At 39.4% G+C, this 72,089-nt stretch overlaps 2 protein-coding genes across 3 annotated transcripts; both read right to left on the minus strand.

The window, feature by feature from the left end:
• Nucleotides 1-4,149: 4,149 nt before the first annotated feature.
• On the minus strand, nt 4,150-15,530 carry LOC103175831 (chondroadherin). The gene is made up of 6 exons (XM_042341971.1): nt 15,484-15,530; nt 11,475-11,619; nt 9,178-9,364; nt 7,619-7,722; nt 5,285-5,438; nt 4,150-4,208 (listed from the first exon to the last, which is right to left on the minus strand). The coding sequence occupies exons 1-6, from the start codon at nt 15,528-15,530 to the stop codon at nt 4,150-4,152; spliced, it is 696 nt and encodes a 231-aa protein (XP_042197905.1).
• Nucleotides 14,947-49,680, minus strand: anapc4 (anaphase promoting complex subunit 4). 2 transcript variants are annotated; one of them, XM_042341123.1, is made up of 29 exons: nt 49,602-49,680; nt 45,853-45,970; nt 45,543-45,648; nt 45,281-45,413; nt 43,899-43,973; nt 40,319-40,339; nt 40,186-40,230; nt 39,634-39,718; nt 39,240-39,350; nt 38,782-38,865; nt 37,480-37,566; nt 33,816-33,880; nt 33,322-33,364; nt 33,060-33,136; nt 30,988-31,088; nt 30,021-30,072; nt 29,038-29,093; nt 28,907-28,953; nt 27,865-27,921; nt 26,869-26,925; nt 26,201-26,294; nt 24,700-24,797; nt 24,542-24,603; nt 24,254-24,289; nt 24,016-24,117; nt 20,303-20,380; nt 18,546-18,716; nt 16,863-16,986; nt 14,947-16,142 (listed from the first exon to the last, which is right to left on the minus strand). In XM_042341123.1, exons 2-29 carry the CDS (start codon nt 45,958-45,960, stop codon nt 15,903-15,905), a joined length of 2,415 nt encoding a protein of 804 aa, XP_042197057.1. In that variant the 5' UTR covers nt 45,961-45,970; nt 49,602-49,680; the 3' UTR covers nt 14,947-15,902. The 2 variants fall into 2 exon arrangements, with proteins under 2 accessions (XP_042197057.1, XP_007887251.1); XM_007889060.2 differs by having other exon boundaries at nt 40,319-40,345.
• Between the last annotated feature and the right edge of the window lie 22,409 nt (nt 49,681-72,089).

A 72,089-nucleotide genomic window follows, 5' to 3' on the forward strand; every position in this document is an offset into this window, starting at 1 on the left:
GCTAAGCCATTATTTTGTTGACATGAATCATGCTTTCAATTATTTGACCCTGAAATGGTCCAAGAGTGCAATTTTCAGTTTGAGCAAAATAACAAATACAAAATGTCAAAGCCATCACATCAAAGGCCTTCTACATTAAAGAGCAGGAGAAATGCAAGCACCTGCTCAATGCTTTGCAAATCTATTTCAAACCTGTAGATATAAAATATTTCTTAACCCACACACATTGTGGTTCTGTTAGTTTCAGCAAACTGCAAATAACTTTGATCCGTAAATTGTTTTTAAATTGCAGCATCTTGTTCGAGAAATGGTGACAATATGCTTCTCTCTATATATGGAATAGTATAGGCATTGCAGTGCTGTGAACTAGATAATGTCTGAAACATAAAAGGGAGAGACTGATTGTGTCAGTAAATTCAAGAGGGATTGGAATTTGACACAAATTGAGGTATATTATTTTTATGTTTGGACTGTTCATTTGTCTAAAATATCCAGTAAAATTAAAAACTGGTGTATTCAATATGGTTTCCTTATTGAGGAATCCCATTAAAATTAATCATTTATTAGCCCTCAATAATCCCTAATTTGATATAGTTCCTTATCACGGTGAAACATCTCAAAATGCTTCACACGATAGGGTGCAGTGATTATTTTCTATGGGTACTAAGGAGAATTAAGGAACTGCGTGATGAATATTGAATTCAGAGATGCAAATGAAAATGAATCCATGCAAAATGTGTACATTTAAATGGTTGATGGTATAAATTCTGCTTTTCTTCCCCTTATCGCATGTTCTGTCTGTAATGTAGCTGGGAGGTGATCTGCTCACAGCTGTCTGTCACAGCGGCAGTTTGTTGTGGAAGAGCCCGAAGGAAATCTCCCACTGGGAATCCGACCAATTCAAAGCCCGCCCAGAGTAGAATAGCTGAGGTTTGAAATCAGGCAGAATTGAAGAACCTGCCCTATATGTAGTTCTGTTCACATTGTGTTACAGCACCAACTGTTTGCCAACACTCTCCCTCTAAGGGTCAACTAGTTTTTAAAATATATGTAAAGTATTAAGACTTAATCATAAAATTGAACAGATTTATTTATGTTTTTGAAACTGTAGGTGTTTGAATTGTTAACTTTTTAAAGCAATTCAGATATACTTTCTTGAACTGCTCGTTATTGCTTGTTGAACATTGACCCTTGGCCTGAACTCATTTGAGTTTCTCCATAAACCTCACTGGAAAATGAACTTGCGAAATTTATTGCACAGATGTTCATTCTCATACACAAATTAAAAACAAGATCACAAGAACTTTTTTGCCACCATCAGCTTCTGTTCATTCAAATGCTGCAGACGTTGAAGTTCGGGAAAGACAAGAGTACATCTGCCTCATACAAGAAAATAGGATGCTTCCGGCTCCTCTCTCGGTCCACGAGCAGCTTCTCCCTTGTTAAACTCACAGAATCTGCTGAGAAATGGCTGTTGCCTTGACTTCAGTGACAATAAGCACATTGCAGAGAGGAGGAGAAGGATGGGAGCAGCTGCTGCAACGACTATAATGCCTGTTGTTCCTGTTAAAAGGTGTAATCACTGTAAATATATGTATATATCCTTCAGCTCAATAATAAGAACATTGAATGGTATTTGATTATTACCTTTTCCAAGGAAGGAATCTGTGAGGTCAGTTTTGTTCACGGGAGACGCTTTGGTTAAAAATGGCAAAGTTGACACTTTCGAGCAGTTAAAGTGAACAAGCGAGAGTTGTGCCACCTGATGTCCCCTGAGACGTTTGGGATTTTCACACATCATATCCACCTGTATCTGCATCCACAAAACACATTGCTCAAAGTGGTGACTGTAAGTGAATTCTGGATTCATACCTTTTTGGCTCTCTGTCCAATACAATTTTGGGAGTCAGATTAGTGTCCACGTCATTAAAACTATGAAAGTCATCCTACTTTTTTTTTATTGCCAATAATTGTCTCCAGAAAAAGTTCTTGGTGAGGTAACTCAGCACAGACAGCAAATTAGACCTGCAACCTTCTAGTTCAACATCTATTCATTGGATAACCTTGCAGAGATCACAGTGAAGAGCTGATTTTTTTTCACAAATGAAATGTAGTCCATACTATGAAGTTGGTCTTTATCTCCAAAACACCACACAGCTGATGTGCAATAACGAGGTCTAATTTGCAAGGTTTTCAGAAGGATTTGTAAATAATGAATCCAGGGAGTAGGTATGTGTCGAATGCCACCTAAACAATTTACATTTACATAGCGCCTTTCATTTTGGGAAGACGTCTCAGCACTTCCGTGTTTAATGGTCACCTGAGCTGAGGGTGGGAACCGAGGGGGTAAGAGGATCAAGATGACTGAAAGCCTAGTTGAAGAAGTACATTTTGAGATGTGTCTTGAAAGAGTGGAGAGACAGGAACTATGGGAAGGAGTTCCAGAGAGCGGTGGCAATGGTCACTGGCAGGTGAAGGAATTTGATTTAAATGAAAGTTTGCAAAGTATCGCATGGTTTAAATTTCCACGATGCCAGATTGTGGCCAAAGGTGGCTCCTGGCCTGGAGATTGACATCTGCAGCAATCACAGGGCTGGTTGGAGACACATTTGCAGGATCCACTATTTACAAATCATTTTGCAAATCTCACAAATCAAACCCCAATGTCTACACCCATTAACGATGCATAAAAATAAAAAAAAAGCACTATGAGCCATAATTCTTGGTCAAGCCCCAAAAAATAACCCTGAGCATAAATATGTGTAAAGTCACGCACTTGATGTCAAGTTTGCTATTACGCTGCAGAGCATAATTATGCCGCTTGAATGTAATGACAGTCGATGTAAGGCACATTTTCTGAATGAAATTGCAGCAGTTAAGTAAAAATTACTGATGCATGTTTTCCCATTATTTTTTACACGCTGGTCTCTTGCTCACATACCTTGACAATCTCCAGCCATTTCTTTAGTGCGCACATGTTGGCATCACAGTGAAATGGGTTTTGGGTCAGATTAATGTCCACAGCGCCACCCGCTGACCAAACGATGGGATTTAGCGTCTCTTCAGAAAGGGTCGCAAGTTCATTCCCAGACAAGTCTAACAACTTGAGGTTCTTCTGCGAGCGGAAGGCTGTTTTGCTTATAAATGTAATTCCTGAGCCTGCAATAAGATTAAATAGTTTTAAAGTAAATCTCTGTCCTTCCTTCCTGTCACTCGTCAAAAGCAGGTAAAGCAATTTGATTTAAACGGAAAGTGCACAGTAAAACAGGTCAAGTTGTTAACTTGAAACATGCGGTTAATTATATTATTGTTTGCACATCTGTCATACAACTCTCAGCAACAAGTCAATCAAATCATAATTAATGCGATTATAGAAACAGCGCATTCAGCCTGATGGTTGATATATTACTAAACAAGGTGAAAAATAAGATCTGAAGCCTTTATAGACACATTATTTCAATAGGAAACCAAAAGAAAGAAGCAAGTTTGTTTCTTATCCAAAATGTAAAGAATTTGGGTTTTTAACAACAGGCCAATCCTATTATAAAGCAATAGTTTGGGTCGATAAAGTCAAATACTCCTTAGATTTGATACAGTGCCTTATGTCATCGCATCATCTCAAAGTGCTTCACAAAATATACTGTAGAGTGAATTGACTATATTTGTGGGCGAAACGTAGCAGCCAATTGCGCACAGCAATGTCCCACAAACAGTCGTGGATTGAAGTGACCAATTTATTATTATTTTTTTGAAGGAATTATTATCCCCAGAAAATGACCTTTGGTTAGGAGGAGGGGGCACATCACAGCTAAATCCTACCCTGTCCTTAACCTCTGCTTGAAATGAGCATTGATGGAAAGGGACCAGGAAAATGCATTTTTGCTTATATTGCACCCACAACTGCCCCAGCAATAATCAGCAAACTCAGAGATCAATCTCGCACGCTCTGAACCGTATGGCTCAGTACCTCAGCACACGTTGCATTTGAGGTTGAATTATTCATGTGTCAAAAAGGTTTGATATTTTTATGTGATAATTTTAACAGTACAATGTTCAAAATCTAAAGTCTTGCGAAAGCAAGTCTTGCAACAACACATTACATTTGTGTAGCGCCTTTCACGTCAGGAGGACGTCCCAAGTGCTGGACAATCAAGGATTTTTGACAGCACCAAACACAGTAGCACTGAGTCCCAGCAAATTACCTGTTTCTGCAGGACAGAAAGTGTTATCAGAGTCAGTTCAAGTTACATTAGTGTGTTTAAAATGAGCATGAAATTGGACAACTTTTACTAGATTTGAAAGAAAATAAAATGAGTTGTGACAAGGACAGATTTTAGTCGGATTATTTAGTGAATGAGGTGCTGGACATTCCTACTCTTCTCCAATTTATCTTTTATCCTCATTTAATTTATTCTGGGAGATAAGATAAACTAATTTCTTATCATAATTCAACAGAAAGTGTCTTGTTGATTGGGGGACGTTTGACTTTAATTGCAGAAGGGGTATTACTCTGTTGCTAAAAGGAGATGTGTTGTTTTAGTTTTGTAGTTTCATCAAATAAGAAACCAATAGTTTGTTGCGTTGCAGACTGCTCTGATTCAATAGTTATAGTTCTGAGAGTGTTGTGAAAGGGAAAGACATTTTAAGTCAAAATTGCCTCACAGATTACTAACAGTGTATAGTTGATTTTGCTGTTGTATCCATGCATGAAAACACAGTAACAATTTCAGACAGAAATAGACAATCTGCCAATGTAACCCACTCAACCAATTCCCCTCAAAATGATCTATCCATGTATCTCTCTCTGAATCTAATAACCCCGGATTCTTCCAGTGGACAGGGGACCATCCACACTTTTTGAAATGTCTTTCAATAAGGATCATTGTATAAGGATCAATGATTCTGGTAATTTGTCCCACAAGCCCATTCCACTCAAAATAAATTCTGCATTTCCTCTTGAAAAATGCATGTGGATAAAGCTGAAATATCTGACCAGCCAGATCATTTAACATGACTGACGTTACCAGTACTTATTTCCATAGCATCATCTGAGGGAAATCAGAACATCAGACCAGTTTCACTAGTGTAACTTCCCAGTCCCACACCCAGCCTGTGTGATAAAACAATATCATTCTCATTGAAAGAAATTACAATAGAATAGTTTTAACTTAGCAGGAAGTAAACTAGAATAATACAGATTACATTTTTGAGGCCACAGGGCTTATTTTTTCCCATAAGAAATGTTTTTATCCTCCAATAAAAGAATATGCAGAACTGACAGTACCTGACAATCGCAGTATCTGTAGTCTGGCTAATTCGGAGAAGTACTGTGATAGTACGCGATCGATCTTGTTATCAGATAAATCCAGTTCTTGAAGTAGTCGCATTTGATTAATGACAGGCACATAGGTCAGACTGAGCCCCTTAAGGATCAGCACCTGAAGAAAATAATGTGCCAACAAGTCAGTGTCACAAACATGAACTCAATCCAGCTCATCGATTTTACCAGTATCCAGGCAAACAGCGGGTAAGAGAGGCCATCTCTCTATGTAATCCTATAATGTGGGATACACGTTTAAAGTAGTAAGTAGCCTCTAAATTAGCTTACAATATGCACAGTCAGTACACTTCACAGTATATTCTGTGAAATGCTTTGAGACGTCCTCCTGACGTGAAAGTTGCCATATCAAATGTAAGCATTATTATTTATTATAATTATATTGTGTACATAGGAATTTAGGAAAAGGAGGCAATGCAGCTCATTGAGCCACTTCACCACCAACCACTTCACAGCATTATACACCTCTACAATCACTTGATCTCACTTCCCTGCCTCTTGATCTTATCTTTTAATATTCCTACTTACATTACAATTAATAAAATTGTGGTGCTTTATATTAAACACATATGACATTAAATGAATGTGAACCAATCTTCTGCTTCTGCTTCTTTAAGTTACTTTGGTTTTCTGGTGGTTTAAAATACTATTTTCACTGTGATGACCATGAAACTGATGCTAACATTTCAGAGACCTTGGAAACCAGAGCAGCTTCATGACTGGACTTTATCAATGAGTCTGAATCTGCTGTTTGCAGTCGTTCTGACCTGCTTGAATACTGCATTCAAACTGGGACCTCCACTAGGATTGTTGTCTATTTTATTGCCAGTTTGGCAGCATTAAAAACTGTTGAAGTTCTTTAAAGAGTAAACACTCTGGGCTCAGTAGATCCAGACCAGCATCAGTCCCGAAAAAAAGGTGGCGGGGGGGGGAATTGGTTAAAATGTGATACAAGGAATGCCACAATATTACTAAGGTTGTGAGCCAATGTGCTCCCCACCATAGTTGGTCACCACTTATTATGGAGCAGAGGCCATTCTTCCACCTAAGCGATGTAGTTCGTTTTTATTTGAGTTTGGTTGAGACCCAATTCTGACCTACATTGGAGCTGAGCCAGAAGCATTAGATTTTCTTTTGTTCTATCAGGAAAGTGCTTTGTAGCCTTGAGCTGTTTTGTCTGAGGAAAGGTTAAATAATTATAATGAATAATCATGAACTCCCTCATCTCGCACAAAACTCCAGAGTTTATACTTTAGGGCTGGAATCCAAAAGGATAAAAACGTACTATTCTCTTTACATAAAGACTTCCGATTCTGTTATAAATTGAGCTGCAGGTGTTCCAACGCATAACACACCACCATATCATGTGCAAATTCATTCCCTCTCACATTACTATAGAATACAGTTTAGCACTAAATATTAATCTGTAAACCAAAATGATACAAATTAAGATCAGACAAATGGCACAGGTTCACATTCTTATGACTTGTCGCATTCTACTGTGTAACATTGTCCATTCATAGGATACTCCTCCTATCCAATGGTCATTGAAATGTGAAGGAGCATAAGAACATGAATAAGCCATTTGACCCATCGAATCTCTTCCCCCATTTTATTAGTTCATGACAACTTTCTAATCTCATTTGCCCGCCTTTTTTGCAATAAGCCTGGAATTAAATTAGTTCGGAATCAGTGAGGCCTAATTTGTGTATGTGTGCGTGTGTGTGTGTTCTTAATAAGAAATCCGATTAATATTTGCTTTGACACTTGGAGACTCTGCTCCAGACACAGATCACATCAGAACAGAGTTCCTGCGGGTCAGTGCAACATTCTTCCAATTACTGGAGCAAGTTCCCATTTGCATGACTTGGACTCCTATTAAAACACACCACAAATAATACAGTAATAATAATAATCTTTGCATTTGATATAGCGCCTTATCATGTTATTGAGACATCTCAACGCGCTTCATAGGATATACTGTAAAGTTGATTGACTGTATTTGTGAACAAAATACAACAGCCAATTGTGCACAGCAATTACAGTCATTATTTCAAATCAAAGGATGATCTGTTTTCCCTGCAGTAAGATCACAGCTCCTTAATTCCAAACCATCAATGTTAAATTATTTAATAGAAATAATAAATAACAGTTACAGTCACACCCAAAGCTGCATGCTTGTAATTACTGATTTCTGATCCAAAATTGAAATCTTCAACACAAATTAGAAACATGCATTTCACAAATGTCTGTTAATGTACAACTTACAAGTTTTCTTACCTTAATCTTTTTCAGGGGGAGCAGAGCTTGGTATTGGAAGTCTTGAAGCTGCAGCTGTGGACCCAAGTATAGTTCTCTAAGCTCGTGTAAACTCTGAAAAGCATCTACACAAAAATATGATTTCTCTTTAATGAACTACTTTATTTACAACATTTTGCAATTTACTGTAAACTACAGCTATCTAATCATCCAGTAATAAAGCCGGTTTTCCGTAACTTCTTTTAAATGCTGTTCTACAGATAACTGGCTTTGAAGTTGACTGAATTTAATAATTTGCCAAATTCTGGATGCTCAAAAATGCTAATAGAATAATGCTAGACCCAGGTGAAATTTCTACCCATAAGTGGGGATCTCAAGGCTGCCAATTGGACAAGTTACTAACTCATCATCGGTTTTATGAAGTGTCATTCTAGTCAGTGTAGTCATTTTAATAAGGCACACAATGTTCAAATAAATGTTTTGGATGGGAAACAGCAAATGTCGCCAAATAAACACTGATTTAAACACAATTACAACAAATAATGAATGCTAGTGGCTAACATATTGAATGTACCTCAACTACTAATTGGAGGCACTTCTTTCAGCAAAGCTGTCATTGAATAGTATTAAGTACACCAGAAAACTCAAATACCAGCAAAATGTAATGTTCATTGCATGTGCACAAACATTTACTAAAGCTCCTAGTCACCCTGAACTCAAAGATGTCCACAATGAGCAGAACCCATCTTGATTGGTTTGCAGAGAGGTAAGCACCTGCTGTTTAAGCTCTACACCTCCAATTTATGGAACCATCGCTGAATGGGAAAGAATGTGTGTCCGAGCTGTGGACAGAAAGATGGTGGCAATCCTGTCACACATTTCCTGATGAGCTGTGTTGCCTACTGGGAAGCTCACAAGGAGTTCCTGGTAACTACCATCCACCTAGTGAGGACTCAAACCCACGTTTGTTGGATGTCAAATGACCAACTGGTAACTATCCTCCTTGGGGCTTGGGGGAAGGTAAGGGGGAGTCTCCTTGGAGCTGAACTAGTTCCAAGGTGATATGTTTGCCAACTGAATGTCCAAATCAAGCCAACCCTCTGTGGCAATCTCAATAAGGCTCTTCCTGAGCCAGGCGGGTCTGCATATTGGGCATTGCCGATGACAGCACAGCCAGCCTGGCTCAACATTGCAGTGTCAGCCTGGACTGTATGAATTCCAAGACCCAGTGTGGGGCTTGAATGGGAAATGACTGATTCAGAAACTAGAGTGCTATCAACTGAACCAAGCTGACACACAAGTTTAATCCAGTGTAATGTTAATTCACTTATTGCAAATTATCTTTTCCTCAGTGGTTATAATATAATAATCCTTGCATTTGATAAAGTACCTTATCACGTCTTCGAGACATCTCAAAGCGCTTTACAGAATATACTGTGAAATGAATTGACTGTATATTTTGTGGGTGAAACGCGGCAGCCAATTTCACACAGCAATGTCCAACAAACAGTCGTGGATTAAAAAGCCCTTGTTCAGAATACAAAATGCATATATTCATTCAAATGGGTGAAGCCACATACCTGATTTAATTTCCTTGATGGAATTGTTACTGATAACCAGGACCTGGAGCAGAGTAAGTGAAGCCATTGGTTTGCTTGGAAACTCTGTTAACCTGTTGTCATGTAGATAGAGTTGATTCAAATGGACTATGTTGGAGAATGCTGAATTCTCAACAGTCTCTAAATTGGAACTATTCAGTAGCAGAACCTAGAGACAAATATTAAAGGCTTACAATAATCTAAAGTTCCTTAGATGTTGTTAGATGAAAATGAATAATTGTACTTTGTTGCCTGGAGTGAAGCAGTTTAGGTTTGGTCAAGGAGATCTATTGATAACATTTGCAGAACAGAACACAAACCATTAATTTGGGCAATTTCTATCCTGTTGTGGCACTGCAAACATTTGTTGTTTGCTGCTGTCACAACACACAGGAAAATAAATACAATACCACATAAACTAAAGGTCATTGAATGGATAAATACACAATTATAGCATGTCAGTAAGCTATAATAGACCAGTAAAACCCATTTTAGAATTGGCTGATCTAAGCCAAAGTGGTGGGTAGTTTTCAGTCCTGGTTGTTATCCAGTGACTCTGGCTGGAAAGTAAAGTTGTATATTTGCATTTGGACATCGGGCGAGAACACGTTAGGTCCCGGTTGTTAGGGATTCAAATACAGATAGAAAGCTGATATTCACATGGAGATGTATGCCTGAGGTATCAGAAGGCTACTGATGTCACAGCAAAAAACCACACCTTAACATCAGGTAAGAAAACAAGAAAAGTACTAGACACAGTCACCATCCATTTAATTTAGATTCACCTTATAACTCCAAGTCCAGAAATATGACCTAAGACAAAATACGTTCATGACCATTCTAATAGCACCAAAATGTGTTGGTTTGAACAGTAATAATTTAGGCTACAGCATCAACCCAGCCAGAGCTACATATCAAGAAAATATTTGTTAGTTTTGCAAAATTTTATATATAAATTACAACTTTCACAGAACTCATCAATACAATGGATATGTCTCGGGAAACTGGTGAAACATGTAGATTCACTGACACAATAACCCTGGTGATCATTTTGCTGTAAATCTTCTTAAATACACACCTAAAATATATGTGTAGCAGTTCTAATCTGATTTATAGATTTTGTGGTTGTTTGGCTATCACTATCTCTTGTTTCATCTAATGCAGTAAAAATATCAAAATATTATAAATAAAAAAGTGCTAAGCTAAAAGACAATAGTTAGTACTATTCTCTGACTTACAATGCAATGGCTATTCTCTGCTTCCTATTGTAGAGAAAAGAAAATGCCCACTATTTGTTTGAAAAGTAAGTAATCGAAAAGGCGAATGGAATGTTGGCCTTTATCTCAATGGGCCTGAATACTAAGGGGAGGAAATGTTGCTTCAGCTGTACAGAGCATTAGTCAGACCCCATCTGGACAACTCTGTTCAGTTTCGGGCACCACACCTCAGGAAAGACATATTGGCCCTGGAGGGGATTCAGCGCAGGTTCACCAGGATGTTACTGGGACTAAATGGTTAAGTTACGAGGAAAGGCTGCATAAACTTGCATTGTATTCCCTCGAGTTTAAAAGGTTGAGGGGTGATTTGATTGCGGTGTTTAAGATGATAAAGGGATTATATAGGGTAGATACAGAGAAGCTACTTCCTCTGGTGGGGAGTCCAACACAAGGCGGCATAGTTTTAAATTAGAACCAGGTCATTTAAGAATGAAATCAGGAAGTATTTTTTCACTCAAAGGGTGGTAGAAATCTGGAATTCTCTCCCCGAAAAGGTTGCGGATGCTGGAATCATCCACACCTTCAATAATGAGGTTGATAGATTTTCCGTAGATCAGGGTATTAAGGGATATGGGGAGAAAGTGGAAAATTGGAATTGAAAGGATTAGTTGAGGTACAGTTCAGCTATGATCTAATTAAATGGCGGAACAGGCTCGAAGGGCTGAATGACCTACTCCTGTTCCTATGTTCCTATGTAAAATCTGAGGTGAAAATTGTACCGTGTGTGGGTAATTATATAACCAGTGATAACAACAAAGCACATCACAATTTTCACCTCAAGAGATGCAAGCAACATTTTCTGAATATAGCATTTGGTATTTGCATCTTTAACGACTAATTTTATTACTTTTTTTTAATATTGAGATTACAAAAAAGTTTTTTACAAAAATTATTTTTTAAATAAAATCCAAATTCATTTTAGAACAAAATGAGATCTTTTCTTCAATTCAATCAATAAAGTACAATTTAGGTGTTCCTGGTTCAAACAAACTCGTTTCTCACCTGTAATTGGTTGTAGTGCTTGAAGCATTCATAATATCTTGTTTTGAAACTGCCACCACTCAGATTGAGAACAGATAGATTTCTTGCACTTGTCGATTGATTCAGTTGTGATGGGCATTGTGCTGAAAGGGTATAAAAGTTTCTCCTGAGGATAAATGCATAAAGCAGGCAATTGTGCAGAAAACAAATATGTTATACATGTTCATGCCAGCCTCCCTTTGGACTATACTGTATGATCAACGTGGACTCGTTTTGTACAGAAATTTACCCCTCACATCTCTCTGCTAAAGACGTGCCTTTTTTTTAATATTATCAAAACCTTATCAGTTTGACTCAACCACAGCCATTTCCTTGGCAATGCTTTTTTTTTAATGTTCTCTAAGAACTGATAGCAACTTATTTGAATCCAGCAGCTGCTCTGTGACACTGACATTCTTACACGAAAACCCTGTGTAAGCAAAATACTGAACTCTGGGTCTTCAACAGCAGCTACGGTTGAGGCAATGCTACCTGATAAGTGATAATCCCACTCACTGTAAATCCTGTTACTCTGGAACAAAGCTGAGCTGTTTGAAGCTCAGCTGTTGACCTTCTAAAAATCCAACAAATGTGGGATGTTCTTTGGCGTAGAAAACAATTCCAATTTTCTTTCATTTCGAAAGCTGCTGATAACAACTCTGAAAACTGGGACGCCATCTGTGCTTTTAATTGAAAGAGCTCGCCGCTCTTGTTTTTTGATGTTTGCTATGGTTTCGGGCAACTGGCCAATGCCAATGCTTTGAACTCATGCAAACTTGTGAATTGATCCTGCATAATTCCAGTACTTAGCATGGGCGGGGATCACCTGCATCATTCTTAAAAAAAATCTTCTGACTCCGTGCTGGAAGTGGTCACCCCAGCAAACAACTCTATATTCCATTTGCCTTGGTGACAGCAGTGAGGGTTTCCATTGCTGCCAGCTATTCAGCAACCCATGCAGTGCTTCTGGTTATCGCAGTTGTAAAGTAAATTATAATCGTTTTCAACAAGAAACCTGTTGTTAAAAATAAATCACGTAAAGATGTGTTTGCTTTTATGTCTGTGCACCGATTTCAGTACATACAGAGGCAGTGTGAATGCTAACCACTAAGCTACAGGTGGAGTCCTGTGGCTTAGTGGTTGGAGGACTCGCCTCGCAAGGTCTCTACCTGGGTTCGATTCCCGAGGAGGGCGAAACTTTGGGCAAGTTTCCTTATTCCATGCACCTGTTTATCTAGCAGTAAGTAGGAACCCGGTTGTTTGTCGATCGGCAGATCGTTTTCCAGGGGTAATAATCCCTCCAAAAGAATAAAATAATAATAATTTGGTCACTCAATCCACCACCGTTTGTGGGAAACTGCTGTGCGCAATTGGCTGCTGCGTTTTGCCCACAAAATAGACAGTCAATTCATTTTACAATATATTCTGAAGAACTTTGAGACATCTCAAAGACGTGATGAGGCGTTATATCAAATGTATCATTATTAATATTAGCTTGTCTACTGCTGTGCGATAATGGGCAGGGAATACTTCCTTCTTTGAACATTGTATTCAACCACAAAAAATAAAAGCATTATCCTTTCATATGATTATGTGACTTTAATGTCGGGGAACGTCTCAAAATACTTCTCAGGAGTATTTTGAAAGAAATAGCATCGTACAATAAATCTGTCTAACTTTCCCCAGTATTTCATGAAGCTTATATCATTATTTGAAAACTTATGTGGAACTAGTGTAACTATTATAGTGTAACTATTATATGAAACTAGTGTAACTATTTTGTAGGTAAATCCATAAGTCAATTTGCACGCACTAATGTTGCACAAACAAGCCATGGAGGATTAATGGCCAGGATGCTGGGAGAAACTTTTATCTCTTTTCAAATAGTACCATAGGATCTTAAATCCACCTGAATAGGCAGACAGCTGACCTCAGTTTAACATTTCATCCGAAATACAGGATTTCTAGTTTCATCTAAGTTTGTTATGATGACATAAGCTTCATGAAATATTAGGAAAAGTTAGCCAGATTTATTGTATAAAGTTATCTTATTCGTATTTTAAAAAGTAGAATTGAAAATGTTTTTGTATGGTGGTACGTGTTCATAAAATTGAGGTTCATCCTGTTTTAAAACTGCAATTTTGTTTCAATTGCAAAATTCAACAGGAACATTAAAGATAAACTTTATGAAATCTCCAGGTTTCTCCACATCTTCAAATCCTGCCTTAAACCTTTCTTCGACTGTGCATTCAATTATCTCCATCCAATCTCCTTGCCTGCTGCGTGGAGCAATTTGAGATGTCCTCCCACTGTGAAAAATACTCTAAAAAAGTAAATTATTATAAAATGGGAGTGTTTTTTGTGAATCAGCTGCATTATTCACTGGGTGTAGCTGAACCAAAAACTACTTCAAATTTTATCTTTTCAAGATAAAAGGCCCATCTTAAGACCCTCCTCTTTGACCGTGTCTCCGGTCATCCTACCAACCCCTACGTCCCTTCCCTCTTGAATCCCACGCCAGGCCCAGGTGCAAAGCCTTGACAGTGTCTAGGTGCTATTTAAACACAATCTATTGTTTTGGAGATGCATAAAAAGTTCTGATTTAAATATAGGGAAAACAGTGAAAAGGTCTTGTTATAAAAGGTCAGCATGCGAGGTATAGCTAGATTAGGGTTCAACTTCAACAGTAGCCTTTTGTGCTTGTCCACAGCTGTATGCTGATGCCCACACAAATGTAATCACTTCCCTCTCTGTGCCGAAAGTCCAGATTGTACAAAATATTCATTGTTTTTTCTTGCTCTCCTTTCCTTTAAAAAAAATAATGAATTTGCAAGTACATTTATACAACAATTATATAATTCAAAGGCTGTTTAAAATAAAATGCAACCCTGGATTATAAAACTGCTGCTTGTGAACATTAATTCTGGTGGTTTGTTACCCAGGACAGGACATTGGTTGATTTATTGGATAGCTTAAAACTGCCCTCTTTCTTCCATCCCACCTTTTTATCCAGCACAAATCCGTGTGTTTTTCAATCATTTATCCAGCAACAACAAATTATATTTGTATGGCGCCTTTCATGTCAGGAGGACATCGCAATGATTTTTTTTGTGGGTAGAAAACAATAGCAAGTTCCTTTCAGTCCCACTATCATTGCATTGCAAAAACGTAAAATAATTCCAAACCTAAGAGGCTATTTGGTCCACTGTCTGTTTTTCTAAAAAAAAAATCTCGAAACGACATTGTAAGAGAAGAAATTCTTAACCCCTTCCCGAATTTTTCAACTATTAATTTTGAGACTGTGCTTACCCCGTTTGACACCTATTTCTTAACTAATAGGGATTGTACTTCTCTATCTACCCTATAATGTTCTTCAATATCTTAAACTACTCCCATCATATCTCCTCTCAATATCCTCTGATCCAAGTGAAAAACAATATTCATAGAAAGCAAATCAGATACAATTCTCAATAACACAAACATTTATATTGTATATAGCGACAAACAGCATCACTTGTACAAAATACTACAAAATCATTACAAAATACCGCATATCCAGTGCATTTGCAATGACCTCTTGTGCTGTAATTTTTATGATTCCATAGTTGCAATTATGTATGGAGAAAAGCACTGTGTGATAAAGGCAGCAATTGCACACCAAATATGAAACCAAATAGTATTTTACATTGTGAAGAAAATGTGTTGGTAAACGAATTATAAACAATTTGCAGTATTATAAAGGGATGTGGGGGGGGTGATTGAGTACAATATAATTCAACAGTGGAACCATGGTTTGTTTTCATTTCGTTTTTTCCTGTACAACTTAATAAGCATTGGTCAAGCAGGTTTATGTAAGAGTACTTTTTCGTTTAATATGTTTTCATGCTCATTAAAAGCGTAAGGACTTTTTAAAGACACTGACAACATCAAGCACTCCCATGACATAGAGAGATCGATAATAAATCTTCCTTTATTTTGCTCCAAAACTGACCTTACCGGCTCAAATATATCAAACCTGTCTGGTAAATGGATATGCATCTTATCCCCTTATTTCCTCAATGACATTTCCACTTCTCACATAATTATCATTTTGGTTCTTGTGAGATTCCCCATTTGGTTTTAAATCTGGGGCATATCTGAGCCACAAGGATCTCTGTTGAACAAGCCAAACTTATGACACCTAAGATCCTTACAACCTGAGGAGACTTTGATTCTGGGAGTTTTAGATGTAGTCAAATTCACAGCAAAGTGCATAAGCCAGTACTGATTCAATACTTACTGAGCTGCACTCAATTCACCCCTAAAGTATATTTAGATCTATACCAGGGAGAGAGTAGGGCAGGTTGGAGTTTGGATCAGACTGAACTTAGTCTCTTGCTGTCGAATGAATTTTGGCAGAAACTGAACAAGCTAAGTCCAGTTTCCAGGCACAGACTCCAGGCTGGAAGCATCATCTTCAGGCAAAGCAGGGTTTTCAACAGCAGCAGCTCCACTGTTCTCAGGACCAACCAAAGTGTCCAAGGTCTCTTCCATATCTTCCTTCAGCCCACTGATATCTTGAGAATCTGGTTCTTCCTCTTCTTCATCCACTTCTCCATCATCTTCTACATCCATTTCAAAAACACGTACATGTCGCAAATTTGAACTAAGCTGTGGAATGACGTCAAATGTAGGTTAAGTTAGGTGGATACTTCAAACTGGTCCAGCACACCCTGTGAATCTGATGTGCCTTCAGAGCAGGAGAGCAGACATTTGGAAGTGTTCAAACTGCTTACTTTAAGATAACCTTCCCCTTTAAACAACTTGTCTGGCAAACAGCGAAACTGAAAGGAATTTTTTTTTGTGGGGGGGGGGGGTGGAGGGGGAAAGCGGCTTCAGAACATGCATTTCTGAAAGCATACGTTAAGAGGATCAGCCAAAAGTCAATTTATTTCTGTTATCATCTTATTGGTCGTTGATTGGATTTGCAACATTTGTTACGGTTCAAATTCTCAGCATCTGAATTTGTTTCCACCAATTGTTAACTAAAAATAGTGCAATTTGACATAAAAACCACAGTATCTGCAACATACATAATGACCAAAACTGTATTCTGGCATCTCAGCCTTACTGGACTTAAGCCTTTGTTAACACAATTGTGATGCAAGGCCCAGCCTCCATAGACCTATAAAGTTCTATTATTCCAACTAAAATCTTTTTGGCAAGTGCAAGCCTGCCTTCTGAGGATCTGGGCACCCCAGGGAAGGCACCATCTGTGCAATCCTTCATACACAAGGCTCGAAAGGTAGAGAATTCTGCATTCAAAAGCACGATATTACAACCAAAATAGTCGGACCAAGTTATATAGTGGTTTATCAAAATGCCACTTACCACACAGGACACTTTGCGGATACCATTTGCAGCGATGTACTGCGCTTTCATGTTTTCTAAGGTTCGGCACTGATTTTCAAGAGTTACTGTCTGAACAGGAATTTGATTAACCTGCTCACCCAGCCTGGAAATAACGTTACAAGCTAAATAAGAACACCGCACTTCAAAACTGGATAATTTTGTATTTTTTGGTGCATTAAATCCTTCAGTCAGTAGAGTTCAATAAAAAAAATGCAACCCTGAAGTCAATATGCTTCATATTGACATAAGTACATTTTTGAACATAGTTTCACACTGGACTTACAAATGGAATCTTGGGAGAAAATCAATGTGAAGGTCAAGGATTTGAAAATCCTTTAAAAACAGAAATGAGAAAGCACAACCTATTCAACATCTGCGACCAGTTGGGATTTCGCTGAACAATTTGAATGCACAACAGTGCTCTCTGCCAGCAGAAAACATACAATAGTCCTTACAGTAGAGTCCTGTAGATTAGTGCTTAGAGAACTTGCCTCACAAGCGAGAGGACCTGGGTTCGATTTCCTGGTATGCAAAACATTGGGCAAGTTTCTTTACTACACGCACCTCTGTTTACTTAGCAGTAAGTAGGAACCCGGTCGTTAGTCGATTGGCGGATCTGTTTTGAGGGTAATACTCCCTCAAAAAAAAATAATAATTTGGTCACTCAATCCACGACTGTTTGTGGGACACTGTTTTGTGAAATTGGCTGCCAAGTTTCGCCCACAAAATAGTCAATTTACTTTGCAGCATTTTCTGTGAAGCTTTTTGAGACGTCTCGAAGACATCATATCAAATGCAAGGAGTATTATTATTATCATCATCATAATTTCCCCCTTCCATGGATTAAATAATAATAATTCTTGCATTTGATATAGCGCCTTATCACATCATTGAGATGTCTCAAAGCTCTTCACAGAATATATGGTAAAGTGGATTGATTTTGTGGGTGAATAGAACATCTCCCTTAAAACTTTTATTTAAATTCTTAAAACAATGCTCTGCTGTTACTCAGGATTTACTGATCATTTCTGCTGAAATTGTGTGTGAGGGCAGTGTGTGTGGGATGTCACTTATAACTCACCTATTTAAAAATAGTTTAGGGAAAGGTAGCAGTTTTTTTTATGAGACACGCTTTATACCCATACCAACCCAGTCTCTTATCTGAATCCATGACCTTGACATAAATATATTATAGATACAGGAGAATGTGAATCAAGCAGAAAGTGAGATTATCTCCTGAGCTCCCTCCAATTGTAACAATCCTTGTATAGAGCATCAACCACCAGGAATGCCCTTTAGGAAAAACTATTTTACTACTAAGGAATAAATAATCTCTGCAGATAGGTGTAGCGTCTCAAAATGCTTCACAAGGTTTAATGCAAAGTAGTGACTGTATGTTTTGGAGGCAAACAGGACAGCCAAATTGTGCACAGCAATGTCCTAGAAACAGTCATACATTTGATAAATTTTACGAGGAGTGTAAGGGGTGAGGGGAAGAAAATGTTCAAATAGTACCATGGCTTAATTCAATATTAAGGAAAACATTACTCAAAGCAAATGTTATCAGTTACATCACAACTACAACTGCATTTTAAACAGTCCCATTAGTGTGTACAAAGGTAGAGGAATTGCATCTCAAACTCAGCAGTGTTCAATCATTACCTTTTACCAACATCCAATCTGAATTCCTCCTCTGTCTGCTCACTCATGTAAATTGATGACAATGGCAGCTGTGCCAAAATTCGACCTTTCTCTTCTCCTCCTACTTGCTCCTTCAGTAACACTGTCAGCATTTCATCATCGTAAAAGCCAACATCCAAAAAGTGGAACTGGCTGGAAGAAATATTATCTGACATTTTAGAATTGAAAAATACAGCTGCAGACACATAGTCCTATTTGGTATTGTCTACATTATCTTACCTTTTGATTACTGCAGTTTCCAAATGCACAAATACTAAGTAAAATTAAAAATTTCCAGAATATATACTTCTCTATTGATCAATATTACGAAGGAAGAACTATGTGAACTACCTAGAGTTACAGAACTCTTCTACTTTAGTGTCCACTGAAAAAATATTTAAAATCTATCAAGTTATTCTTATTTGATGCAGAAGTCTAATCCTCAAAGTTAATCATTAAATGAAAGGGGGTTAATAAGAACAGATCCTCTAGAATATCGGTATATCATTCTTTAAATATAGCCGAGGTACAATTGTCCTGGGTGGTACAATCAACACCGTTGACAACGTATCCATGGTTATTGGTTAAAAATAATCATTACTTTACGATAGGCAACTCAGAATCATAACCATTAAGCCTTTTACAACCTGTGGCTATAGATTCACATAATCCAACCTAAAAAAAACAAAACAGTCACTTGCTATAAATTCCATTCGTTCTAGCTCAGCTGCTTTAGTGACACAACCCAGGGTAGTCCAACAGGGACAAGAGCCGGCGGTTAGGAGGATGCAGTGCGGTGAGTGGAAATAATGACGTCTGTCAGGGTCCCGACCCAACTATCCAGTGCCTTGGGACGTCCTCCTGACGTGAAAGGCGCTCTATAAATGCAATCTTGTTATTGTCAGAAAGCCGCTCCCGAGCCAAGGGAAAGCCAAGCACTTAACCAATCCCATCCTCCCAACCGCCGGCTCCCGCCACTACAACGAGAAGACGGTTCACTGGGCGGGAGAGACCAGGTGGCTCGAGGTTGGAAATGATCTGGGGTTGGATAAAATCACCCGCCAGGCCGGGTGATTGACAGAGCGGAGGAGAGGGAGTGATTGAGAGAGTGCGCGCGCGTGAGGGAGATGGGGTGGCAGAGAAGGGGGGGAAGAAACACAGAGAGGGAGGAAGATAGAGAGTGAGAGAACAGAAAGAGAGTGAGAGTGCAGGAGTAGGGAATTCTTATTATGAATCTATTATTGCAACAGGATATACAATTCAATTCAAACAATCTGTCTAATTTAGTCAAGGCCAATTGGAACTTATAAGCGCATGCACATTAGAGCTTTCTAAATTAGGTGGTTTTATAGAAAAATAGCCAGTTTTTGGGCAGCATCGAAAAGCCAGATTAGAAGTTATTTCAAAAGACTGCATATTGGATCGCAATAATAATGTTTCCAATTATGGCTGTAAGAAAACCTCAGGCCGTGATTTTATTGCAGAAAATGCAACTTTTTGCAGTTGCTGCAAATTTTAATGATAACAGTGAAATGGACCACCCACCTGTCTATCAACCCATCTCAATGGAGCTTCAACTGGACATGATAAAAGCATGGAGCGAGTGGGTGTCTTAATGGTGATCTGTCCATTGGCTTAAGATAATTCCAAAATAAAATGACAGGAATTCAATATTTGAGGTCATTTTCCCTTAGAATCATACATACCTTGGAAGATAGTGAAACAGAAAGAGAACATACCTTTCCTTCTTAGTTTCATTCCTACTACTACACAAAAAGTCTCCAAATTCCACAGCCAGCAGCCAGTTGGAAATAGACCTTTAAACAGACCATAACAGAAACATTTGGAATTTGTACGACACAGTCAAAACATTTATTTGTCAGTTTATTCGATTGCCTTATAAAATCCAGAAGGAAAACATTGGTGGCAGCAATAGACTGATACCAGATGAGCATTCCCCCCTCCCATCCCGTGAACTAAATACAGCTGCTCAGATAGTTTCCCATCTTTTCCTCATGACATAGGTCAGTAAAGATGACCATCAATTGAACATAATGGATTTTCAGAATTCTTTGCTACAGGTAAAATATACTTTAGTAGTATTTTCGTCTTGATGGCTATGGGGAGAATTTTATTTAAAACACGTCTAAGCCTTTTATTTAGCTGTACTCGTTAAGAGATAATATCATGGGAGTAGAAAAAAGGGACATGGACATCTGTAAGATAGAAACAGAATCTGTGTGGATAGTGATAAAAGATAAAAGGGATCAAACACACAAATAGGGGTTTTCTACAGACCACCTAATAGTGGAAAGGAGATAGATGAAGAAATATGCAAACAAATTAGAGAAGTTAGTAAAAGATATAAGAGTAATAATCATGGGGGATTTCAACTACCCCCAAATAAATTGGTTAGAAGAGGTAGGTAAAGGGGATAAGGGAATGGAGTTCCTTCAATGTGTACAGGACTCATTTCTTACCCAGTATGTAAGAGGCCCAACAAGAGAGGAATCACTACTGGATTTAGTAATGGGAAATGAACCAGAACAGATAAGAGAAGTATGAGTAGGGGAATATCTGGGCAATAGCAATCATAACTTAATTAGGTTTAAGATAAAGATTGAGAAGGATACAAGTATGACAAAGACCAGAGTAATAGATTAGAACAAAGCTGATTTTGAGGATGAGACTGGAAGTTGGGAAAATAAACTGGAAAACAATATAGGCAAACAAAGAGATAGAGCAGCAGTGGGAAACATTTAAAAGTGACCAATAGAGTCCAGGAGAAATATATTCAGCTAAAAAGCAAGACAAAGCTAAACAATAATGAGACACTGTGGATGAATAAAGACATAAGGGCAAAGTTGAAACTCAGGACTCAGGAAAGAGGCGTTCACTGAGTACATAAACAACAAGGGAGAGCATGACAAAAAAGAATATGAAGAGGTCAAGAAACTAGTCAATAAATAATTAAGAAGGCAAAGAGGAACTATGAAATTAAATTATCAAGAAATATAAAACGTAACAGTAAAATATTCTACAGACATAAATAACAAAAGGAAAATCAAAATAGGAATAGGGCTACTAAGGGATGGACAAGATAAGTTCACAGGCCACGACAGCGAAATGGCAGAAATATTAAATAATTACTTTGCCTCAGTATTCCCCAGGGAGATGGATCAGGTGGACATGACAGTAGAAGAAGAGAGCAAAACTAATATAAATACATTTAAGATACAAAGGGGAAATAAAATCAAAAAACTAATGAAACTCAGAGACGATAAAACCCCTGGTCCAGATGGATTGCATCCACGTATATTAAAAGAATCGAGGGAAGAGATAGCAGAGGCACTATTACACATAAATAATAACTCATTAGAAAAGGCAGTAGTGCCAGAGGACTGGAGGATAGCTAATGTTACACCTATATTTAAAAAGGGAGATAGAACAAGCCCAGGGACCTATAGGCCTGTCAGCTTAACGTCGGTGGTAGGAAAGATAATGGAATCCTTACTGAAGGAGATAATAGAAAAACATCTAGAAATGGAAACCATAATAAAGAAGTCAGCACGGATTTCAAAAAGGAAGGTCATGCTTGAACAACCTCATTGAATTCTTTGAAGAGATAACAGATGCAGTTGATGTAATATATTTAGATTTCCAAAAGGGTTCGATAAGGTACCACATAATACACTAATTAATAAGGTCAAAGCATGTGGAGTCAGGGGCAAAATAGCAAAATGGATAGCAAGCTGGCTACAAAACAGGAAACAGAGAGTAGGGGTAAAGGGTAGCTAACTCAGACCGGTAGGGGATGGGCAGTGTTGTTCCACAAGGATCGGTATTGGGACCACTGTTGTTCACAATATACATTAATTATTTGAACTTGGGAATCAGCAGTACAATTTCAAAATTCGCGGACAACACCAAATTGGGAGGAGTAGTTAATACAGAGGAGGACTGCAACAAATTACAGCAAGACAATAAACTTGCTGAACAGGCATTTAAAAGGCAAATGCATTTCAATTTAGAAAAATGTAAGGTGGTACATTTTGGTAGAAGGAATAAGGAAGTCACATATATCCTGGAAAATAAAAATCTAAATGGGGAAGAGAAACAAAGGGACCTAGGGGTACATATGCACAATTCACTAAAAGTGGCAACGCAGGTTAATAATGTCATAATAAAGGCAAACCAGGCATTGGGGTTCATTTCTAGAGGGATAGAAATGAAAAGAAGGGAAGTTATGGTAAACCTATAGAATCAGGGTTAGACCCCACTTAGAATACTGTGCTCACATTATGGAAGGGATGTAGAGGCACTGGAGATGGTGCAAAAGAGATTCACAAGGATCATCCCAGAACTGAGAGGTTATATCTACCATGCTTGGACTCTTTTCTCTTGAAAAGAGGAGGGTAAGGGTTGACCCAATAGAGGTCTTTAAAATGCTGAAAGGTTTTGATAGGGCAGACACAGGGAAGATGTTTCCACTTGTGGGGGAGACCAAAACCAGGGGCCATCAATACAAGATAGTCACAAATAGATCAAATAGAGAAGTTAGAAGAAATGTATTTACACAGAGAGTAGTGGGAATGTGGAACATGCTACCACAAGGAGTTGCTGAGGCAAATAGCATGGATGTATTTAAGGTGAAGCCAGATAGGTACATGAGGGAGAAAGGAATAGAAGGATATACCTAAATGCTTAGTTGAGGAAGGGCAGGAGGAGGCTCACGTGGAGCATAAACACCGGCATAGACCAGTTGGACCGAATGGCCTGTATCTGTGCTGTATATTCTAATGTATTTACCTTTAACCTAAAGAAATCTGAAAATGACTCAGTAGTGCAACAGTATGAATTTTCCATTTACTGCACCCATCATATCTAACTCCTCCCTGACTTTGCTAATTTGTGCCAATTTGGGGGAAGTTTTGTATTATTAGATTGAAACAATTGAAATTCACTTCACTTGGATATCTATAGCCAAAGAGGAATGTGATAGATGTATTTAAGATTTTGAAGAGGCCTGACAAGGTAAATTAGGAAAACTATTTCCTTTAGTTGAGGAATCGGTGACAAAGGTCAGAGTATCAGGATTATTAGCAGAAGAATCAGGGAAGATAAGAAATATTTTTTTTATTCGAGAGGTTTGTTAGGGTGTGGAATTCATGACCACAAGAGGCAATTGAAGCTGGATCGATACAATTGTTCAAAACCAGCCTAACCATCTAAACAGTAAAACCATTAGGAGATATCAGAAAAAGCTGGAAAATATATTAGTAATAAAAGGTGACCTAGAAAAAAATCAGTAGCAGTGGCAGAGACACGTGTACCAAATGGTTTCTGTACTGACAATTTCTATGTAAATGCATTCAATTTTATTTAGCTTGTACATAAATGCATTCAGTTCTAGCGCAATGCTATTACGTATGATACTCTGCAGTGGCCTCACCTTGATAGGTCTGTTGGTCTTCTCATAATGTAGATTCTAGAGGACATCCCTGTGTGCATTGTGAATACAATATACTGTAGATTTGAAGACTTATCATTCCAGCTAAAAAGAAAATAGATGACAGGTTTATGTTTGATAGAAAGGTAAGCTCCAAAGCCACAGAACATGTCATATTTAATTCTATACACGTTGAACAACAATGAAGATTTCAAAGCTAAAATGTACCAGGGAAACTTACAATGACGGTAATGCAAATCTAGGTACTGTACCCTCACTGAAATGGAACAGAAACACAAGTTAATAATATACTGTGAGATTCAACCATTTTGAGACCGACCAGAGACGACAATAGTATTTTCTGGTCTTGTACTTTCCTAAGTAAGAAATACTAGAAAGTCCTACTTTAACACATGCCAGTGTGCCAGTTTGAAGAGCTTTCTTTTAATTTCAAACAAGGGTCACATTTCCAAAACTTCATTTGGCATATTCTTAGTCCATATAAATCTAAAAGAATACAGACAAGTACCTTGGATATAACCTGTAGAGAGGCATATAGACAACTTGACTAACAGATTTTCCAATGACTTCCTGCAAAATAAAAAAGGACATAAATCAAATGAAAAAAAAACGAATTTGGCTATTGTTTCATTGTAAAGAGTGTGGGCATTATGTTCAAATACTCACAGACGGTTTTTGTAGGCAAATGTCAATCTGTTCTTGCACTCGTCTTTTAACATAATGTAATGACTTCTTGGGATGGTAAGGAAACAACAAAGGGCTTTCTGCAAGTAAACATTAAAAAAATAATAGTTGCATACAGTTAATGTAATGGCATCTAAAATTATTCCGGTTTGCCACAAAAAACAGTACAGTACTGAGGAATTTAAAAACCTAAAGGAGCTTCAGGGAACCGAAAAAGAGAATGATTAGGAATAGTAATAATTTTAAACATTATTTCTTGGATTATTTTTAACACAAGGAACATAACAGCATAACAACATAACATAACATAACAACATAACAATATCCAACAAGTACCATATAAGTTCTGGGACTTTGACATTAGTGAGTCAGAGCTTCTAGAAAATCACATGGAGAGGTAAACAAATAAATCTTCCAGGACAGAAGAGCAATACAAAGGGTATAAGGTAGAGATTTATGAAACACAGGTGATCATTTTGAGAGACATAATAAACAATGTGGAAGACTATTGAAGGCTAGAAACAAGCAAATGTGATTCCTATATCCGAGAACAGTAACAGAGTTAACTAACCATAAGTTCAGTATAACTTAGAAAAGGGAAATATTATCCACTTGTATATTAATAAATTCAGAATTACTGCCTTGTTGCCCTTGAAGAAATCTTTTTTTTCCACTAGTTCATAGTTACTTTGGTTTAGTTAGACAACTGAAGTAGCATAATTGACTTATGAAAAGCAGACTGTAAACGGTCGATAAGTACACTAAATTTGTCCTTATAGAATTCTATATTTGTTACATTATCGTTTAAGACCATACATGAATATTTTCTGCCTTTATGAATCGAAGTAAAGTGTAGGATATCTGTCCAAGTTAATTGCATACCTCCCCCATTACAACCATACAAAATATATTGTTTGACACTTGTACTGATCTAAGGTGTACATATTCTGAGTTCAAATCAGCAAAATCTATTCCTATGATTCAGTGGAATCAATTTAATTTCCACCAATGTAAAGTGGGTGTGAAGAGCAGTGAATTAATTTGTTTTTGATTGCCTTGAAGTCTCAAATGAAGCAGCTCAGGCAAAAGTTTCATATCATTTGCGCATAAGCCATAATAATAACTATCCAAAGTAACATTCCTAATAAAGATAAATTGTGACTTAGTACTTGTGAAAAAAAACAAGTTATGTCTGCACAGTCTTTACAAAATGGTCAGAGCTATTCTAACATCACCAAAAAATTCAAGCGTTAATCCCTTGTCTACTGATGAATGAATGCAATTGTGTTTTAAGTGAGATTCTATGCCAAATTTAAACGTAGTAGAATAAGCAAGAAAAACAATAGACTTATTTCCCTATCAAATCAAATATACTGCCAAATAAATCATCTGAAACTAAAAGCACTATAACTAAAAAGAACCTTCCATAAGGCTAACTATGAGCAACCCACAGATTAAATTATGTGTCAAATATAAATCTCACCTTTAAGATGGATACTGTTCTGTAAGAAAGAAAACCAAGGGTTTCCTTCCGTCTCTGGAGGAGTTACCAGATCATCATCTTCATCTTTTAAATACTGTGAACATATTTATATAAAAACTATGTCAAGTTAAATGTCAATTTAACACATCAATACTGTACTTTTTGGGGAGGGGAAAAAGAAGTGAATATTTAAGATTTTTTGATTTTTAGTAATTATTCATCATATGAATATGCGCAATTGGCTGCTGAGTTTCCCCCACCAAATGTACAGACAATTCACTTTACAGTATATTCTATGAAGTGCTTTGAGACATCTCGAAGAGTTAATAAGGCGCTATTTCAAATGCAAGGATTATTATCATAGGCCAGTTACAAATCAGAACACAAAGAGCTATCCTTACATCACCAAAAAATTCAAGCGTTAATTCCTTGTCTACTGATGAACGATTGCAATTGTGTTTTAAATGAGATTCTGTGCCAGATTTAAACGTTGTACAATAAGCAAGGAAAGCTATAGACTTATTTCCCTATGTTTAATCAAGTATACTGCCAAATAAATCATCTGAAACTAAAAGCACTTTGTGTTCACATGGAAATGAAAACCAGTAAATATAATTATTGACAGTGCAAAGAAATCCGTAAACAAATTGAAAAATTAAACAGTATACCTGGCCGACTCTCTCCACGTTAAAGTACTGCCCCTTTTGATCATAAAGTTCTGGTGCCTGCAAGGAATAACCAAAATGAAAAGGAAAATAGATGGAAACAACTAAAATTCAATACATTTACCTCCTACGTCTTGGTAAAATATTTTAAATCAACTACAGTATGTACACCTTTCATTTAAATAGCTCTTTTGTCCACATAAAAAAATTCCCTCTCTTCACATAAAATTATGAAACAAAATCAATACCCCAATTGCTGTAATATATCCAAACAATTTCAAATGCACTTTTATCATCCAGAAATGTGGCAAGAAAGGTAAAAGTTCATTCACGAGGCTGAGCTTTGTACTGCTAACCCTGGCAATATGCTAATTCCAAAGCTATGCATCACATTACATGAGAATATCGTTGAACATGTTATACCACGACAGACAAAAACAAAGACATACAAAAAGATTTGCCTAAGTATGAAGACAACAGCCAAGACTTGCTAACATTACAAAGGGTCCAGTTAAACATAAAGTCTTATGTACAATGAAGTAACATCGCATGCCAGAATGGCATGGTTTAAGAGTACAAATTTCCTAAAGTGTTTTTAGTTTGATTCCTTTGCATTCCCATGACTGCAATCTACACGTGCAATTGACAACTGAATAAGTGGAGTCCTGTAACTCAGTGGTTAGAGCACTCGCCTTGCAAGCGAAACACCTGGGTTCAATTCCAGGCAGGGCGAAACCTTGGGCAAGTTTCCTTACTCCACACGCCTAATAATAATCCCTCCAAAACAAAACAATAATAAATTGGTCATTTTCAATCCACAACTGTTTTTGGGACACTGCTGTGCGCAATTGGCTGCTGCGTTTCGCCCACAAATATTCGGTCAATTCACTTTACAGTCTATTCTGTGAAGCACTTTAGAGACGTCGAGAAGACGTGAAAAGCGCTATATCAAATGCAAGGATTATTATTATTATTAGTGAATCATAATGAAAAACTTACCTCTTTAAAATGCTCAGATAGGAAGTCAGCAACAAAAGCCACGTCTCTGTGTGTCATCTGTGTGTTTTAGGAAAAAAAGCCATGGGTTGATGTGTATAATAGGCATTCCAGGTTCGATCCATTTAAACAACTACCACTTTGGCTGCTAATTCATTTTGCATTTTTAAATCCATGATTTTGATTAACTACAATTAACCCAATTGAGTCACAATGACACTCAATCCTGAATCAAAACATCTGCATTCTAGAGAAGTAAGATTATGGGTAAGATTCACCAGTAGCATCTCTTTGACAACTGATTTCAGTCGGTTTCAGATTTATTTTGAGCAAGTTCCAGGTATTTAGATTTACTGACACATCAAATTACAAATTATTAAAACTAATATGCCTATTCCAAGTCTTTGCTGACCTCTCGATGGTGGGATTGAGTGCACTGAGCCACGTCAGTCTTGAGTGGAGTGGAATCAGAATCAGCTCAAATCAATTGCCTGCCAGGACCGACTTTGTTTGTAGAAGAACAACAACTTGCACTTATATAGCGCCCTTCACGCAGGGTAGGGTCTCAGAGCGCTTTGGTACAGAGTGGTACAGAGTGTGGTAGGCAGAAACAACTATTTATTTACCTGGATGCTGGATCTTTAACCTTTGGAGCAAGACATGGTAGGTACAACCAAAATTTTTAAGCACATTCTTCGTGCCATGTTTTGATCATGGCTGTCAAGAGCTGGTAGGCACTAGTGCAATTCTAGCGTTGCTCAAATTCTGTATGAGCAGATATTATCGAATGCATGACCTCTGGTCATCTTTCCTCCCCTGTATTCCAGGAAACTGCTGATGACACCTGTCAGGCTCATCGGCAGGAGATGGAAGGGCAGACCCATCACTGGGTCAATCCAATTTACAATATATCCTGTGAAGCGCTTTGAATATATCATTGTGGAAGTCTCAACAATGTAATAAGCCCCTACATCAACTACAAGGATTATTATATTATTACCTAACTGGTGTTACAAACTATATAAAGTGAGCAATTTATATTTACCTTATTGAGTTCTGGCAAAACGTGATCATCAGACATCCTCAACATTGCTGAAAAATAAATGTTATTACTTGATCTTTTTAGGGATAATATCAACATACAAGAAAAACAATGGATGAGATGAGTTTCTTTACCTGCGTAGAGCCATCGAAAAAAAGCTTTGAAGTTTTTCATACTATTGTCTATAACTCTGAAAAAAAGGAAGCCTTGTTAAATAGCAAAGGTTATAATTAGCTATTTTAATTGCTATATTACAGGTTACATTAAAATTACTCTAATTTTAAAACACGGTTCATCTATAAATGCAGTCACTATACTTTACAGTAAATTCTATGAAACACTTGACAGTGAAAGGCATTATACCAAATGTAAAGATTATTTATTTCCAACATCATTGTAACTTAATATCAACCATTATTTCTTGGCTTCATATCAATAGCTTCTGTAAATAAATCAAAATCTCTTGAAATCAGTATACATTCAGTACTGTCAGAGAAATGTGTTTGAAACTCTTCTGTTATTCTTGGGTTGACTAAACGTATTGCTAGAATCTGTCCAACTAAAATTGATTATTTCTTGTTGAAATTAACAAACATCTGAAATGCTAATTAAAAAATGAGCTAACAGCTTGCCAGGCAGCAATATCTACAGCAAACTATGCGGTTTCAGCTGGTTAAACTCCAGCAGTACCCCAACACACACTCTGGGGTCCCCAAGCCTTGGCTCTTGCCAACCTGAACCTAATACTTTCCGGAATTAGGTAAACAGGATGAGTCCCTCCAGGGAGAGAGTGGCACTCCATTCCAACAATCTATCACTGGGATTTCCACGTGTAGGTGGGATGCATGGAAATCTCAGCTTGGGTAGGATACTCTTAAACATGGTGATGGGTTTCCACATGTGTCAGACACCGACCGGGCTGACCAAATAATAATACTTAAAAGTAAATTACTCGGTTACATTGTGTGTCATGAGCATAGTGGCAATTTCACACACACACTAGGTACAGTTGTTTTAGGGTGGGATCTAGGGAAGAAAAAGGATGTTGAATAATGAACTTTCAGATTAGCAGCTCACTGATAACTGAGATTTCACTCAAAATTATTTTTGTACTTACTGTAAGAGTTCATTTGCTTTTAGTATAAATCCTCCCACAGCATTTATGGCATCTTGGAAAGAAAAATGGATTAAGTAAAACACTCAAAAAATTAAATAGCAAAACAATTTGGGGATTAAAATTATACCTGGGACAGATTTAATCCATTAATATAGCATTTCAGAGTGTGCAGAATTTGGGAAAATGTTCACTTCGTGGCTAACTGTGGAACATTGCTGTGTACAAAGCGGCAGCTGTATTCATTCATTCACTACATTTTACAGTAAAATCAGGAAGCTCTTTTAAGGCTGACAACAATGTCATAAGGCGCTATATTATATACAAGGATTATTATAATTCAGTTTTAACTTTGAATTTTTTTTGTCGTTCTTAAAAGAGCTTATAAAAATTGGCTTCAAAATTAAAGACTGTATTTAAGAAAATGACACATTCACAATGCTCTGAATTGTTGCATAAATAGAGTGAATCTAAACCCAGGTGGAATTTCTACCTAGTTATTTTGGTAGAGTCGATTATTGGAGCACAAATATGTTACATCAAGGAAGCACAGGGCACAAGGATTATAACGTTGGTTGCTTAAATAATATCACTATTAAATTGAGTGGTGGGAACTATAGTTAAAACAGCAAGTAACCCAGGCTCTACTTTGTGGTCATAATTACACGATATAACACAAATGTTCACAATGTACCACTGACAGAAAAGTAAAATTCAATAGCATTGGTTAAATCCTAGCTTTTGTGTTCGACAAGCAAACTATTATTAAAAATAATGAATGGTAAAAATAGTATAATTCTACAATTTTTAAAAAAAGGTTTACAATGAGACGCAATAATGTAAAAGTAAAGACTCCCATGATTATTCAATACTTCATCAGAATGTTTACTGGCAAATAAAAAAGTCCTTTCTGAAAAAAAATCACAAACATTGAATATCTAAAGATTTAAAAAGCTTAAAGCAACAGTACCTTCTATTGCTGATACATCCAATCCTAAAGGTTGGTATTTCTGTTTCCACATTGCCATTCCTTTTAACTCGCTTAAATGATACAGAAGAGCTTCTGAGCCACTGTAAAATAAAATACTGAAACAAATGAAATACTCGCAGGAATATGTGCAAAACAGAAAGAGAGAGAACAAAAAAGGCTGAAATCAGTTCCATGAGTCATCAAGTCTCTATAATCCAAAGACAAACATATACTACAATAGGCAAACAAATGGTGCACTAATTTTCTAATATTTTACCTCACCTAGAATCTTTCAACAACTTCAATTTTGCATATTGGGTTGACTTATTCCAGGGATGTTAATCAAACGTTCTGTGGATCTGACCCCACCCATGTGACAAGTAGAACAAAAATACCTGCTGACCCAAGGTTGAAATTGAAGAGAAAAAAATGACAGAAAGAGAGAGAAAAGGTGGCTCCACTGGCTCCCCATCCCCCAGAGAATTAAATTCAAGATCTTTGTCCTCACTTTCAAGGCCATCCATGGCCTCGCCCCCTCCTACCTCTCTGACCTGCTGACTCCCTACCAACCTGCCCGCTCCTTCCATTTAGTGGGCTCCGGTCTGCTCCATGTGTCCCGCCCGACACTCCCTACCATCGGTGGCCGGGCTTTCAGCCTCTCTGCCCCCACACTCTGGAACTCCATCCCACACTTCCTCGCCTCGCTTCCTCCCTCGCATCCTTCAAAGACGGTCTCAAGACCCTCCTCTTCAATTGTGCCTTCACTCGCCCTCCCACCTCTGCCTTCCCTCACCCCTACACCACCCCTCCCCCATGCTCGGGTCCCGACAACTGACTGTTCAGCGTTTTGGGACGTCCTCCCGACATGAAAGGCGCTCTATAAATGTTATTTTGTTGTTGTCTGAGAAATAGTGTCAGACAGAGAGAGAGGAAGAGCAGAGTATTACAGTGATAGTGAACAACTTTTACTCAGCAAGGTGGCCAATTTCTAGTTTGCATGCCACCCAATTATCTGCATGTTTGCTTGTCTGCAGTGTGTCCGCTGCAGATAATCAGAATGATGTGGACTGTAGGCTGATGGTACCTGGCAGCCCAGGAATAACTTAGTTGTTTGGGTCTATAAACTCAAAACCTGTTTATAAGGAAGCACGCAGAAAGGCTCCCACATTGCCAGCTACTGCTGTCACTTCCTGTATGTTGCAAAGTGATGTTAGCAGCGATTCCAGTGACACCAGGAGTGGTCATTTTCAGAAAATGTTTCAGCAGTGGACAATCTTTACAGAAAGCCAATCTATCTGGCCCTGTAATTCATGCTTCTCTGCTCTAGGCCCTTAAAGCTAAATTGAGTTTGACGCTCCATTAAGACATTCAATGTACATATTTTTAGGAAACCATTGCTTCTTCCAACATAATATCTCAATTACTGGAGAGAGCATCGATTTGTATTTAACAAGCTCATTAATATAAGTCACACCACCCAAAGATAGTTGCAAACATTAGTTTGACTCAAACCACATGAAATGACGTGCAACCTTCTGCCACATGTGCCTCTTTCAGTTAAAAATATTATTTTGTGGGCTTAATTGATCCCTGGACTATACGTGTATGTCACTATTCTATTAGACATGATGAATAGTTACCCATGTTTAATAGTTAGCTTTTTTGCATTGTTACTGTGAACTGGTACTTTCTGTGGAATGCCTCATTTTTTTCCTGTTCACTCCTGGGGGATAATTGTTAAGTGCCAATTTGCTAAATATATCAAGTGGACATGGTATTTTCTGTTCCATTCCAGAATGATTTATTTATTTTCTTATTGGTGCCCATTTTAACAGGTATAATATTCAGCCATCTTTTAGGACTGACACACATATTTTCTTTTTGTACAGATTGCCAAAAGAAGTCATTCAAAATATTTTCTTGAGAAACTATTCTCAGACGTTAAACTCTAGATCAACCCATATACCACATGTCACGTAGCATTATAATCAAGAGATTAATCTTACCAAATCACATCATAAACACATTCAGTTCCACTGGTCTATTTTAAATAAAAAGTGACCATTACTCACCTTTGTAAATGACTAATGACCAGTTTCTGAATAGTGGAATAGGACGATTCTATGGACTGGCCCAGTTTCTTTAGACCCTGTCAATTGTGAACAAACAAAATGTCTTTAATCAACACTGCAAACATTTAGAGATCACTATTTAGGAATTACAGCAAAGAAATGAAACTGTTGTCACTGCTATTTGTATTGATATACTCAAAATCAGTAGAAGATTCTCTTGAGAGCATTTCAGCACATTCTATATTGATATATTTTGACTTACCTTAACTGTTAACTGGTTCATCAACAAAGACTGGAGCTCTGGACTGTAAAAAGAAACACAGTGGTTACAACAGGCAAATACTGATTACCTGCCCAGATCTTTGTACTGTGTTACTTCATATCAATACAATCTGCTCAATTGCATCTAGATAATTCAATTTCACAATGGAAGCTCATCGGTACTTTTGCAATGGTCTCTTCTAGGTCCTTTTTAGTATAAGTATAATATGCTTCAATCACATGTATGGAGACTGTAGACACTGAGTTAATTCATGAAGACACCAACTTGCTGACGTAAACATACTTTAATGAACCAAACCTCCATGTAGAGAAATAATGAAACATTTATCCAATCACATGCTTCATCATGATTCTGTTCCTTGTGCATCCAAGTACAACATTAATGTGACTAACAATCAAATTACACTGAACATTTAGTTTTACCTCATTATGAATGTATAACATCCTTGAAGTAATTTAGCTGGCCACACGTACCTTGCTTTACCCCACATTAGTAGTTGCATGAATTCTTCTTGCACTGAAGTTTTTGTATTTTTTTCCTAAAATAAAGATGATAAAATTTAAAATTATATATTTTCCATTTGCAACACACAATTTAATACCAGTGATAATTGTTTTCCTCCTGGGAAAAAAATCCTCAATTCTCAACTCTTTTTAATGGAATTGGTGTGTACGACATGATTACAAAGCAAACCAAATAAAATGTTCAACTACAGTAGAATGCTGTATCCACATGCTGAATACCTGTGTAAGTAAAGTCAGGCTGCAATGTCTGAAACTATGTTCAAATTTGTGCACATGAGGTATCCAGGATAGCAATTTAATGGAGTGACATGAACTGGCGAGTCAAAGTGGAAAGATTCTACTAAAGGACAAGATAAGACAGACAGGTACACAGAGAAAGTTAGAGAAGCACAAACACTCACACACACATACAAACCCAGAGATCCATTATCTTCATGATTTCATATCCATAATGGGACCAGTCTATATTAGTGAGGATGTAGGACTCTCTAATGAATTAATGCCCAAGCATTTCAAATCTTAGTAATAGGGAGAATGCTGGGCATGAGCAAGGCTATTGAAAACAATTAGGTTGACTATAATGAAGGTTAACAATTTCTTCTTCATAAGAATATAACAAAGCAACCAACAAAATAGAGAGGATTTGATGTTAAAGTCTGTCTTAAGGACTAATATATCATCAAGGATGTTACATGTTCCATAAAGATTAAATGACATGGCTGTGACAGCAAGAGGAGTCTAGAACAACAGTCCGTGAGGAATTCACATCTTGGGTGGATGAAATTTCTTGCAGTGCTTTATAATATTTTAAAGATTGAGATCTTATGGTAATACATGAATTAATTATGTCATTATCTAAAGTTTCATTGCTATATGAAATGAACAACTGGAGTGTTGTAGCTCAGTGAGTTAGAGTACTCGCTTTGCAAGCAAGACACCTGGGTTCGATTCCCGGCAGGGTGAAACCTTGGGCAAGTTTCCTTACTCCACACGCCTAATAATAATCCCTCAAGAAAAAAAAACAGTAATAAATTGGTTACTTCAATCCACGACTGTTTGTGGGACACTGCTGTGTGCAATTGGTTGCCGCATTTCGCCCACAATTATCCAGTGAATTCACTTTACAGTGAAGCGCTTTGAGACGTCTAGAAGACGTGAAAAGCGCTATATCAAATGCAAGGATTGTTATTATTATTAACTGTCCAGATGTTGACAGATTGTTCCAATTGGTTTAGTGTACCAGGTTTATACACACACACCAGAGAAATAAAGGTTGGATTTTCAAGAAATTAAATAATCTCAAGAAAATAGAAATATGAGAATTTTAAATGACATCCAAATGTCAAATACATTATGAAGGTCTATTTGGAGATCCTATATCTAACTGATGATTACTAAAATCGCTAGTATGCAACATTTTTAATTATAAAGTTATGATTCTCAAAAAGACCATAAGTATAAGTAAGTTAAAAGTACAAAACTAAGATCCCATCACAGTGCTGTATGTTAAGATATAATTTAACAGACATTTTGCCAGCTCTCTTGCACAAATCTCAATGACAGAGTTGTTTAATAGAATTTTAGCTTAGAAGGGATGATTAAAAGTAAGATTTATCACTAAACAAATGGAGCTCGGTTTGAGTTCAAGGTGAAACAAAATGTAAATACAATTGGACTTCTGCAAGGCCAAGACTTTTTGGAAGCATTACGGCCCTTTCAGTAACTAAAGCACCTGTTGACCTTTCCTAAAAAACATTTTGCCATAATTAAAGACTGTTCTTGGACAGTGAACTCAACAGGTGAGTCAAAGTTAGAAGCTTAGGAATTCACAACTGCAATAAAAATGGAATATGTAATCATGCGTGTTAGTTAATGGGTAGACTTCAAGATCCTCACTCTCGTGTTCATATCCATCCACTCACTGCTACCTCCCTACCTCTCCGACCTCCTCACTCCCCAATCCAGCACTCGGTGCCTCCGCTCGACTGGCACCAGCCTCCTGCTCATCCTTCGCACCCTCCGCCCCACCATCAGAGGTCGAGTTTTCGGCCTCTGGAACTCTGGATCGCTCTCCCTTAATCCTTTGCCCCCGCCTTGCCCCCTCTCTCCCCTCTTGGCCGCCTTGCCTCCCCTCTCCCCTCTTTCAACTCCTGCCTGAAAACCTTCCTCTTCGACTGTGCTTACGGTCACCTCCCCCACTCCCCCCGGCTTGGAGTCAGGCTTTGCCACTGTTCAGTGCTCAGTTCAAATACAATACATTCTGTTGCTTGATAGATCGGTATTGTATTTATTTAGTTTTTTTTAAAAGGTATAAACATGCCTATATTACATGGTCATTTTGTATCATGTAATATAGGCATGTTTATGCCTTTTAAAATGTATATAGCTCTCATGTCAGGAGAACATCTCAAAGCGCTTAACAATGTTGGATAGGCACTAGAGAGGGGGAGGCTGCTGAGTGGGGTGTGGAGAGGAAAGATGTGGTCGAAGAGGCATGATTTGAAACATGTTTTGAAAGAGAGGGAAAGGGCAAAAGCGGACAAATGTTCATCAGAATGTGGATAAGGGAAATTAGTTAAGTTGAGTGAATTTAGGAATTATTCTCTTTTTCTTTGCCCAACCAGGTGTCTGACGCATGCAGAAACCCATCACCGTGCTTAAGAGTATCCAAACCAAACTGAGATTTCCATGCATCCCACCTACATATGAAAACCCAGGTCCTGCCAATGAGCCCAGGCTGTCTGTGCTGTCATCAGCAGTGCCCTAGAATACTGTGGACCATCCTGGCTCAGGAACCGGACTACTGAGACCACCGAGGGCTGGCTTGATTCTGACATTCCATTGCCAGGCATGTCACCTTGGAGCCAGTTCAGCTCCAAAGAGAGATCATTTACTCCCCACCAAGGAGGATAGTCACTAGTTGGTTGCTCGACATCTGACAAGCGTGGGTTCGGCTATCACTAGGTGGATAGTAGGTAACAAGAACTCCCTGCGAGTTTTCCGGTAGGCGACACATCTCAGCATGAAATAGGTGAGAGCATTGCCACCATCTTCCTGTCCGCAGTTCTTAGCCAGCATCTCACAAGCACTAACAGGGTATCTTTGAATTAATTTCACATACTGCATAAAGCTCACAAGCAGAAAATGGGTCCTCTTGTCATATCATTTTACAACAAGTGGACCCAACCACAAAACTAGTAAAGCTTGAAGTGCATTACCTCAATTAGTTGTTTTACACCCAAGACCATAAAATGACCATGTAATATAGGTATGATTATGCCTTTTAAAAAAAACTAAATAAATGCAGTACCTATCTATCAAGTAACAGAACAATTGTACGCAATTATCGTGCATGGGACAGCCAAAGTGACTACATAAAATTTATTGCAATCTTTGCCCCCGGAAAAGCAATCGGCCGATCGACTAACAGATGGGTTCCTTCTTACTGCAAGGTGAACAGAGCAGTGTGCTGTAAGGAAACTTGCCTAAGATTTTACCCTGCCCAGTAATTGAACCCGGGACCTCTCGCTTGCGAGGTGAGTGCTCTAACCAATACGTTACAAGACTCCACAAAAATACATTTACCCAGAATATATTTGCAATCAGCACCAACCTGTACAAACGTAGTCAGTCTTAGATCCATCTGCATTAAAATATCCTCCCATGCTTCACACATACAAGCCAAAGACAGCTTTTGGTACTGCGAATAAAACAAAATGTATCAATATGAGCAATTTTCACCATAATAAAATGGTATACTGATAATGTCCAATATCATTGAAATTCTATCCCAATATCCTTTGCCTGACTGCTTCTCTTCTCAACTTCAAAATCTTTCTAAACCATGTCTCTCTGATCACACCTTTGATCAACATCCTCATTTGTCAAACACTTAAAGAGACATGCCTTCACCTGAAGGGCACCACATAAATGTGTTATTCTCAATTAAACTGCTGCTACAGTTAATCTTATGGAGTGACAAGGACTTAATTGTTCTATAAACCCTGCATTTACATTTGTTTCTTGGAACAAGATGGGTGATCTAGCCCAGGAACCATACCAAATTCCATCCGTTCCCCCAATAACCAGCTCTCTATGGTGTGATTTGACATTGATAAAACAGACTCTCTGTTGAGATGAACTACAGGCACAAAGCAGGCATAAAGAGTTTCAGTACAGCACAGGTCCATTTAGAGCCAGGGTGTACCACGGACCCACAACAGTACAGCAGCGGGGTCCATGGTACAGTGCTGACTGGTTGGCTTCCTGTGCATAGAGGCCTCCTGGTGACTTGTAATTTCCCAGCAATTGCTGGAAATGCTCTCGAGAGTGTTTTCAGCTTCCTACACACAGGAAGTTACAACAGCAGCGACCTAACGATCCGGAATTGCTGACTGGTGGCCATTTTTATAGTACACTCCGTTCTAACACGATGTCTAATTTGTAGCCCACAAAGCACCATTTTAAAACAGGGTGCAACTGGGTGCCAGCGCCTTGGGACATCCTCCCAACGTGAAAGGCGCTATACTAATGTAATTTTGTATTGTATTTCTTTAGCATTTACTGCAACTTGGCTTGAAAGATTATTTTGGCAGATACTTCAGCCATTCACAGTTTTAGTAAACAGATCAAAGTTTTGACTTGTTTCAAGTGTGACATCAAGTTTTCTGGCAGCTCCTTGAGATAATAATCTTTCAGTGAATCCAGCAGAGCAACTGCTACTTAATTCATCAATTAAGTTGTTTGCTAAATAGAATCATATTTCCCAGCAAACAAAACATTTTTTTTAACAAAGATAAATTATTTTCATTTCTTAATACAAAAAATTAGATATCAATTTTTGAATATGTTTTGCACTCGAGACACTTTTAACTCACGGTGCAAATACAGTGCTTGCTAACATTTACCACAATACCTGGAGAAGTGTTGAAATATGAGTAAATTTTCGTGCCATTCGTGTTACTTCAGGTAAACAATTTGACAGCAAAGCAGTGTCCAACTGTGTAAGGCAAACAATTAAGTTATCATACAAAGAAACAGGACATTTGGTTTCACTTTTACAATTTGGGTTACGCACTTTTTTAATTCTGCAGAATATTCCTGATTGTGACAATGTGCATTTAACGACAGGTGGAATAAGGATGGATATTGACCCTAAAATTGTATTGGAACATTGAACAGCATTGTTGAATCTAAAGCAAAGCTCTAGAAACACTCATTAATTGGACATCTTCATTATTCTGGCACTGTAGGTGTAACATCCAGTCATTGCAAGATTATCATTAACATTCGACAATCTGTACATTAGAACAATTATATATGGTCAAGGCAGCCAGTTAAATACACATTTTCAACTAACATGAGAAATCTTACCTGAAAATAGGTGATGGTTGGCTCAGTTTCTGTGGAAAGTTGAATTTTTGTGATTACGCACAAAGATTTCAGGTCACTGGAAAAGCAGAGATCCAGACAGCAGCCTGCAACCTGGAAAATTGTAGACACCACATGATCTTTCCATTCAAAAAACAAGATATAACTGTTCTCTGAAAGAAAATTTAACCTGTTACGTGTCCATTTCGAATAGAACCATTTTCCCAATGAAGCCAAGACCTTGGAGGAAATAGCTGGTTAATGTAGTGAGCTGCTGCAATATTAAGTGTGGACATATTTTAATTACCTCACTTTAAAGTTAATCCAGACGTTGTATCATAATATATTTGGGCAACAAGATTTCTACAATAAACATATGCACAATAACTATCATTACCTGGGTCACTGTTGCAATCTTGTACATTCCATAGGCATATAATTCAATGAAACCAGAATCCCCCCCTAGAACAAGGGCATTCAGCCTGCCAGGAAGAAAACAGAAAACATTAAAATTAAATCCCGCTCTTATTATGGCATGAATAAGGTTATTTTGTATGTTTGTAGCAAATTTTAGGCATTGTTTCATCTAAAAAAAAGTCAGAGGAAATTGATTAAAAATATTTTGATTACATTCTGCTAGTCCAATCTAGGACTATCCTACCCACTTTGTCTTGCAGGATTATCAGGAGCTGAGTGAGAAGAATCCCTGCCACCAGTGATCAGTCCCACTGATGTGCGAGGTAGCTGTGCTGACGTAAGCGGTGCTCTGTAGTACTGTGGACTCGTCTGGCTCAGGAACTGGACCAACACACAGGGCTGGCTCGATTCTGACCTTCCATCGCTAAGCATGTCACATTGGAACTACTTCAGTTACACGGAGACCCCACTTAGCTCCCCACAAAGGAAATCATATTTGCTGAGTGAGGAAGAAAGGAAGCTTATACAGTACCTTTTATCACCTAAAAGCTTTGTGATCTCATCTGACTTTTCTTCACTAAACAAGAAAAAAAGGACGAATTGTCATTTAGTCAATTAACTCTGATTTTTAAACACTCTGAAGACTTATTGGATTCTGAACGTACCTGAAAATCTTTGCAGAAGTACTGTAACTGAGACAAAGGGAAAAAATTAAGATGCACATGAAAAACACCATAAAGCATCTCAATTCAAGTTTTATTAATATTTAACATATCACAATTATAATAATTACTTAAAATAATATAAACAATGGGAGAGGATGTTAATATGAATTTCAATTTGCATGATAAATAGGTTACAGGTGAATTAGAAGCAGCATCATACATATAGTGATAGCCATTTTATTAATTCTAATCCAGTTCTATATCACTGAAGCGCAGCAGGGCTGGTCTGTATACCACTGTATACATAGCAACTAGTCCTATAGTCCTATGTGATGTGGCACTGTGATATGATGAGGTGAGGTCATACTCATAACTTTACAAGTTAATTTTAAACATTTATAGATTCAGCAGATCATAGAACTACAAATAAAAAAGACACATTTGTTTTATGACTGAATATGTGACTGGCGGGTAGCTTTAGCTGCTGGGATTAAGAATTTTTTTTAAAAATACTGCCACTAAATGCAAAGAACCTTTCTTAGTTGGAATGAAATATGAACCACTGGCTATTCACAAAATATTTAAAATTAAAATACACCTGAGGCATTAAGCCAGATCATGACATTGAACACAAAAATTCATTCACAGTAACTGATGTATTTGACTTGTGAGATTTACTCCACTAATAAACAAGATCATAATGGTTATAAGTTGCAACAGCTCCAGTGAATTTAGAACTCATTTGATTCCCATTTTTTAAATTTAGTTTATACAATGTTTTTAATTTAGTTCATACAATGGGACACTGAATAATCATACATTTTAATAAGAATACTACTATGATTTTAGAAGTCTCAACTTTTTTTCACTTTACAAGCCAACTTCCCACTTTTTAAATTTTAACTTTATTTCTTCTTTGAAGTTTTGTTTAAATAATGTTTCTTTTTCTTATTTAATATTTAAATGCTAAACATTTTTTTCCTCCGAGTTGCCAAGTTCTTATCAATGTTGGAGCCAGGTACATTGGATCATTAGCAAAATATGGTCTCTTGATTACCCTTTGTAATGGCTTTCAGCAAACTGTCGAGCCCCAAAAAGGCCATAAAATTGAACTCTGAGCTGATTATATCATTAGGAGATCCAAGTTAAACTTATGACAGTTTTTGTGTCAACATCAGATGCCCCAATAGATGAAGGAGATAACCTTGAAGGCACACCACAATTAATTCACCTGATGTTTAGTTAACTGTGGATTACCAAGACTAAGAAAAAATGGTAGCTGCACACAAAGCTACTAAGAATTGAATATTAAACAGAAAATTTGGATACCTTTCAGCAACACCTTAGACTATTGAAGGTCTGCCTGGTTTTCCAGACTGTGGTTCCTCAATGCAAATCCCACATACAACAACAAAATTACATTTAAAGAGCGCCTTTCACGTCGGGAGGACATCCCAAAGCGCTGAACAGTCAGGTGTTGGGGCTCGAGCATAGGGGAGGGATGGTGTAGGTGTGAAGGAAGGCAGAGAGGTGGGAGGGATACCAAAGGCACGGTCGAAGGGAAGGGTCTTGAGACCGGCCTTGAAGGAGGCAAGGGAGGAAGCAAGGTGAAGAGACTGTGGGATGGAGTCCGAGTGTGGAGGCAAAAAGGCTGAAAGCCTGGCCGCCGATGGTAGGGTGGGTCGGACCGGAGACCTAGAGCAGGCCGGTGCCCGCTGAATGGAGGGAGCGGGCAGGTTGGTAGGGAGTCACAGGTCAGAGAGGTAGGAGGGGGCAAGGCCATCCGACAAGGATTTTCAACTCAATCTTCTGGGGGATGGGGAGCCAGTGGAGTTGGGTGAGGGTGGGAGTGATGGGGTCACGGAGCCTGGTGGGTGACAGTACACAAGCTGCAGAGTTTTGGATGATCTGCAGCTTGTGAAGGGAAGAGTTGGGAAGGCCAATGAGGAGGGAGTTAATCGAGCCTTGAGGTGACGAATGCATGGGTGAGGGTTTCGGCAGCCTGAGGGGTGAGGCAGTGGCGGAGTCTGGCAATGTTGTGGAAGTGGTGGTAGGCAGTACCGGTCATGGCGCGGATGTGGGGGAGAAAAGAAAGTTCAGGGTCAAACAAGATACCCAGGTTCCTGACTGGCTTAGTGAGGTTGAGTGTGCAGCCGTGGAGGCTGATACTGCCAGTGCGGAGGTGCGGAGACGCTGGTGTGAGCCAATCAGGAGAGCCTTGGTCTTGCTGATGTTGAGTTGGAGAAAGTTGGGCCTCGTCCAGGACTTGATGTCGGACAGGCAGGACACCAGTAGTCCTGGAGTTCAGGGTGGAGGCAGAGAGGTAGAGTTGGGTGTCATCCACATACATGTAGAAATTTACCCCATGTCTGCGGATGATGCCACCAAGGGGGAGCATGTAGAGAGGGTGAAGAGCAGGGGCCCGAGGACAGAGCCCTGAGGAATGCCGCACAAGATGGTGCGGGGGCTGAAGGAGAAGCCGTTTGCTGAGACGAAGTGGAGGCGGTGTGAAAGTTAGGACCTGAAGCAGTCAAGGACACAACTTTGAAGGTTGAGGTGGGAGGAGAGGTAGTGGAGGAGGATGAGTGGTCCACGTTGTCAAAGGCAGCGGAGAGGTCGAGGTGGACGAGGAGGTAGAGGGAGCCCTGGTCACTCATGGTCAGGATGTCATTTGTGACCGGGACCAGAGCAGTTTCCGTGCTGTGGGCAGCACAGAAACTCGATTGGAGGGGTTCATGGAGGGAGTGAGGGGAGAGGAAAGAACGAAGCTGGGCAGCAACGGCTCTCTCAAGTTCCTTGGATAGGAAGGGGAGATTTGAGATGGGCCGGTAGCAAGATAGCTGTGATACTTTGCTTGCAACCTTTTGGACTCCTATAATCCTTCAACATAATCATCATCAACTTCAAAGGACAAGGGAAAGGAGGACCTTCTGGTCCCAAATGCAAGAACAGGATGTTGGTTACCAATATCAGCTGCTTTATTCTCTGCTGATATTTATATCTTTGAAAGAGAATTATTATTCAGGTAACAGAAATGCAAAAAATGTCAAAAATAAAGTAATAAGTAATAATAATAATAATTCTTGCATTTGATCTAGCGCCTCATCACGTCGTTGAGACATCTCAAAGCACTTCACAGACAGCCAACTGCACACAGCAGTGTCCCATAAACACAAATAATTTGATTTAGTGACCAAATAATTATTTTTTTTTGGAGGGATTATTACCCCGGAAAAGCAATCCACCAACTGGGCTAATAAAAAAAGGCAAGTTAATTTCTGCATCTATCAATTTCTGGCCCTCGATTGCAATATAGAATCCTGACCTATACCTTAGTCTAAACTTGTAGCATTTCAAGATCACAGGAGTTAGAAAATTCTTAAATTAATCTTAATTTGGAGATCCTAAAAAAAACCTAAAGAAAACTAGATTATGCACACTTTGAATACTAAGAAAATAGAATAAATTCAGATCCAGAGGTAATTCTCCCCCAGATTTATTTACATGCCATGTTTACCTCAATAAATTTACCTCACACTTCAAGTTTCATCAATTTTCAACCATATTTTACTGGACTTACCTTTTTGGCAGTGCAGGTAATTTAGGCAAGAAAAGGCTTCCTTCTTCATCCACTGAATTAAATGATGAGGTTGCACTGAAAATTTGTAAAAACAGTATTAAAAACATTTTGCTTTATCGAGTACTGCATGTCCATTTTCGCCTCTTTACAGTGCGATTCTTTCAGGCATCTGTACTCTCTCCCACTATCTCTGACGGCTTGTTCGCAAATTCTCAATATTACTCTGCTCTGCAAACACCAGTGTCTCAAATTCAATCCACCCAACCCCAGAATTCCTATTAGCCATTCTGCCCTTGCTCTCTGGAACTCCACAGCAACACAGGAGCAGGCCATTCAATCGTGGCTGATCTGTAACTCAACTCAAATTACCCGCCCTTGCCCCATATCTCTTGAAACCCTTCCATAAAATTATCAGTCCCAGAATCCCTCCACTTAGCCCCCTCTCTTCCACCCTTCAACCCATTTTTTTTTACTGTGCATCTGGTCATATGCATATGTCACAAGGTTGGGATGCAAGTCTCATTTTGGAATTTTCTCTTCATATTCTCGGATGACACTCCAATACAGTGTTGAGGGACTGTTGCATCGTTGGAGGTAATGTTAAACCGAGATCCTGTCTGCCTGTTAAAGTGTACATCAATGATCCTGTGGCACTATTCAGAAACAGTAAAAGGAGTTTCTCCTGAAGTCCTGGGAAATAAACACCCAGAACAAACTGGTTATTCACTTCATGGCTGTTTCTTTCACACATTATTGTAAATGCAGCAGGTATGACATAGACGATTATGTTATAACAATACTTCTCCGTACCAACAATGGTAACTATCAGGCACATTGTTTTAATACCAACAATGAAAACATTAAGTGAAAATGCATGTGCATTTTTTTTTAAATACAGTTGGGCTAACCACTGGCCAATTCGCTGCATAACAATAGCACATCTGCAAAGGACCTTAAAAATGTACAGAATTAATTAATATCTTTGAGATCCATCTGAATAATAACCCGAGACTATGTCTCATGTCCATCAATCAACTTCTTCAAATTTCCCCCTAAATGTGCTACTACAAACTGCCTTCATCACCCCAATCAGTAATCTACTTCACAAGTGCAACTCTCGCTGTGTCTTTTGATCATCAGCCTGTGTCATTGTTGCTTATTATTTTGACCATGTAAATATACTATTAAGGTTCAATTCATCTATTAGATACCATTTGTATAATGAGGGTGATTCATCCAATAAATTGGAATGGAAGGGGTTGGGGAAGAGAGAAAATAACCCACTGATTCGCTTATGTTTTAACTCACATAAAATTTTTTACAACTGTAAATATTAGAGTGAACACAACGGTTATAAATCCTGCATTTCAGTGTACGGTTACCTTTGCTGATCTGTCACCTCGGTCCAGTGCATACAAGTCACAACATTTTCCAATGTAAAAAAATGCAGAATTTCTGCTTTTTCTACATCACACAGTACAATTCGTCGAGTATCTGCAAGACTAAAGGCCAAAACTGTTGGGGGGCAGAAAAAAAACAAATTATTACAATATGTTTTTATTATATAGTTTATACAATTTTTACTGTATACAATTTAAGAACCTTTGATTGGTAGGTCGTAGAAACTTTGAATTTTTACTCTACCTTTTCCATCAGGCCTCCACGCTAATGAGGTTACTTCTTTCCCTGTGTTTTCATTAGGAGCCAAACTCCACACACGCTGAAAGTGGGCAAGTCGGTGAAGCAAAACCTAAAAATTAAATAACATTTTCTTATCGTATTCCATTCTGGTATAAATAGTGGATGGCCCAGTTCTACAACTGACCCAACAATATTCACTTTATTTCTAATCAATTCTATGCTGTGTTTTGTGACAATTTTGTTTTGCATGTAAGGCATTATATAAATGCAAGTTATTATTGGTATTAATAATAAACCAAAATAGATCCATTACCTCTCCAGCTTTGTTAGCAAGTGCAATAAGGTCCCGTTTAGGGGACCACACCATACAAAGTATTTCATTGGGCAACTGTTTCTCCCCAACCTGTCGAAAAGCTGGCATAATGGCGATTCTGTAAATAAGGGAAAACAGCAACAGTTAGCATTAGGCCCTAAGATTGAACACCAACACAGAGCTATCAACCTTGGTTCAATGTCAAGAATGACACTCAGAATCAGGAAGAACAATGCACATGAAAAACTCCTTTACACAAATTGTCACAAATATGAGAGATGTGCTGGTTGTGCTGCAGAGGGTTAATGTAATGCTTGCCTTAATACTGGAGTTCCAAAAATGTCAATGGCTTGATACTTGTGTGTAAACATGTTCCAGACTTTCAAGAGCTAATTTGCAAACATTCTTTAAACCATTAATAATTAAAGGATGTTTTAACATACAATGCTAATGTTTTGCCTGCAAAAATATAATCACTGTGAATTCTGTGAAGCATTTTGAGATGTCCTCCTGATGTCAAATGCGAGGATTATTAAATGTTTGCTGGTTTGGAAAGTCTACATGATCAGGCTGGTGAACCTAGACTGTTATCCACCAGAGAGACGAAGGGCTTTGCTTCTCAGGGCCAGAGTTTGGCACTCTCTCTCTCTCAGGTCCATTGTGTTCGCGTCTGACTCTCACTCTCGTTCACAGTGACTCTGTTGCTGTCTCTCTCTCTCTCTCTTTGTCTTTCTCTCTGTCTGACTCAGTCTTAGTGTATGAGTGTCTCACTCTCTGTGCTTCTCTTTGCTTCTGTCACATCTGTTTGTGTCTCTCACTCTGTCTCAAGTCTGGATGTGTCTCTCTGTATATTTCTATGTGTGTCTCTCTCTGAGTTTCACTCAGTTTGTGTCTGTGTGGCTCTCGCTCGCTGTATATGTCTGAGTTTCACTCAGTTTCTGTGTCAGTGTTTCTCTCTATTTTATACACAGTCTGTGTTTCTGTGTCTGTCTGTGTGTACCTCTCTGTCTCATTCACATTCTGTGTGTATATACAATATATGTATATTAGTGTGGGTACAGTATATGTATATAATCTGCTCTGTGTCTCACTCACAGTCTGTGTGTGTGTGTATACAGCATACTAGTGTGTGTATGTCTGTCTATATACAGTATATATTAGTGTGTGTACAGTATATGTACATAATCTAGTCTGTGTCTAGGTACAGTATAGATTGCAGAGAGCAGAGCAGAGAGCCCAGCAGTATGAGGAGGGAACTGAGGTGGAACAGAGTGAGAATTCTGCTAAGGAATTTGGTGAGAGTGGGAATTCTTCAGCAAGAGAGATACCAGAGAGCAAGAGAGGTACCAGAGAGCAAGAGAGGTACCAGAGAGCAAGAGAGAACGCTTTCATTCAGAAGAGTGGGAAATCTTTCTTGAAGTAGAGGCGACCTTACATGTAAGCAGGCAAATAAGTCAACCATAGGCCAGATGTTGGGGATTTAAAAGTCAGCTGACCAGTCGAAACTATGTGAAGTGGAACAGAGCGCGAATTCTGCTAAGGAATTTGGTGAGAGTGAGAATTCGGTGCAGAGTGAGAATGAGGTATAAATTATAATTATAAAATATATAAGTTATATTAAAATAATATAAAACATGTCTGGGAATATGGCAGGGCAGCTGAGACTGGTTGCAGGCACAATGTGTGCCATGTGGGAACTCCAGGATCCTTTGAGTGCCCTGGACAGACACGTGTGAAGGAAGTGCCTCCAGCTGCTCGAGCTTGAACTCAAGAGTGTGTGTGGATGTGTGTGTGGATATATGTATGTAAGTATGTACAGTGTGTGTATGTAAGTACAGTGTATGTCTGTATAGTGTATGTGTGTGTGTGTACAGTGTGTGTATGTATTTACAGTGTGTACACATTTACAGTGTGTATGTATTTACAGTGTGCATGTACAGTCTGTGTACCTATGTACAGTACAGTGGGTGTGTATGTACAGTGTGTATATGTATGTAGTGTGTGTGTATGTAGTGTATGTATGTACAGTGTGTATGTACAGTGTGTGTGTATATATGTACCGTGTGTGTATCTACAGTGTGTATGTATGCACAATGTCTGTGTATGTACAGTGTGTGTGGGTATGTACAGTGTGTATGTATGTACAGTATGTATGTATGTACAGTATGTATGTATGTACAGTGTGTGTACCTATGTACAGTGGGTGTGTATGTACAGTGTGTATATGTATGTAGTGTGTGTGTATGTAGTGTATGTACAGTGTGTGTGTATATATGTACCGTGTGTGTATCTACAGTGTGTATGTATGCACAATGTCTGTGTATGTACAGTGTGTATGTATGTACAGTGTGTATGTATGTATAGTATGTGTGCATGTATGATTAGTGTGTGTGTGTGTATGTACAGTGTGTGTACATACAGTGTGTGTGTATGTACGTACAGTGTGTGTATGTATGTATATATGTGTATGTAGTGTGTGTGTATCTATGTACAATGTGTGTGTGTAGTGTGTGTATGAATGTACAGTGTATGTGTGTACAGTGTATGTGTGTACAGTATGTGTATGTGCACAGTGTGTGTGTTTGTGTGTAGTGTGTGTGTACAGTGTGTGCATGTACAGGGTATGTGTGTACAGGGTATGCGTGTACACGGTGTGTGTGTGTAATGTGCCTGTATCCAGTGTCTGTGTGTGCAGTGTGCACAGTGTGTGTACAGTGTGTGTGTGTAATGTGCCTGTATCCAGTGTCTGTGTGTGCAGTGTGCACAGGGTGTGTACAATGTGTGTGCAGTGTGTGTATCCAGTGTCTGTGTGTGAACAATGTATACAGTGCCTGTGTGCCTGTATCTAGTATGTGTGTGTGTACAGTGTGTACAGTGCCTGCGTGTGTGTATCTAGTGTATGTGTGTGCGCAGTGTGTACTGTGCCTGTATCTAGTGTCAGTGTTTGTAGTGTGTGTGTGTGTACAGTGTCTGTATGTGTACAGTTTATGTGTGTGTACAGTGCCTGTGTGCCTGTATCTAGTGTCAGTGTATGTACAGTGTGTGCGTGTACAGTGTATGTGTGTGTACAGTGTGTATGTATAGTGTGTGTATCTACAGTGTGTGTATCTACAGTGTGTATGTATGTACAGTGTCTGTGTGCGTGTATGGTGTGTAAGTGTACAGCGTGTATGTACAGTACCTGTGCGTGTGTACAGTGTGTGTACAGTGTATGTACAGTGGGTGTACAATGTGTACTGTGCCTGTATCTAGTATATGTGTGTGTACAGTGAGTGTGTGTAGTATGTGTAGTGTGTGTATAGTGTGTGTGTACAGTGTGTAGTGTGTGTGCAGTGTGTGTGTGCAGTGTGTGTGTGTGTAGGGTGTGCAGTGTGTGTGTAGGGTGTGCAGTGTGTGTGTACAGTGTGTGCAGTGTGTGTGTGTGTGTAGGGTGTGCAGTGTGTGTGTGTACAGTGTGTGTGTGTGTGTGTGTGCAGTGTGCGTGTGTAGTGTGTGTACAGTGTGTACAGTGTGTGCAGTGTGTGTGTGCAGTGTGTGTGTAGGGTGTGCAGTGTGTGTGTACAGTGTGTGTACAGTGTGTGTGTGCAGTGTGTGTGTGTACAGTGTGTGTAGGGTGTACAGTGTGTACAGTGTGCAGTGTGTGTGTGTGTACAGTGTGCAGTGTGTGTGTGAGTGCAGTGTGCAGTGTGTGTACAGTGTGTGTGTGTGTACACAGTGCTCCTCACTCCCTCCTTCACTCCCTCACTCACAGTTGGTCTCTGGGTCAGGAGCCGCCATGCTGAATACGAGCTGCGAATCGGACCAATCACAGAGCAGGCATTGTGACGTCGCTCCAACAACCAGCCAATGGCAGCGAGAGAGTGCCCCTCGTCGCGCGTGCGCTGTGTGACCCCTTGCTGGGGTGGGGGGAGGGGGAGGGGACTGTGTGCAGTGTCCTGGTTCACAACAACAACAACAACAACAACATCACATGCATTAGCAAATCAAACAAATACAAGTAGACTGAGAATTTACGCCTTGAATTCGGATTGTTGCTGAAATTTATTCAATACCCTTTCCCTTAAATGAATGCAAATAACTTAATATAACATAAATTCAATATTGTATCTAAGCCAAACCGTCTTCGGTTCACGGGCGTCCCGCCACCGGCGGCCGCACCTTCAGCCACTACGGCCTGAAACGCTGGAACACCCTCCCTCTCTCCCTCCGCCATGCCCCTTCCTTCCCCTCCATCTTCAGGTCGCACCTGAAGACCTTCCTCTTCAACGGTGACGAGAGTCACCTCCCCCCCCTCCCTCCGGCTCGGCGTCGTGCTCCGTCACTGTCAAGCGCTCTGGGACGCTGCCCTGCGTGGGGTCGCTATATAAATGCAAGGTGTCGTCACACTTAAGAACCCTTATTTTTGGAAATAAGAGGGGTAAAAAGATTATACGATAAAAGGTTAGCGGGTAACGTTAAAGGGAATCCTAATTTGTTTTACAAACCTATCAAGAAAAAAAGGTGAGTCAAAGGTAGGGTGGGGCCAATTAAGGACCAAGGGGGAAATCTTATTGTGGAGGCAGAGGGCATGGCTGACGTACAGAATGAGTACTTTGCATCTATCTTCACAAAAGAAGTGGATGCACCAAATGCCGCAGTATCAGAGGAGAGGGTAGAGGAAATGGATAGGATGAGTATAAACGGAGAGGAAGTACTGAAAAGGTTGACTGCGCTGAAGGTAGACAAGTCGCCCGGTCCGGACGGGATGCAGCCAAGGTTACTATGGGAGGCATGGGTTCAAATAGCGGAGGCTTTGGCTACAATTTTTCAATCTTCGTTGGACACAGGAGTGGTACCAGAGAACTGCAGTCGAGGGAGCAGGTGGTTGACTTCATGGAGGTTACCGTGTTGAAGACAGAGGAGGGGTTGACAGGTTTAAAATGATAGCACATCAGGATTTATTTTGGTTACACTACAGCAGGAGTACATTCAACTATTAGCAACTATTAACTAGCAGTAAAAAAAAGTCCTGTAATTGAAAGGCAGTTTGATGTATCTGGGTCCTTGGTATCTGAAATATAGAGACTTATTTTCAAATCATTCCATGCTATCACAGCTTAGCTTCATCTGCTGTCACACTGCACCAAAGATGTGATTTTTAAAATATCTATTTTTTAAAAAAAGACACAATTGTTTTCTTCCCATCTTCCATGAATGACTGAAATGAATTTTGGACGTTAATGTTATCACTCTTGTAGTGTGTTTGACTAAAACATAAAAATTATAAACAAAAATATTAAAATCAGAATTTGTCCCGAAAACACCTTAACCCTGCCAAGAACTTCTCTGCCAAAGGCTCCTTTATTCTGTGTTATAACTCTTAAAATATTGGCACCGGAATCACAATAGAACAATTTATGACTACTGTATTACTCATTTTTCCAGTTGTAATCCAGTTGGCAAGTTCATGTGTCACTGTTGTCTGGTCTATTTATCTCTGTCAAATTACCACATTTGCCTCTTTCTTGGTTGCTACAAATTTCAACTGCCCCCAGTGCTGCTGACCAAACAAGACAAAAATTTGCTGAAGTTCAGCTGAAGGCAGTTTAAGCTCAACCTGGACTGAACATAAGAGCATAAGAATTAGGAGCAGGAGTAGGCCATTCGGCCCCTCGAGCCTGTGCCCCGCTATTCGATAAGATCATGGCTGATCTTCTGACCTAACTCTAATTACCTGCCCTATCCCCATAACCCCTAATCCCTCTGTTTTTTTAAAAATCTATCAGTCTCAGCCTTGAAGATGTTCAAGGACTGAGCATCTACAGCCTTCTGGGGTCGTGACTTCCATAAATTCACTGCCCTCTGAGTGAAGAAATGTTTCCTCAACTCTGTTCTAAAAGGCTGACCCTTAATTTTAAGACTGTGACCTCTGGTTATAGATTCTCCTACCAGGGGAAACAGACCCTCAGTGTCTACTTTATCAGCCCTTTAAGAATCTTATATGTTTCAATAAGATCTCCCCTAATTCTTCTGTACTCTGGAGAATACAGCCCTAGTTTATTCAGCCTATCCTCATAGGTCAGTCCCCTCATCCCAGATCCCTTTCCCCACTTGACACACTTTGCTCATCTCCCTGGTTAATCTGCTCTCCCACTTTTATCGGCCCTAATTTTAATTGTGATGGATTACATGTGATTGAATTTACCCCCCCCACCCCCCCCCGCCCTTAGTAGTTTAAAGCCCTGTCTACCTCCCTATTTATTCGTGTTACCAGGACATTTGTCCCAGCCCTGTTTAGGTGGAGTCCATTCCTTTGGAATAGCTCCTGTCTCCCCCAATACTGGTGTCAGTGGCCTATAAAGTGAAACCCCTGCCCTCCGCACCATTCTTTTAGCCAGGTATAAACATGTCACTTTAGAGCTAATTCCCCGGTTTGGTACAAACTATTACACATTAACTATCTGGAGACCAGTATAGAGAGGGTACAAAGATCAGAAATGATTTGGTCTATGATTCAGATTGAAAAGAAGTGCTGGCTGATCTTGTTCAAAGTTCTAGGTTAAAATGCATACACGTTTCCCAGTAAAATGTTCAGCCTCAAATTTGTATTTATTTTCTCCATAGTTTCGTCATTTTTTCTATGCCAGAACCCTTTACTTCTCTTTATTTAATTTTCTGTTTCTATTATCAATATCCATCTTATTTATCTCTGATTCTTAGATTCATCCTCTGATTTTTCTCTCCTTTGCTTTTATAAATCATTTTGTCTGTCTTTTAAACCTCATGAAGGTGTTTAATAAGTTTAATCCCTCTATCACCCATAAAACTCAAACAACAATAGACTGTCTGCAATAGAACAATAACAGTGTGCATTTATATAATACCCCTCACACAGGGAAGCATCCCAAAACGCTTGACAGTGGTGCAGCATGACTCTGAGCCGGGGGGAGGTGACCCTAGGCACCGTCGAATAGCAAGGTCTTCAGGTGCGACCTGTCGAATAGGAATGGGGAAGGAATGGGCAAGGCAGAGGGATAGAGGGAGAGCGTTCCAGAGTTTCAGGGCATAGTGGCTGAAAGCATGACCTACAAAGACGGAACGGAGGGCACGGGGGACATGCAGAAGGCTGGAGCCAGTCGAGCGGAGGCAGTGGGGTTTTGGTTGGGGGCTAAGCAGGTCGGAGAGGTAGGGAGATGCCTGGGCATGAAGGGATTTGAAAATGAGTGTGAGGATCTTGAAATAAAGAGGAGGGTGTTAAGAAAACAAAATATTTTTAAAAAAAATTAAATATCCACTTAGGTGAAATATGTCAGGTATCTTTGGAACTGCTACCAGCATTGGTTATTACCTTTAGAAGATTAAGGGAGAAAAGCAGGAGGAATATTAAAAATGTATAATATTCAAAAATATTTGAAATACAGCAACTTGCATTTCTGTAGTGCATTTTTCATAGAAGAGTGTTTTGAAGTGCTTAATAATGATGGTGTCGGGTATTGAAGCAAGGGAGAGCGGAAAATAATAATAATAATAATAATCCTTGCATTTGATATAGCGCTTTTCATGTCATCTAGACGTCTCAAAGCTCTTCACAGAATATATCGTAAAATGAATTGACCATATATTTGTGGGTGAAATGCGGCAGCCAATTGTGCACAGCAGTGTCCCACAAACAGTCGTGGATTGAAAATGACCAATTTATTATTGTTTTGGAGGAATTATTATTTGGCATGTGGAGTAAGGAAACTTGCCCAAGGTTTCGCCCTGCCTTGTGTGGTGCACATCCACAGATAAGAAGAATATCCCAAAATAATCAAAGGCATGGTCAAAGAGGTAGCTTTTTATATAATAATAATCCTTTCATTTGATATAGCGCCTTATCATGTTTTCAAGACACCTCAAAGCGCTTCACAGAATATACTGTTAATTGTATATTTTATATGTATATATATGTATATAGACTGTATATTTTGTGGGTGAAACATGGCAGTCAATTGCGCACAGCAATGTCCGACAAACGGTCATGGATTGTGTGGCCAAATTTTTTTTAAGGAATTATTACCCCCGAAAAAGGGATCCGCCAATTGACTAACAATCGGGTTCCTACTTACTGCCAGGTAAAATTTTAGGCTGGATTTAAAGACAGACGGAGATGGGCGAGATGGAGGGGAAGAGGGACCTAATTCCAGAGGTCAATAGTTCAATGAGAAAAGGGGGAAGGAAACAGTAACTGTGAAATCTTTCATAAAACCAGCTTGGAGTCTCATGTGGTGACAGTAAACAGGTTGCCAGTTCATCCTGTTTAACCATTCTCCAAATGTCAAGCTCAGGGTAGGGTGATTCAGTCTAATGAACCTCCTGAACTCATGGCATGTGCGTGCAGCTGAAAGTGAAGATAAGACTAAATGGAGGCATTAGCCCATTCATCACACATCTAGAATCTGCTGAAGGTAGGTAAGCTAACCCGAGAATTTAAACTTTAATGAAAATTGTTCCGTTATTGGGTATCTCTTGAGGAAATAATCACAAGATAAAATGTATACTCAAATGCCTCAAAATTAATAAATTACTAAGGAGGCTACAGAAAATAGTTCAGACCTGAGCATATAAATTCAAAATGCCTTTTGACCTTAAAACAATGCCAAGCTGCCTCACAATAAGAAACTCTGTAAAGTGTTACACAACAGTGTCATAAACCAGCAAACTGTAAACCACACAATAAATTACTGCTGATAAAATTACTTCATAATAAAAATGCTCTGCAATACATTAACTCATGAAAACTCAGGACTTTGTTATTTTCTGCCAATTGGTAGCATGTTACAGTATGATTAATATTGTGAGGATGTCATTAGTTGTTAGTTGATTGACAGATCGCTGTTCCAGGGGTAATAATCCCTTCAAATTTTTTTTAAAAAACAATAATAATTTGGTCATTCAATGCATGACTGTTTGTGGGACACTGTTGTGCACAATTGGCTGCTGCGTTTCACCCACAAAACACAGCCCATTCACTTTACAGTACATTCTGTGAAGCTCTTTGAGACATCTCAAAGACTTGATAAAGCACTGAATGAAATGCAAGGATTTACTATATATTATTACTTGGTTCAGAAGATCGGTTTGGATAAAGAAGGATGTTCAACCCATTTAATCTCATTTTACCATCTTCTCAATGCAGCATCAAATTGTTTCTTAATGAATCCAGTGTCCTATTGGCCTCTACCATCGGTAATCCACTTCAGCTTTTGATTATCTTCTGTATAAATAAATAAACAAACAAACAAACAAACAAATAAATAAATATTCGCCCACAGAATATCCCCTTCATGTTTGCTAAAGCATTTCTCTTCCACTATATCTTTGGTCAACATCTATAAAAGTATAGAGTATTTCCCTGCTGGGTATTCCCCACTGCTTATGCATTTGGCAAGTATTCTGAAATGGTCCTTAATGTGAAAGGTATTGTTTTTCTAGCTGCATATTGGAAACCCCTTTATATTAGCAATATTGATTCTCTAATGTACAATATTCTGTTCTGCTATATTTGCTATTTACCAAACCTTTATCTACTGTTAACAAACAATGCTCAACAGACAACTGAGGAGACTTTCAACCTGAGTGTACTCTACATAGCATTTCTGAACATACAGAATTCTTAAATACAGCCGTAATTTTGAGCCCGATTTTCCAAAGCTTTTTTTGATAATTGTAGAAGACTGACTAAAGTTAAGACTGACTGAAATGTTATAGAAATTGAATAAATCTAGACTCAGGTGAGATTTCTCCCCACTCACTCTGTAACCTTTTGACCAGATACAGTGGCTGAGCCAATAAATAGCAGAACAATATTTATGACTACCTCCATCTGCTGGGTTAAATATAATTACATAACAAACACTAGTTTTGGAAAGACAAAATATTGCTGGATAGATACAGAAAACCCTGTTATAATATGCTTTGTTAGAATGTTTAGCATGATTGGACTGTTGACTTTTACATTTACTTACCATTAAATGGCACAATGCCAAGTCTGGCTCCAACTATGCTTAAAAACACCATGCAGGGATGTGGGAAGCAAAAATGGCATCAAGTCCATCCTACATAGCATCAAGCTGTTTTTTTTAGATGAGTCCATGTCTTAGCCTCAACCACCATTCCTGATAGCTTGTTCCTGTCATTAATTACCCTCTGTGTGAAGAAATACTTCCTGGTATCTGTCCTGAATTCCCCTTTACAACCCTAAAACGATGCTCTCTTGTTCTGCTGCCTTATCATATCTAACAGTAGGCATTTCTCTAAGTAAATAATTATATTTCACCCATATTATTGTATGTGCATAAATATAAACTGAATCCCACACAATGAACAATGAGTGATTTTCCATCTTGCCCCTTAAAGCATCAGAAGATCACCAGAACATTCCTTTCAAACATGACAACAGGATCATAATTATAAACTCACATCATATACTTTAATATTGTACATTATATGGTGAATAGACATATTCTAAACCTCAGTAGGTGAAGGGCTTTCTTGCAACCCTTGGAGAACACAGGCTCCTCTATAGAAGTTCTCGTAGTGGTTAACACGATGACCTCACAAGCGAGAGGACCTAAGTAAAACAAGTTTCCTTACCCCACACGCCTCGTTTACCTAGCAGTAAGTAGGAATCTGGTTGTTATTCGATTGACGGATTACTTTCTGGTTATAATTACTCCCCCCACAAAAAATAATTTGGTTACTCAATCCATGATTGTTTGTGGGACACTGCTGTGTGTAATTGGCTGCCTCGCTTCACCAACAAAATACAGAGTCAATCCACTTTACAATGTATTCTGTGAAGAGTTTTGAGACGTCTCAATGACCTGATAAGGCACTATATCAAATGCAAGGATTATAAGGATTGTTATAAATTTAATGGTTGTTATACTCTGAATAGTATACCAAAACATGCAGTTTCTTCCAGAACACAGACACATTTGGGATTAACATGAAGACCACAAGTCTTTTAAACATCAAATCCCTTAAAAAAATGAAAAATAATAATAATTAGGTCACTCAATCCACAACTCTTTGTGGGACACTGCTGTGTGATATTGGCTTCCGTGTTTTGCCCATAAAGTATGCAGTCAATTCACTTTACATTATATTCTGGGAAATGCTTTCAGACGTCTTGAAGACATAATAAGGTGCTATATCAAATGCAACAATTATTATTATTATGATCTCATGTCAGTGTCTTGGTAAGTAACTGTGTTACCCCGAATGTTAGATAATGGAATACATACTTGCAAGCAACTTGATAACTAAAGTACAAATATCTAATCCTTACATTGGTTTTACCTCATAATGCATTTCAAAGGACAACAGACAATAAATAGAACATTGATCATTTGGCATTGAAACATAAGTTAATTTTATACCAAGACAAAATAAAATAAATCACTTTTGTTTTTGAAATCTATATTATAATTATTATCACAACAATAAACCATTTTAATATCTTCCTTTGAACTTGTATATTTGTGCCTTATATATTTTTGACAAATAACTATGTGGCAAGACAGATTATTAATGGTATCCTGCTAGTAACTCTCCCGGTCCAAAGGAAAAATATATCAATTTATTGACTGTTTCTAGTTCTTAAGGAGTTAAGTAAAGTATATTATAACAGGGAAAGTGTTATGGAAATTGATTTTTCCAGTGTATTTAAGGTCAGAGACTGAAGCCAAATTTTTAGCAAAATCCAATATGCAGGTGAAAAATGAATCAATGGGAATTTCCAAACTTGGAAAAAATTAAACCAAAAATTGTCAGCATTGATTTCAAACCTTAACCTTTGGTACAGAACCAAAGGTTCTAGAAATTAATTATTTTCAAGTTACATATATTTAAATTCTCTTAGTTGTTCCCAGTTGTTACATAAGCTTTAGGTAAAAGAAAATTAAGCTTTAAAGATCTCTATGTGTATGTCTTTACAACTAACTGTGTTGATACTAGTGTATACTAGTGTATGCTTAATTGTCCTTGACCTGCGTGAGTCAATCATTTTCTATCATCCTTCACCCGAGAGCTCTAGTAGCAATAGTTGCTCTGAGAGTTGATCCTTATTTTTTTTTTAACATGGCCTTGGCCCTTTTTTTTCCTTTTGCTATTGCAGATTTTATAGATTTATTGCCACTGTTGAAGAGATAAAAATGACAGGAGTAGTTGTTGGAAAATTGTTACGAGGATTCCTCATATTCTGACTCTGTTGATGTACCAAATCAAGGTAACCAACATAGCCTGCCTAATTTCTGATGCTTAGACTTGTATTTGTTTCCAATGAAGACAAAGTGCTGAAATAATAACAATAATGTGCATTTATATAGTGCCCTTCAGACAGGGTAGCATATCCGAGGCTAAACAATAAATAGACAAGTTTACAGAAATCAATTCAATCTCTGGTTATCACAATGCAGGTACAATTGTGCTTAACATTTATCCTGAGGGACAATATCAACAACACCTTGTATTTATATAGCGCCCTTCATGAAAGGAAGCGTCTTGGAGCTATTGAAATTAGTAAGATCATTCTGTAGTTCTTGATCTCACTGGGGTCATCATTCTTGTGGATAGAAACCACAATTGCACTCTGAAACATTGACAGGGTGCATGTCTCAGAGAGAATCCTGGTGACCAGTGCTTGGAGGGCAGCTCAAGGCGAGTTGCAGCTTGTGGGCTTGATAAGATCCTCACTGTTTTCCATTGCCCGCCTCAGAGCAACTTGTAATTTAGCATTAATGCCTTCCTCACTTATTACCTTGCCATTAGTGAGACTCTACAGTGCAGAGGCCACCTCCTCCAATGGATTGAGTTGTTAAAACTTTCAAGCTGTTCCATACCTCTTGCCAGCGCTTCCATCTTCCATGCAGATGGATCTCTGCTCCAGCCTGTGGGTCAGATGGAAACTCCGCATAATGTTCCCTTGATACCCAAAAGATACCCTCATGGGTTTGTTGTTGAACACCGTACTTGTCCAAACTGGCATGAGCCCAGAGGAACCCCTCCAGCCATGACCAACAACTGACATCAGCCAACGGAAGAAAGGTTTGGAATCGTTCTTCTGCAGTTGCACCCCTTTTTGAATAAATATAAATTCCTCTTTTTGAAGTGATGCAACGCATTGATCCCACTTCATTTCTCTAATAATTTCTCTTCCTGGCTTTGTGCTGTGCCTCATCATATATTACCTTTGCTGCAGTTTAAGCTGACTCTGAGATAGCTTCCAAAACCTATTTAAAGGCCCTCTGCTTTCGCCTAATAGCTTCCCTTCCCTTTGTGATTCCCTTGACCGAGTTCGGCTTCAGTGATGAGTGCCTTGCAGGCTGTAGCTTTAGTTTTCTTACAATCTCAGCTTCAGGAGCAAGAATATCCGAGTCGTCGAGTCCACATTGTCAGCTCTCGCACAGCTGATTCATGGTCAACATTACCCCATGGCACCATACCTTGGCATGATCACTCACAGTATAAGGCACATTTCCAACCTCGGTGTCTCAGGGTTAGCATCCTACCATGGAAGTTCAAGTACTACCCTCGTGTCAGGGACAGTGACTGGCCAGTGGTTAACGTTTTCCCAGCAACGCAGAACAATACAATTGGAGGGTATAGGACGTACTAAGACACTCACCGCCACATGACCATTGCTGTTCCATTCTGCATTCCAAGCCGTGCCATGTTATTGGCGAACCTCGGAATGGAAGCAGAGCTTCACCTTTGAAGTTTTTGCTCCAGGTTTTGCTCCACCTTTGAAGTTCAGGTTCTGACATATTTGAATCTCCTAGAAGGAGCAATGGACAGGTAGAAAATGGTGATACGACACAACACTGTCTCACACACACCCTTGAACTGCCACATAACCCCTTGGATTGCTGATATACAACACAACAGCACAAACGTACTAGCAGTAGAAAGAGTCTCTGAAATAATTTCATAAATTGAAAACATTGCTAAATTAATATTTTTAAAGATGCACCTGGGATCACCATCAAATTGTTTTTTAATCTCTCAAAACAGAGCTCTTTTGTATACTGTACTGACGAACAGGAATTCTTAAATATGGAAGATTCTTTGAACTCAGGATCCAGATGAAAATCTTCAAAACATATATTTTCATACAGAATATCCCAAACTATCTCAGGTTGTAAAATCTGATAAAAATATAAACCTTGAAACATCTTTCCAATGGCGTCCAGCCAGGACTATAGGAGTGCATTTCTGGATGTAAATAGAAAAGAAACATATTGTCTCCAAGGACTCCAAGGACTCCAGCGCCTTGGGATGTCCTCCCGACGTGAAAGGCGCTCAATAAATGGAATCTTGTTGTTGTTGTTGATTTTGAGATTGTTCTTTTCACATCCAGGACAGATTTGAAACAGCAAACTAGACCCTAATCTTTGAACCTCATATATAAAAATATATGCTGGCAAATTGCCTGTCTCTGCAACCAAGCATTTAAATGTGGGAGATTTAGACTATGAGTATGATTTCATATTAGGAGCTAGATCTAGTCTGAAAAACAATCAACCTGATTAAACCTAAAGTTACTGAATCACCTAGACATGAATCAGGTGTGGAAGCACATTTTTCAATATATTCCTGTATGCTTCCTCTTGCCAGATCCTTGCCAAACAACAGTAAGATCAACATTAGCTTGGATTTATATAGCTTGTTATATAAATCTTTTCTTTCATGTAAGATACCATATCAGAGCACTTTACAAAGATAAGGTTGGGTGACAAGAAAGGAGAGGACAGAGAGGGGAAGGTGGATATGATTATAAGCAATGTCAACATAGGTTTCAAGGTGCAACTTAACACGGATAGAAAGACAGATAGACAGATAGACAAAGGAAGTTCTGAAGGTTATCACCCACTCACTCTACCACTTCATTGGCAAACGAGCCTTCAGTCACCTTGTCCCCGGTCTCTGGAACTCTCCACCTGCCTCTTTGTGTCCTCCCTCTCTACTTTAAAAATTCTTCTGAAAACCTACTTCTTCAATATTCTTCATTCATCTTCATCTTAACCCCTTATCCACCATCCTGCTGAGCTCCACACTGCTTTAGGAAAGCACTCAAAGACATTTAACTCGATGAAAGATACTATATAAAGGTGACGATTGTTGAAAATGCAGTGCAACATAAGGTGAGAGGGAGGGGGGCAGGTGACCATGAGCACGATCAAAAAGCACGATCTTTAAGCAGGATTTGAAGGTGGGGAGGAAGGGGGCAAGGCGGAGGGGGCAATAGTGTGGAAGTGAGCAAGTGAGTGCATGGATGTGAACGAGAGTAAGCTTTCAATCAAGAAACCGAGGTTTAGGACCAGCAATACAAGATGAAGTGTGCATTTTGTTTAGGTTGATCCTGTCAGCACCTGAGATGAGATGAGGCTGCTCAAACTCTCTGCTATTTTGAAAACCATACAACATATATGTCATGAATCAAGAAATATTCAATCAGAAAACAATCTGAAAACATACAACCGATCAAACATGGACTTATCTAGACTTGTGCGAATGTTCGGGGGCCGCCTTTTGAAGGTTCCATGGGCCACTTCCGGCTCGCGGGCCATAGGTTGGCCACCCATTGGTATACAATTTGACTTCTTAAGCACCTATAGAGTAAAATTGCACATGGGTTTAGATTTATTCCAGTATCGTAGTGTTTCAGAGTATCCAGAATTTGTCAAATTGTTAAATAAACTTTCTATGAGGCTGATTTTCTGTAATTTCTTTTAAGAACTAAAGAAAACAGCTTCAAAGTTTAAATTGAACTCAATAACTTATCAAATTCTGCATACTATGAAATGTTAGTCCAGTAAATTTCAAGCTCTAAATGTCTATTTTTTGCAATAATTTCATTTAGATTGCAGAAAAATGGACAAAACTAACATTAAAATGACAATTAAAAAGTAGGACTGAAAAGTTCCATTCCAGTTTCAATACAAGTTACATTTATCATACTTTTCAGGTCAGTAGGTTGTCTAAAGCACATTCACAGTGCTGGATTGGCACCCAAGCTGGGGGTGGAAGCCGAGGGCATGGGGATGAGAAAATGCGGAGAGAATTGTATGCACCTTGAAAGAGAGAATGACTCGGAGGACACCAGGATGGAATTCCAGAGAGTGGGGCAGAACGTCTGAAAGTTGTCAGATGCTGATGAGGCGGATAGGGCACAGGATATGAAGCAGGCTTCAGTGAAGGGAATGGCTGGGTCAGCAGGATTAAGAGTTCGCAGGGATAAAGTGAGCCAAGACATTCGAGGGAATAAAACATAAGAACGGGGATCTTGAACTTGATCCATTAGGGGTTGGGACACAATGGAACTAAGAAGGATAGGGTAGATGGGCTTCCTGAGCCTGGTTCCTAGGGAGAATATAATAGCTGCCGTGTTCTATAGTGTGTTTCTTGTCACTTTATTTTCATGTTACACTGAAAATGCATAGAAATGCATGTGTCTTTTGTACCCCACTATTGGAATGTGCTGGCAAGTAAATCATCTATTAAATTTCCACTACACATAACACTGTTACAATTTCATTTCTGAAAGTAAATCACTTTGATTGACTGACAAATACTGCTCCACAGTTTTAAAATTTGAATGCAATTTCTGATGTGAGCATAATTACTGGAATGAAAACTTACAGACTGTAAAAGAAAAGTTTAATAAAAGGAAATCTAATAAAATACAGCCTCTGACATATCTTATGTTTATGAATATGTTGGAATTTATTTTGCATTGTATTAAATTTGTTGATGTGGGCTAAGCAATATTCAGCTCAGTGGGCTATGGCCTGCTCCATGTCCTCTGCCCTGCCTGCCCCACCATTGGTGGTCGTGCCTTCAGTCTCTCTGCCCCCACCCTTTGGAACTCCATTCCACATTTTCTTTGCTCGCTCCCTCCCTTGCCTCCTTCAAAGTCTTATCTCTCACACCATCTCCAACTTGTCTCTACCAATGATTTCTCTTCCAGCCCCCGCACAGTCTTGTGTCGTGTTCCACAGGCTCTGTCCTTGGTCCGCTCCTCATCAACCCCCCTTGATGACATCATCCGCAGACATGGGGTCAACTTCCACGTGTATGCTGCTGACATCAAACTCTATCTCTCTGCCTCCACCCTTGAATCCAGGACAACTGTCTGGAATGAGAGCCAATTTTCCACAAGTGAATGTCAGCAAGACCGAGGCCCTCCTGATTGGCTCGCACTAGCGCCTCCCCACCTCAAGCACTGGCAGCAACAGTATCCATGGTTGCACACTCCACCTCACCAAGCCAGTGAGGAACCTGGGCTCCTTGTTCGACCCTCAACTGTCTTTTCTTCCTCATATCCATGCCGTGAACCACTCTGCTTCGCCCAACATTGCCCAACTCCACTGCCTCACTCCTCAGGCCGCCATAACCCTCATACACGCATTTGTTACCTCAAGGCTCAACTACGGAAACTCCTTCCTTGACGGCCTCCTCAGCTCTTCCCTCCACAAGCTGCAGATCATCCAGAACTCTGCAGTCTCCTGCACCAGGCTCCGTGACCCCATCACCCCCAACCTCGCCCGGCTCAACTGGTTCCCCAACCCTCAGAGGATAGAATTGAAAATCCTCGTCCTCACTTTCAAGGCCCTCCATGGCCTTGCACCTTCCCTACCTCTCTGACCTGCTGATCCCCATATTAACCTGTCTGCTCCCTCCGTTCAGCGGGGTCCTGCCTGATCCATGTCTCCTGCCCAACCCACCGTACCATCAGAGGCTGGGCTTTCAGCCTCTCTGTCCCTATTCTTTGGAACTCCATCCCACAATCCCTTCACCTTTCTCCCTCCCTTACCTCCTTCAAGGCACTACTGAAGACCCTCCTTTTCGACCATGTCCTCTCTCTCTCTCTCTCTCTCCTTCCTCATCCCAACCCTGACCCCCCATGCTTGGGTCCTGATCCCTGACTGTTCAGTGCCTTGAGACGTCCTCCTGACATGAAAGATGTAATTTTGTTGTTGTTGTTCAAGGCCTGTCTCAAAATCTTCCTCTTTGACTGCACCTTCAGTCACCCTCCTACCTCTACCCTCCCTGACCTCCATCCCTCCTAATCCCAACCCCTAGCTCAGGTCCAAACCCCTGACTGGGCAGTGCCTTTGAACTCCCTGCTCCTTCCCCTCCCCCCCAAGGATGAAAGGCACTATACAAATGTAATTTGTTGCTGTTATTGTTGGGACATCCTCCACATGAAAGGCGCTATACCAAATGCAATAATTATTATTATTTAACATGGCATAGAATCATACAGCATAGAATGAGACCATACAGCCTATCGAGTCTGCACAAGCTCTCAAAGCAAGCTATCCACTCAATCCCATTGCCTAGCAATCTCAAACAGGATTTTTTAAGAAAGACTTCAAATCACAAATGGGCATTTCTTCTGGTAAGTCCGCAAGAACTCTACTCTGAAAGCAGTTTCCAGAGAAGAAGAATTCATTCACCTCTGTGTGATGTATTTTTAGTTGCTGGAACAAAGTTTTAGATATCCTCAATATCAAATACGTTTTAACTATGAACAATTGTATTTATTATCCTCTACTTGCTATCCTCAGTTCTTTACTGTAACTGACTACTTTGATCTTCAAGGGTTGTTAGCCTCACTTAATTCTGAGTGCAGTTTTAAGACACTTATATTGCTGAGCTTCAATCACCCAGTTTACTAACCCATTCAATAATTTGCAAAATTATGGAGTTATTCTAGTCCCAGATGGAACTACTGCTCTTTTGGTCGGATTGGTAGGATTTGTACCCTTTAATATATTGAATTATTCAATAAGATCTCTTCTGAGCCTTCTCAGGCTCCATAGGCTCTCCTCATTACTCAAGTTGCCCTTTGCTATACCATCTCCTATGCCAAGATGTCGCTGTACCCACATCAATGCCAGACTATAAAACTCCAAAGATAATTACAAACATCTGAATAACAACAACAAAATTACATTTATCTAGCAAAATTATGGAGTTATTCTAGACCCAGATGGAACTACTGCTCTTTTGGTAGGATTGGTAGGATCTGTCTTTTTTTATATAGTACCTTCCTCATCAGAAAGACATCCCAAGGCACTGGACAGTTAAGGATTGGAATCGACAGGGATGGAGGGTAGGGAGGGTGGCCAAAAGCATAATCGAAGAGGAAAGTTTTGAGATGGGCCTTGACGGAGGCAAGGGAATGGGGTGAGGCTGAGGAATTCCAGGATGGAGTTCCAGGGAGTGGGGGCAGAAAAGCTAAAGACCCGACCTCCATTGGGGTAGGCAGGGTGTGGGATATGAAGCAGGCCCGTGCCCCCAAGCGGAGGGAGCGGGCAGATTGGTATGGTGTTAATAGGTCACAGAGATAGGAAGAAGCAAGGCCATGGAAGGCTTTAAAAGTAAGGATGAGGATCTTAAACTTGATCCTTTGGGGGATGGGGAACCAGTGGAGCCGGGCAAGGATGTGGGTGATAGGTTCATGGAACTTGGTACAGGAGAGGACACAAGCTGCAGAGGGAAGAGTTGGTAAATCTGGCATGAAAGGAGTTGGTGTATTCAAGCCTGGACATGATGAATACATGATTGAGGGTCTTAGCAGCCTGAGGGTAGAGGCAGTGGTGGAGGCAGGCAATGTTGCAGAGGTGGGGGAAAGCAGAGCGAATCATGGCACGAATGTACAGTTTAAAGGATAGTTGAACGTTGAACAGGAAGCCAAGGTCGGTGGATACAAAGTGCAGACGATGGGAATGGAAAGATTGAAGCCAGACAAGGACAGAACTATGAAGATGGAGATGAGAAGAGAGATAGTGAAGAAGAACACAGTGGTCGAGAGTATCGAAGGCAGCAGAGAGATCGAGAAGGACGAGAAGACAGAGAGAGCCTGTATTTAATGTTACATGGAATGTTATGGAAACCAATTAATTGCTATTCAATCACCCCCATGTTCAAAAAACCTTCCCTCGGCCAATCCGTGTTCCTTACTCCATACACCTGATAATAATCCCTCTAGAATAAAGAATAATAATAAATTGGTTACTTCAATCCACGACTGTTTGTGGGACACTGCTGTGCACAATTGGCTGCTGCATTTCGTCCACAAATATACAGTCAATTCACTTTACAGTATATTCTGTGAAGTGCTTTGAGACGTCTAGAAGATGTGAAAAGCGCTATATCAAATGCAAGGATTATTATTATTATTATTTCAAATGCGAGGATTATTATTATTATTTGGCCACAGATAAAGAGAATGTTATCTGTAACTTTGACCAGGGCTGAATCTGTGCTGTGGGCAACACAGAAACCAGATTGGAGGGGTTCATAGAGGGAGTGCTGGAAGAGGAAGCAGCGAAGCTGGGAAGCAACAACTTGTTCTAGGACCTTAGAAAGAGAAGGGATGGTAATTAGAGAACAAGGATTGGTCGAGGGAAGGTTTTCTGAGGGTGGGGGCGATGAAATAGCAATTAATTGGTTTACATAACATTCTGTGTAATATTAAATAAATTAGAGATAAATAGCAATTAACTGGTTTCATAATAAATAAAAAATACTGCACATGTACTCAATCTACATTTGAAAATGAAAAACAGATTAACAATTTGGATGGGATTCCTAATGAATGTTAAGGCTGGCGAAGCCCTTCTAAGTGTATTGCTGACATGAATTCATGTTGTCAAACAGAGGGGGCAAGATGAAAAGAATTGCATTGGTAGAGCTAAACGTTGTAAGGGGTAAATATATAATAACCCATTATATAGCTAGTCCGTCTTATAATAACTTCTTGTATCAAAAATAGGTGCAGCTGGAGAGATCCCATAATCCCTCTGCCTCACCCCCTCTCTTGCCTCGTTCAAGTACCATCTGAAGACCTTCCTCTTCAATCATGCCTTCAGCCATCCTCCCACCCCCACCCCACCTGCTCTCCTCCCCTTCTGACCCCAACTCCCAGCTCGGGTCCAAACGCGATTTTCCAGCGCCCTGGGACGCCTTTCCTAAATGAAGCGTGCTATACAAGAATCATGTGTTGTTGTTGTTGTGAAGCATTGTATATCAGGATTAAAAAAGGTCGTAAATATATAAAATTTTTATTAGTATTAGCTTGGGTTTCTCAAGTCTTATAGTCTCACCTGGACCATGCCTCATGTTCTACCCACTTCATGTATGATAACATCTTGGAGTGTTTCACAATGCTGGAGATTGGACACCGAGCAAGGAGAAGGGAGGCTGTGGTAAGGTGACCATAGGTGCAGTCAGATTCCAATGGTGCCTAAGTGAGACACGATACAATGGACCACTCAAACTAACATGAAAGATGACGCAGATAAGACCATGCTGGTCAAGACTTGAGAATGCCTGATTAATATGCTTGCTGTACTTTTCTATATTAGGTATCGGGCTCCTCTCTTTGTGATTTGAAATGGTTTGAAATAGTAAAAGTGAAATCCTATCAGGTGCCACCCTTTTTATTGACAGCTGCTATCATTACTTGCTTTTTCTTTTTAATTGATTTGAGCAATTTGTTTTTGGGGGTGGGTGACACTTCTGTCTAGAAAATTGAATACACACGACCCAGTCTTATTATTCCTGTTTAACTATTTGTTATTAGTATTTCCTCAGTCTGATGACACCAAGGGAGAAATTAATTCTGCTTACAAGTAACTTGTGTTACAAGTAACAAATATTGCCCTTGGTTAATTATTATATTGTGCCTTAAGTACCTGACTTGTTTTTATATGCCTTCATGTTTGTTCAGTATCAAATTGACTTTTGTGTAACCCGATTAAGATGACAAAGGCTCTTTTGTTGAGCTAAAAACAAACCTTTACAATATGGTATTTTGACCAAAATTAATCCCTTTTATACAACAACAATAAATGATATTTGTATAGCTCTTTCATGTCAAGAGGATGTCCCAAGGCATTGGACAGTCAAGGATCTGCAACCAAGCTGGTAGTTGGGATCAGGAGGGGTGGAGGGCGGGCAGGGTAGAGCTAGGAGGGTGACCGGAGGCACGGTTGAAGAGAAGGGTCTTGAGATGTGCCCTGAAGGAGTCAACGGAGGCAACGAGATGGAGGGACTGTGGGATGGAGTTCCAGAGGTTGGGGGCAGAAAGCCCATCACCAATCGTAGGGCAGGCAAGGCGGGGGACATGAAGCAGGACAGAGTCCGCTGAGCGGACGGAGTGGACAAGTTGGTAGGGGGTTAGGAAGTCACAGAGGTAGGGGGTAGCAAGGCCATGGAGGGCTTTGAAGGTGTGGACCAGGATCTTGAACTCTATCCTTTGAGTGATGGGAAGCCAGTGGAGCGGGCGAGGATAGGGATGATAGGATCACAGAGTCTGGTGCAAGAGAGGACACAGGCTGCAGAGTTCTGGATGATTTGCAGCCTGTGGAGGGAGGAGTTGGGGAGGCCGACAAGCAGGCTGTTTGCATAGTCGAGCCTGGATGTGATGAACTGTGCTTTAATAATCACTGTATTTGAATGGAATATTTCCTATGAGCATAGTCACGTTGACTTTCTGGAACTCTGCTCTGGCACAGGTCACATTGGACAGCAGTTTCTCACATTCTGGCAGGGTACCAGCAGAAGTTACCTATTTATGACTCCATTGCCTTACATTCTGCCTATCTCTTGCATCTTTAGTAATCCAAGCAACACTTTATTGTTCTGCGAGGGATTAATTTCTGGACAGAAATATATTTAATATCTTCGTGGATGTTGACATTCTTAGTGTTCTAATTGAGGTCTATTAAAGTTCAAAAGTACAATAAACTGCATGAAAGTTCATCTGATATCCAGAATATTAACAGTAATTCCTTATACTTCTTGGAGTGTAGCAGTGTTATAAATATTCTTCTACAGTACACATGGTCACTACACTTTACAGTATTCTGGACGTCCTCCCAACATAAAAGGCGCTGTGTCAAATGCAAGGATTATTATTATTTTTACTTGTTCAGCAATCTAGAATCAAAATCAGTGACTAGTTACTGTAAATATGACAGATTATGAAACACTATGTCAGGAGAACACAGAATCTCTCAATTATCCTAAATTAAAAGGTCAGATGTTGCTTGGCTGATTAGAATGCTTTTAATTGATGATTCTGCAACAGGACATTTTACTGGTGAACTAATTTATTATTGCAACATTTGTTCAAGTTACTGGAGCCAGAAGCTTAATATTCTACAGCAAATTCTGTACATTGTTCGGGAATGCTTTTGTCTCATGTTCGAAGGCGTAGGTTTATCTGAATTATTTTACTACACCATTTTCTTTCCAAGTGATCATTACATGGGCCTTTTCTAAGCTGTACATTTGGACACTGTACACTTATGTCACACTGAATTATGGAGCATCAGTGATGTGAAAGCAGGAATTGCTGCTGGCGATTTAGAACCACAGAACCATAGAAATGTAGGGCACAGTAGGAAGAAAGCCATTAATAATAATAATAATAATAATAATAATAATAATAATAATAATAATCCTTGCATTTGATTTAGCACTTTTCACGTCGGGAGGACGTCCCAAAGCGCTTCACAGAACACACTGTAAAGTGAGTTGACTGTATATTTGTGGGCGAACGCGGCAGCCAATTGCGCACAGCAATGTCCCACAAACAGTCATGGATTGAAAATGACCAATTTATTATTGCTTTTTGTTTTGGAGGGATTATTATTAGGCGTGTGGAGTAAGGAAACTTGCCCAAGGTTTCGCCCTGACTGGAATTGAACTCAGGTCTCTCACTTGCAAAGCGAGTGCTCTAACCACTGAGCTACAGGACTCCACAATAAGAAAGTTAGCAAAATCTGTCAGATAGAGTTCCATCTTTCATCCCATTATTTTAGGGAAACCATTTTATTTTTCCCTGACTTTTCATTTCCTTTTTCATAAATATGATGGTGTAGACCCTATGGTAGATGGTCACAGAGAAGCAACAGAAGCAGAAGACATAGTCCCATACTAACTGTCAAGACAGACAGGAGACAGCTGTGTGTGTGTTTGGAGGGGTGGAGGAGATATTCAAGGGGACACACACTGTGGTAGAGTGAGCCTGTCTAGGTTGGCAAACCTGTCTCCCTTTATGAAGGCCCAAAGAGGTGAGATCTTAATTAAATAAGAAAGGCATCTTCCTAAATTATCAGCCCAAATCGGGGCTATTTAGCGGCACTGCATTGAGTCGCAGAGAAAATATGACAGATCAACAATGAGATAGAAGTGTAGACTAGCAAAAGATGGGGGGTATTTTTGTGTGTGTTTTTGTGGCTTTGCGTGTTTCCTGTGGGATGCAAGAAATAGCCAAACACCTGGAGCAGTCATCCTTGAGAATTTTTCCTCGGTCAAGCCAAGGCCTGTTGCAGACAGGTGTATCAGACACACACCAGTTATCTTGGCACTGAGAAGCCTTTATGATTAATCCAGGAGACCACCTAGGAGAGCATTACACAATCTTGTCAGACCTGATCTAGAGCCAAGGAACTATGAGGACAATACAAACCATTGACTTCAAAATGACAATGACTCTTTTCAAAGTCCCATCAGACCATTGGCAGGATAAGCTAATATGCCATTCACTCTTGCACAACAACAACAAAATTACATTTGTAAAGCGCCTTTCAAGTCAGGAGGACATCCCAAGTTGCTGAACAATCAGGGATCAGGACCCGAGCATGGGGGGGCAGGGTTGGGATGAGGGAGGTCAGAAAGGTTGCATTAAATAATAATCCTTGCATTTGATAGGTATATGTGTGCAAGTAATTCATCCCTGCAGTCCGAAGAACCTCCTACCTCTCCGACCTACTATCCCCCTACCTACCTGCCCGTACTCTCAGTTCCTCTGGCTCCGGTCTGCTCCACATCCCCCACCCCAACCGCCCTACCATCGGTGGCCGGGCCTTCAGCCTCTCAGACCCTAGGCTCTGGAACTCTATCCCCCAGTGCCTTCGTCTTGCCTCCTCCCTTTCCTCCTTCAAGGCCGGTCTCAAGACCTTTCTCTTTGACCGTGCCTTCAGCTTCCCTCTCGACTCTCTACCCCCTCCTCGCCCCCTCCCTTCCCTCACCTCACCCTGACCATTTCCCCCCCTCCTCGATTCCTCCCTTCCCTCCCCTCACCCTGACCATTTCCCCCTTGCTCGGGTCCTGACCCAACTGTCCAGTGCTTTGGGACGTCCTCCCGACGTGAAAGGCGCTCTATAAATGGAATCTTGTTGTTGTTGTATCCACCCTGCTCAGTTAGTAGCACTCTCACCTCTGACTCAAGAGGTTGTTGGTTCCAGCCCCACATCGTGACTTGAAAGTCATTAATCTATGCTGTCTCTCCAGTGCAGGTACATTATGGTATGTTCCATCCTTCGAATGAGACTCTAAACCAAGGTCCCATCTGTCTGTCCAAATGGGTGTTAAAGAACCCATGGCACCATCTGAAAAGAAAAGGGAGTTTCTCCCAGGATCCTGGCCAACAATCCCCCAAATGAAATTGATCATGCATTCAATAGATGCTGGGAGGGGGTGCATTTCTCTGTGCAAACTGGCTGCCATGTTTGCCCACACCACTATACAGTATATCCCGTGAAGTGAAGTGCTTTGAGACAAGGTGCTATACCAAATGCAAGGATTATTATTATAGCAAGTCCAGGGCCAGGTTCTTCAGACTGCAGGGATGAATTATTTGCACACATGTAAAATAGTTTCATATTATAATTCCTTTTCATATTGAAACATCTCAAAATGCTTTACGGTAATTATCATCAAATATAGTGATTGTTTTCGTTTGCAAAATAAGTTATTTTGGAACAAAATATAACTCCCTTCTCATTTGCAAATAATGTAATGAGAAATATGCTTTGTCAGTCCACGGGTCATGACATCTTTAACCAATTCATTGAGTCTCAGGCACAACATAGTGCTGCACATGTCTATACCTGAATGATCATCCAGGATATTTTTAGGAGTCCTAAAGCAAACTTTTTTTTTTGCTTTGATCATTTGACCCAGTTATTTTTTATTTTTATTTTTCACAATACAGATGGCTAATTGATCTATATTTTCCAGAGTATGTCCTTTTCTCAATTATGAAATAAAATTTACTTTCCCTCACTTCTCAGGTACAACTCCCATGTTTATGGATTTCCTAAGAATATTAACTTGGTCTCACTAACTTCCTCTTGCATTTCCTTTAAGATCTTAAAGATCAGCTTCTTTTGTCTTGTAAACATCCATTTTGT

This window comes from Callorhinchus milii, unplaced genomic scaffold, assembly GCF_018977255.1.
Source record: "Callorhinchus milii isolate IMCB2004 unplaced genomic scaffold, IMCB_Cmil_1.0 Scaffold1, whole genome shotgun sequence".
In the NCBI taxonomy this organism is placed as follows: domain Eukaryota; kingdom Metazoa; phylum Chordata; class Chondrichthyes; order Chimaeriformes; family Callorhinchidae; genus Callorhinchus; species Callorhinchus milii.

What these genes read in the sequence shown, in the direction of transcription:
- LOC103175831 (XM_042341971.1), bottom strand. Translation starts at nt 15,530, where the DNA reads ATGCATATCCATTTACCAGACAGGTTTGATATATTTGAGCCGGTAAG. An exon ending in AGCACTACAACCAATTACAG is followed by an intron (nt 9,365 to 11,474) that starts GTGAGAAACGAG and finishes ATTTGTCTCTAG; the next exon opens with GTTCTGCTACTGAATAGTTC. An exon ending in ACAGATACTGCGATTGTCAG is followed by an intron (nt 4,209 to 5,284) that starts GTACTGTCAGTT and finishes TCTGTCCTGCAG; the next exon opens with AAACAGGTAATTTGCTGGGA.
- anapc4 (XM_007889060.2), bottom strand. Translation starts at nt 45,960, where the DNA reads ATGCCAGCTTTTCGACAGGTTGGGGAGAAACAGTTGCCCAATGAAATA. An exon ending in GAACAGTATCCATCTTAAAG is followed by an intron (nt 24,798 to 26,200) that starts GTGAGATTTATA and finishes GTTTACTTGCAG; the next exon opens with AAAGCCCTTTGTTGTTTCCT. An exon ending in AGACCAACAGACCTATCAAG is followed by an intron (nt 20,381 to 24,015) that starts GTGAGGCCACTG and finishes GTCTGTTTAAAG; the next exon opens with GTCTATTTCCAACTGGCTGC.